Below are 72,089 nucleotides of genomic sequence, written 5' to 3'. Positions count from 1 at the left end.
TCTGGCTAAGGGTTTATCTATCTTGTTGATTTTCTCAAAGAACCAACTTTTGGTTCTGTTGATTCTTTCTATGGTCCTTTTTGTTTCTACTTGGTTGATTTCAGCTCTGAGTTTGATTATTTCCTGCCTTCTACTCCTCCTGGGTGTATTTGCTTCTTTTTGTTCTAGAGCTTTTAGGTGTGCTGTCAAGCTGCTGACATATGCTCTTTCCTGTTTCTTTCTGCAGGCACTCAGCGCTATGAGTTTTCCTCTTAGCACAGCTTTCATTGTGTCCCATAAGTTTGGGTATGTTGTATCTTCATTTTCATTAAATTCTAAAAAGTTTTTAATTTCTTTCTTTATTTCTTCCTTGACCAGGTTATCATTGAGTAGAGCATTGTTCAATTTCCACGTATATGTGGGCATTCTTCCCTTATTGTTATTGAAGACCAGTTTTAGGCCGTGGTGGTCCGATAGCATGCATGGGATTATCTCTATCTTTCTGTACCTGTTGAGGCCCGTTTTTTGACCAATTATATGGTCAATTTTGGAGAAAGTACCATGAGGAGCTGAGAAGAAGGTATATCCTTTTGCTTTAGGATAGAATGTTCTATAAATATCCGTTAAGTCCATTTGGCTCATGACTTCTCTTAGTCTGTCGACATCACTGTTTAATTTCTGTTTCCATGATCTGTCCATTGATGAGAGTGGGGTGTTGAAGTCTCCCACTATTATTGTGTGAGGTGCAATGTGTGTTTTGAGCTTTAGTAAGGTTTCTTTTACGTATGTAGGTGCCCTTGTATTTGGGGCATAGATATTTAGGATTGAGACTTCATCTTGGTGGATTTTTCCTTTGATGAATATGAAGTGTCCTTCCTTATCTTTTTTGATGACTTTTAGTTGGAAATTGATTTTATTTGATATTAGAATGGCTACTCCAGCTTGCTTCTTCTGACCATTTGCTTGGAAAGTTGTTTTCCAGCCTTTCACTCTGAGGTAGTGTCTGTCTTTGTCTCTGAGGTGTGTTTCCTGTAGGCAGCAGAATGCAGGGTCCTCGTTGCGTATCCAGTTTGTTAATCTATGTCTTTTTATTGGGGAGTTGAGGCCATTGATATTGAGAGATATTAAGGAATAGTGATTATTGCTTCCCGTTATATTCATATTTGATGTGAGGTTATGTTTGTATGCTTTCATTCTCTTTGTTTTGTTGCCAAGACGATTAGTTTCTTGCTTCTTCTAGGGTATAGCTTGCCTCCTTATGTTGGGCTTTACCATTTATTATCCTTTGTAGTGCTGGATTTGTAGAAAGATATTGTGTAAATTTGGTTTTGTCATTGAATATCTTGGTTTCTCCATCAATGTTAATTGAGAGTTTTGCTGGATACAGTAATCTGGGCTGGCATTTGTGTTCTCTTAGGGTCTGTATAACATCAGTCCAGGATCTTCTGGCCTTCATAGTTTCTGGCGAGAAGTCTGGTGTGATTCTGATAGGTCTGCCTTTATATGTTACTTGACCTTTTTCCCTTACTGCTTTTAATATTCTTTCTTTATTTTGTGCGTTTGGTGTTTTGACAATTATGTGACGGGAGGTGTTTCTTTTCTGGTCCAATCTATTTGGAGTTCTGTAGGCTTCTTGTATGTCTATGGGTATCTCTTTTTTTAGGTTAGGGAAGTTTTCTTCTATGATTTTGTTGAAGATATTTACTGGTCCTTTGAGCTGGGAGTCTTCACTCTCTTCTATACCTATTATCCTTAGGTTTGATCTTCTCATTGAGTCCTGGATTTCCTGTATGTTTTGGACCAGTAGCTTTTTCCGCTTTACATTATCCTTGACAGTTGAGTCAATGATTTCTATGGAATCTTCTGCTCCTGAGATTCTCTCTTCCATCTCTTGAATTCTGTTGGTGAGGCTTGTATCTACAGCTCCTTGTCTCTTCTTTTGGTTTTCTATATCCAGGGTTGTTTCCATGTGTTCTTTCTTGATTGCTTCTATTTCCATTTTTAATTCCTTCAACTGTTTGATTGTGTTTTCCTGGAATTCTTTCAGGGATTTTTGCGATTCCTCTCTGTAGGCTTTTACTTGTTTATTAATGTTTTCCTGTGCTTCCCTAAGTGTGTTCATGTCTTTCTTGAAGTCCTCCAGCATCATGATCAAATATGATTTTGTAACTAGATCTTGCTTTTCTGGTGTGTTTGGATATTCCATGTTTGTTTTGGTGGGAGAATTGGGCTCCGATGATGGCATGTAGTCTTGGTTTCTGTTGCTTGGGTTCCTGCGCTTGCCTCTCGCCATCAGATTATCTCTAGTGTTACTTTGTTCTGCTATTTCTGACAGTGGCTAGACTGTCCTATAAGCCTGTGTGACAGGAGTGCTGTAGACCTGTTTTCCTCTCTTTCAGTCAGTTATGGGGACAGAGTGTTCTGCTTTCTGGCGTGTAGTTTTTCCTCTCTACAGGTCTTCAGCTGTTCCTGTGGGCCTGTGTCTTGAGTTCACCAGGCAGCTTTCTTGCAGCAGAAAATTTGGCCTTACCTGTGGTCCCGAGGCTCAGGTTCGCTCGTGGGGTGCTGCCCACGGGCTCTCTGCAGCGGCAGCAACCAGGAAGACCTGTGCCGCCCCTTCCGGGAACTTCAGTGCACCAGGGTTCCAGATGGTCTTTGGCTTTTTCCTCTGGCGTCCGAGATGTGTGTGCAGGGAGCAGTCACTTCTGGTTTCCCAGGCTTGTCTGCCTCTCTGAAGGTTTAGCTCTCCCTCCCACGGGATTTGGGTGCAAAGAACTGTTTATCCGGTCTGTTTCTTTCAGGCTCCGGCGGTGTCTCAGGCACAGGGGTCCTGCCGCTCCTGGGCCCTTCCCCACGGGAGCCCAGAGGCCTTATACAGTTTCCTCTTGGGCCAGGGATGTGGGCAGGGGTGAGCAGAGTTGGTGGTCTCTTCCGCTCTGCAGCCTCAGGAGTGCCCACCTGACCAGGCGGTTGGGTCTCTCTCTCACCGGGTCTGGGAGCAGAGAGCTGCTGCGGGCCGGGATCCGCGTGTGTGGGACTTCTGGTAAACACAGAACGTGCTCGGTCCTAGAGAAATTCTGCTTTCCTGTGTCCCAAGCTCACCAGGCAGCTTTCTTGCAGCAGAAAATTTGGTCTTACCTGTGGTCCCGAGGCTCAGGTTCGCTCGTGGGGTGCTCCCCACGGGCTCTCTGCAGCGGCAGCAACCAGGAAGAACTGTGCCGCCCCTTCCGGGAGCTTCAGTGCACCAGGGTTCCAGATGGTCTTTGGCTTTTTCCTCTGGCGTCTGAGATGTGTGTGCAGGGAGCAGTCACTTCTGGTTTCCCAGGCTTGTCTGCCTCTCTGAAGGTTTAGCTCTCCCTCCCACGGGATTTGGGTGCAGAGAACTGTTTATCCGGTCTGTTTCTTTCAGGTTCCGGTGGTGTCTCAGGCTCTTTTTTTTTTTTTTAAGATTGATTCACTTATTATATATAAGATATACCAGAAGATATACCAGATATACCAGAAGAGGGCATCAGATCTCTTTACAGATGGTTGTGAGCCACCATGTGGTTGCTGGGAATTGAACTCAGGACCTCTGGAAGAGCAGTCGGGTGTTCTTAACTGCTGAGCCATCTCTCCAGCCCCCCCTTTGTGCTTTCTTTATTGCTTCTATTTCCATTGTTAATTCCTTCACCTGTTTGTGTTTTCTTGTAATTCTTTCAGGGATTTTTGCATTTCCTCTCTATATGCTTCTCTTTGTTTATTTCTGTCTTCCTGCATGTTTCTAAGGGAGTTCTTTATGTCTTTTTGAAGTCCTGCATCATCATGATGAAATGTGATTTTAAATCTAGATCTTGCTTTCTGGTGTGTTTGGATATTCAGTGTTTGCTTTTGTGGTAGAATTGAGCTCCGATGATGCCATGTAGTCTTGGTTTCTGTTGCTTGGGTTCCTGTGCGTGCCTCTTGCCATCATGTTGTTTCTGGTGTTACCTTGTTCTGCTATTTCTGATAGTGGTTAGACCTTCCTATAGGCCTGTGTGTCAGTAGTGCTGTAGACCTGTTTTCCTGTTTTCTTTCAGCCAGTTATGGGAACAGAGTGTTCTGATTTCAGGCACGTAGTCATTCCTGTCTACTGATCTTCAGGGGTTCCTGTGGGCATGTGTCCTGAGTCCACCAGGCAGGTAGGTCACTTTGAGCAGAAAAGGTGTTCTTACCTCTGGTCTCTGGCCTGGAGTCACTCCTCAGAGCTGGGTTTCAGCTCTCCATGAGGGTAGCAACAATAAGGGCCTGCCCCACCTTCCCTTGGGACCCTGTGCACAGGGGCCCCAGATGGCACGAGGCGTTTTCCTCTAGCATCTGAAATGTGGGCAGAGAGTAGTCTCCTCTGGCTTCGCAGGCATGTCTGCCCCTCTGAAGGTCTAGCTCTCCCTCCCAGGGGATTTTTGTGCATGGAGTTGTTTGTCCAGGTCCCTTCAGATCCTGGTGGTGTCTGGACCGCAGCGTTGAGTGCCCCTATCTTCCTGTTCCCAGAGGCCATATACAGTTTCTTTTTGGGCCAGGGATGTGGTCAAGGGTTGGCAGTATTGGTGGTCTCTCCTACCGTGCAGTCTCAGGAGTGCCCACCTGTCTGGGTGATGAGCTCTCTCTACCATGGTTTTTGGCAGCAGGGAGTTGAGGGCTGGGATCAGTGAGGTTCGGGCTCCAGCTCCACTTGAGTCTTTTCTTAGTGGGAAATGAAAATCTGGTAAAGCAGTCAGGCACAAATTAAGGAAGTCGTCTGACAGAATTGAGTTCACAGCAGAGATAAAGGGCAAGTGTGGAAACTGAGAATTGAAAGATTGGAGGGAATTACTCAGTTGGGTGATGAAAAAGTAATTAATTGATCAAAAGAGGATGCCCATTTCTATGATTCCCTCTATAATTGCCCCCAAACAAAAACAAAACCCTCAAACACTTGACAGAATTGATTAAAAAACAGTCTGATAGTAAGTCAATGAGGATGGGATTCAAACCCATTCATGCAGACCACAATCGATTAGCAGTCTATCACCTTAACCACTCAGCCACCTCATCCTATGGAAACTTGTCCTTTATAATTTCCCCTCCTACAAAGGATTTCAAGAACCCTTTAGTATTAATATTTTAATAGCCTTTCTCTAGCTGAATCTCCAAAACTATCTGAGTCAGATATCATATAAGATTTCACAACCACAACAAAAAGAGAAGTGAGCTTGTTTGACACATATCTGAAGGGATGACACAGTACTTGGCACACACGATAGGCAGGGCAGGGCAGGGCAGGTAAGGCAGCAGTCTTGCCAACTTGGCTTGACTCAGTCCTGAATATGTCTCAGGACCAGGGACAACATGGAACCTTCATGTACCTTGTTCCTCTACAGCTGCAGTTTGCATTCAAGGGAAGGGATGTCTCTGTTTTTTATAAAGAACATCTTCTAATTGCTGGTTTCTGGATTTCCATCAACTTGGGTCTTTGTTTCCTTTGCTTTTGCTCCTAACCATAACATCCCCACCCACTATATTCCCTAGATTTAGCACTGATTTGTGGTGGATCAGTGTGCAGTTGATTTGAAAAAAGAAGTGGGGAACTGCCAAACTGGCCTGGATTTGGTAAAGAGAAAGGTAATGTTGCATCTGAGGCAAGGCTTGTCTGACTAGGAACTTCTGCTGTTAACTAAAGAATTCCACTGACATTGACAGAGACCATTCTCTTTCCAGTTGCAGGGTGAAGAATATATTTGTCTTCATCATCTTGGTCATTGGTTAATTTGATGTCCGACTAAGCAAGAAAACAAGACACTAAAACAAAAGAAAAAGCCCACCCCCCAAACTGTTGAATTACTTAAGCAATCTAAAGTTAGTCCAAAATCTAAGCATGAAAATTAAGGTGAAAATATATTTTCAACTAGTTAAACCTTCTCAGTTAAGAAGGAATGTTTTCTAAAGTTAAAAAATTCAAGTTGGGTCTGGTGGCTCATACTATAATCTCAATATTTTGGGGATAGCTGATACAGGAGGATTGTAATGAGTGTGAGGCCAACCTGAACTATGTGTGAAATCTTGTCTAACAAAGTCATAATAGTGATAAATATTAAATGTGTTATTATCAGCAAAAGTGCTTAGAAAATTATATAAAACATAGTTAGCATTGTGTAGGTCATTTGGTATTGGGGCTGTTGCTTTTATCACCTAAACAAACAGAACAAATACAAAATGCTTATCAATCACTTGCAGTTACGTATACTAAGAAAAGAAAACCCAATAGAGAAGAAGACGTCCCCAAATACTTCCCATTAATTCATGAGAAAGAACAAGCAGTGAATTAATGTATTTGAAGCTATTAGTCTAACTTACATGAAAGGCTGTGTGGAGGGAGTAAGCCTAGGTAAGAGCTATTCTACTTAGCTATATCCCCAGACCTAAAATGGAACAGTATCATCTGCCTTTCTCAAATCTCACTTTTGATTTCTGAATCACTGCCATGGAAACTTACAAGATAGACCTTACAAGGTTAATAGAAACTGCATAACACCTATTAAAATTAAAAGCTTTAGGAACCAAAGATGTGGCTTAGTGATAGTGCACTAGTCTCATGTGAATGAGGATCTGGGTTCAAATCCCATTACTGAAAAAAGATTTGTGTCTTTCTTTAATTTAAGACCAATAATTCATCCCTGGGCACAGAATTATGACTTTTAATTGGACTGATCATTTAAAAACTACCCCAAAGCAGAATGTGGTCATACCAGTACTCTCAGCCTTCTAGAAACAGAGGTAGGCAACTTCAACTTCAAGTAACCAGAAGAAACTACAAAACTGCAACCTGATCCATGGGGTTGTAGAAGCAGGGAAAGCTCTCATAAGCCAAGCCCAGCTCTATTAGGAGAGCAGGGTCAACAGCCGCCCTATACTTTGGCTAGCCCTAGAGTGTAGGTTCTAAACCTAGAGTTATCAGCCTTGATGCTACCAAGGTGGATGCAGGAGCAGGGAGGGTCCTTCCATTAGGCTCTCATAATTCCCCAGCTGAAGTTTAAGGCCCTGTTTTCTATTTGTTCAGGGTCACAGAAGGTGCAGTTTAACATGCTCAGTCTTTGGCTGCTCATTTCACATTCTTCCTGAATTCTGAGTATTCAATGAACACTGAAATATCAGGTACTAGAATTTGAAATGCACCCCCTGCTTTCAAGGGGGATTCAATCAAGTTAGAATGGTTTAAGGTTTGGTGAAATCCATTATTATTATTATTATTATTATTATTATTATTATTACTATTGGATATTTTATGTATTTACATTTCAAATGTTATCCCTTTACCCCCTCTCCCATACTGCCTCCCTTCTCCACCCGATGCTCCCATTCCCACCCACCCACTTCCACCTCAATGCCCTGGCATTCCCCTACACTGGGGAAATGAGCCTTCACAGGACTAAGGGCCTCTCCTCCTATTGATGCCAGATAATGCCATTTTCTGCTATATATGTGGCTGGAGCCATGGGTCCCTCCATGTGTACTCTGGTTGGTGGTTTAGTCCCTGGGAGCTCTGAGGGGTCTGGTTGGCTGATTGATATTGTTGTTCTTCCTATGGGATTGCAAACCCTTTCAGATAATGCAGTCCTTTCTCTAACTCCTCCATTGGGGTCCCAGTGCTCAGTCCGATGGTTAGTTGCAGGCATCCTCATCTGTATCAGTAAGGTTCTGGCAGAGCCTCTCAGGAAACACCCGTATAAGGCTCCTGTCAGCAAGCACTTCCTGGGATAATAGTGACTGTGTTTGTTGGCTGCATATGGGATCAATTCCTAGGTAGGGAAATCTCTGGATGACCTTTTCTTTAGTCCCTGCTCCACTCTTTGTCCCTGTGTTATCTCCCATGAGTATGTTGTTCCCCCTTCTAAGAAGGACTGAAGCATCCACATTTTGGTCTTCCTTTTTCTTGAGCTTCATATAGTCTGTGAATTGTTTCTTGAGTATTTTGAGGGTCTGTGAAATTCATGATATTCCTAAATTAGGAGAAACTCCTTGAAATACCTCACACCTTTTCCCTAGCACTAGAGAGGTGGAGGCAGGAGGACTGCCTCCAAATTGGAATAGAACCTGCTGACCCCAGTGCATGATAGGGTGGTTTTCACGCCTGGGGCGTGAGTTTTCAGACAGTGGAAAGTGTGTGGAAGCTGTGTTCCTGTGGGTCCCCAGGGTCTTATGTAGGTCCAAGTCCCTACAAGTCAGTTACCAGAGGCAGTCTTTCCAAGATGAATGCTTCAAGTGTGGAGGTAGATACAAGTCTGATCTAATCTCATCAGGAAGGTAATGAACCACAGAGAATCTAGGGATGGGTGGCTGTGTGGTGCCAACCTCAGGTTCCCTAATGCATGATGCATTCAGGCTTTTCTCCAGTTATTGGCTTCTATGGGGTCCCAGGAGAGCACCTTGATAATCTTGGATTCTTCTCTAAGGTGAGGTTAAAGGAACTAAGAATTGTGGTGAGAAGCAAGTGTTGGGCCTTCCTTCCGGAGGCCATAGATGTTTACTAGACTGCTCTTGTTTGTTTTCCATAGCTGCATAGAGGTGCACTGGATGGAGGTCCTAGTTATATTCTCTCACCCAGAAGTGTAAACTTGCTGGATACAGAATGGAGCTACCAGGATACTGGCTGTGTTTGATAACTTCCTTGGAGCTGGTCAGCCTTGCCATAGGTCTTCATGGTCGCCAAACGTTGAACTCCAAGTAGAAGGGATTGCTCTTCTACGTTAATGAGCCAAACACCCATGAGGTATTTTGACTATGCTTATTTCTAATGCTGCAGTTAACTTATTCTGTAAACAAAATTATGAACATTTTAAAAAGTCTCCCTTAACGTCACTATTGGGAGAATAAAAAACCTTCCTATTCCCAAAGAAAAGGGATATTTTCAGACTTGTTCACTCGTCCTTGATGAGAATCTATAGTATCAACTAGGAAGTTTACTGTTTATAGGTCAGGCTGTAGTCCACCCTCTCCTTCCCATCCCACTGTTGTAGTCCTAAACAATGTATCCTATGCTGGTCTAAAACTTGGGTTCCTCCTGCCTCAGCCTCTGGGGTATTCACCTCTAAATAAGTATTGAGGTTGTTGTTGGGATTGGGTCACAATGCTACTTATAAAAGTAAAGTATCAATTTTAACTTTGATTAAACTAACAATGGAACAACATAAACTGCCCAAGAATGAATCCAGCATCTGCCAGAGCCTTACTGATACCGATAAAAGTTAAAATCAATTTTAACTTTGACTAAACTAACAATGGAACAATATAAACTGCTCAAGAATGAATCTAGCAGCGATTGAAGACTATGCTGGATAGTTTTATGTCAACTTGACACAACTACAGTTATTTAAGAGGAGGTGTATTGGCTGGTTTTGTGTGTCAGTTTGACACATTAAAGTTATTAGAGGGAAAGGAGCCTCAGTTGAGGAAAGGTCTCCATGAGATCAAGATGTAAGACTATGTAATTAGTATGTATATATAATGTATATTATTTATAGAATGTATGAATACTATAAAGTATATATAGTATATGTAAATATAAATACATATATACTATATATGCACATTAATTATATGTATGCACTGAGAAAATATTGAGTACATATGTGTATACATTGAGAAAAATACATACTCTACATGTATATATAGACATTATATATACATTTATATGTGTGTATAAAATAATAATATTGGTGAGCTAGGTTATATTAAAATTAAGAATCGTTTATCAAAGACATTATTGAAAGAATAGAGGAATAATAGATTTGGAAATGTTACTTGAATTCCCATATTCGAGGGTTTATATCCAGAATTCATAAATAATTCATAAAGCAAGAATACAAATTTTCCAAGAGTGCCAGTGTATAATATATAAGCACTAAACTAGGTTATTCTTTGTCCAAAGTATGTTATCTCATTTGTGAAGTTACCAGCTACATGCCCATTGGTAGGAAGTAACCTGGCTAAGCGTTGTCCTACCTTTAGAAGGATGTAGATTGTAGCAAGACACATATGAAGGCAAGTGTTCTAAGATGCACTGATTGTCCCATTAGTGGTACAATGAGATATAATATAAAATGAATTCTTTTTTCTTTTAAAATTTGTATATGTGCCTCTGTATGGATAATATGTGCATGTGAGGGCAGGTATTGTACAGGCTACAAAATGTTGGGTTCCCTAGAGCTGGAGTAACAGGTAGTCATGTGCACCTGATGTGGGTGTCAGAAACCAAACTCAGATCCTGTAAAGAGCAGTAGGCACTCTTACCCAGCAAGCCACTGTTCTAATTCATATAAAATGCATTTCTTATATTTCTTGCACACAGCTGTAAAAACAGTGGCTTAGAGAATACATTTCACATTTAGTATAGCAAAATGATATGTCTCATGATCTGGCCATAATTATATTACTTCTTAATATGTAGTTATTGAAAACTTCCTTTCCCTAGGAGGTACCATGCCTTTCCATATGCTGTTGCTGTTGTAATGTCCTTTGATTTCTCTATTTCATGTGATTAAGAGCTGATTTTTTTGATCCTTTTTCTTAAGTCTTTCCAACTGTCTAAAAATAGTTATGATGCTATAGTGCAAAGTATTCTAGATTATATCATGATAGATATTTGTGCACACAAACATAATTTTTAGTTAAGCATGGTGGCATATACCTTCAGGGGCAGCCTGGTCTACACAGTGAGTTTCAGGCCAGACAGTGCTACATAGTGAGACCCTGTCTTTCAAACAAAACAAGATCATTCTGTAAAGCCACTGTTTTTATACTTTTGTTTTTTACATGCTGCTTTCCCTATTTCCAGATAGGCTGTAAGCTCCAGAAAATAAGTCTTTTCTCTGACTTATTTTTATATCCCTAATACTGATACGAGGCCCAGCACACCCAAATTAGCATGAGCATCTTTGAGTTTATAATATATACACTGAACTAAATTTTCCAGTAAAAGAAATTTCTCTTTCCAGAATGTCTGTTCCTTCCAAGACTTCCGAACACTTACCACCCAGTGCTTAGTTTTTACAGTTGAGCTGGTTTGGATATAGTGTAACATCACTTCACCGTTGACACCAAAAGGGTATTCTGTGTCCAAATGATTATCTGAAAATTCCCTATGGATGGAACTGGAAAATATCATCCTGAGTGAGTTAACCCAATCACAGAAAAACACACATGGTATGCACTCATTGATAAGTGGATATTAGCCCAAATGCTTGAATTACCCTAGATGCACAGAACACATGAAACTCAAGGATGACCAAAATGCAAATGCTTCACTCCTTCTTTAAAAGGGGAACAAGAATACACTTGGCAGGGAAGAGAGAGGCAAAGATTAAAACAGAGGTAGAAGGAACATCCATTCAGAGCCTCCCCCACATGTGGCCCATACATATACAGCCACGCAATTTGACAAGATGGATGAAGCAAAGAAGTGCAGGCCGACAGGAACCAGGTGTAGATCTCTCCTGAGAGACACAGCGAGAATACAGCAAATACATAGGTGAATGCCAACAGCAAACCACTGAACTGAGAATGGGACCCCTGTTGAAGGGATCAGAGAAAGGACTGGAAGAGCTTGAAGGGGCTTGAGACCCCATATGAACAACAATGCCAACCAACCAGAGCTTCCAGGGACTAAGCCACTATCCAAAGACTATACATGGACTGACCCTGGGCTCCAACCTCATAGGTAGCAATGAATATCCTAGTAAGAGCACCAGTGGAAGGGGAAGCCCTTGGTCCTGCCAAGACTGAACCCCCAGTGACATGACTGTTGGGGGGAGGGCGGTAATGGGGGGAGGATGGGGAGGGAACACCCATAGAGAAGGGGAGGGGGAGGAGTTACGGGGATGTTGGCCTGGAAACCGGGAAGGGGAATAACAATCGAAATGTAAATAAGAAATACTCAAGTTAATAAAGATGGAAAAAAAAAAACATACCAAGTTAGCAAGGTCAAAAAAGGGCAAATGCTAAATATTGATAATTCAGGGTGATGACTCATCCAGGAAATTCATTCTTTTTCAGTGCCAAAGGTAAGATCAAATAATTTACACTTTCAAACTTGCACAGAGATATTTCTGGCAAGGAAAGATATTTCTGGTGTTTTGCTGAGTCTTCACTTCTATAAATATGTGCTTTATTTTCTGACATTTTCCCCATGATGTGAAGTTCTCTTTTAAATTTCAGCTCCAGCTGGGTTTGTAGTGGTAAACATTTACCTACTATACATGAGACTTGATCCCTAGCCCTACAAAGAAAACCAAACCAAACCAAACCAAACTCCTTCACTTTCACCACCAAAACTTGAGTTTCAGAATCCTGATCCTCTTGCCTCCAACTTTCTTAGCTTTAAGTTACTCGGGAAGAGTGGCAAGTGCTATCATACACCAAAAACTTTACAATATGCTTTCTTCCTACCTGGCTCAGAACTTCCGAGTCCAGCATGGCTTCTGGAAGTGCTGAGAGAATTCAGGTAAGTTGTGCACACTTTTCTTTTCTTTTTTTTTTTTAACTTAAGTATTTCTTATATACATTTCGAGTGTTATTCCCTTTCCCGGTTTCCGGGCAAACATCCCCCTCCCCCCTCCCCTTCCTTATGCCTGTTCCCCTCCCAACCCTCCCCCCATTGCCGCCCTCCCCCCAACAGTCTAGTTCACTGGGGGTTCAGTCTTAGCAGGACCCAGGGCTTCCCCTTCCACTGGTGCTCTTACTAGGATATTCATTGCTACCTATGAGGTCAGAGTCCAGGGTCAGTCCATGTATAGTCTTTAGGTAGTGGCTTAGTCCCTGGAAGCTCTGGTTGCTTGGCATTGTTGTACATATGGGGTCTCGAGCCCCTTCCAGCTCTGCCAGTTCTTTCTCTGATTCCTTCAACCGGGGTCCTATTCTCAGTTCAGTGGTTTGCTGCTGGCATTCGCCTCTGTATTTGCTGTATTCTGGCTGTGTCTCTCAGGAGCGATCTACATCCGGCTCCTGTCGGTCTGCACTTCTTTGCTTCATCCATCTTGTCTAATTGGGTGGCTGTATATGTATGGGCCACATGTGGGGCAGGCTCTGAATGGGTGTTCCTTCAGTCTCTGTTTTAATCTTTGCCTCTCTCTTCCCTGCCAAGGGTATTCTTGTTCCCCTTTTAAAGAAGGAGTGAAGCATTCACATTTTGATCATCTGTCTTGAGTTTCATTTGTTCTAGGCATCTAGGGTAATTCAAGCATTTGGGCTAATAGCCACTTATCAATGAGTGCATACCATGTATGTCTTTCTGTGATTGGGTTAGCTCACTCAGGATGATATTTTCCAGGTCCAACCATTTGCCTACGAATTTCATAAAGTCGTTGTTTTTGATAGCTGAGTAATATTCCATTGTGTAGATGTACCACATTTTCTGTATCCATTCCTCTGTTGAAGGGCATCTGTGTTCTTTCCAGCTTCTGGCTATTATAAATAAGGCTGCGATGAACATAGTGGAGCACGTGTCTTTTTTATATGTTGGGGCATCTTTTGGGTATATGCCCAAGAGAGGTATAGCTGGATCCTCAGGCAGTTCAATGTCCAATTTTCTGAGGAACCTCCAGACTGATTTCCAGAATGGCTGTACCAGTCTGCAATCCCACCAACAATGGAGGAGTGTTCCTCTTTCTCCACATCCTCGCCAGCATCTGCTGTCACCTGAGTTTTTGATCTTAGCCATTCTCACTGGTGTGAGGTGAAATCTCAGGGTTGTTTTGATTTGCATTTCCCTTATGACTAAAGATGTTGAACATTTCTTTAGGTGTTTCTCAGCCATTTGGCATTCTTCAGCTGTGAATTCTTTGTTTAGCTCTGAACCCCATTTTTTAATAGGGTTATTTGTCTCCCTGCCGTCTAACTTCTTGAGTTCTTTGTATATTTTGGATATAAGGCCTCTATCTGTTGTAGGATTGATAAAGATCTTTTCCCAATCTGTTGGTTGCCGTTTTGTCCTAACCACAGTGTCCTTTGCCTTACAGAAGCTTTGCAGTTTTATGAGATCCCATTTGTCGATTCTTGATCTTAGAGCATAAGCCATTGGTGTTTTGTTCAGGAAATTTTTTCCAGTGCCCATGTGTTCCAGATGCTTCCCTATTTTTCTTCTATTAGTTTGAGTGTGTGCACACTTTTCTAGAGTCCTCTTCTGAAAATGAACATTATTTTACTATGCCAAAGCATCCTCTCTTACCTGTTTAGAACGTGGACCAAAGAAGCCTGCCATTAAAAATGATTACTTTTATTGAAGTGTATGTGTGCAATGCACGTATGGATGCCTGTGGAGACCAGAAATGAGTGTCTGATCCCTGGGAGTATAGGCAGTTTTGAGATGCCTAATGTGGTTGCTGAGAACCAAACTTGGATCTTCTGCAACAGCAGTACATGATCTTAATTGCCAAGCTGTCTCTATAATCTACACCCCACAATTTATAGTAATTGGAATTTATTTTCAATCTCATATACATCACTTCAGGGGTAAGAATTTCATTCTTGTTAAGCAGGCATGGAAAATGAAGTACAAAACTAAACAAAATAATTTAAGGTGCAAACTCCTCATGTGCACAAATAGGACTTATGGACTAAGGTGAGGAAACTCAGCTATGACTTGATACACAGAGCTCTACTGGGATTCCTATGCATAATAAATATTTTCCACATTTGGCTCATTAACTTCTACCTTTCAAATCCAACCACTCCTAGTGGATGCAATAGTATAAGAGTTACATAAATAAATCTGTGAAGGTTATCCTAAAACCAATGCTAATCCTAATCTAGCAAGCATTCTCCAAATCTGCTCCACTCTGACATCTACCTTTGCATACACCCTGAGAAACACAATTTACAAGGGTTAGAACGCAGAGGCTCCTCCTAAGAAACTGTTTAGGTTATGGTTTTCATTTTGCTTTGGCTCAGAAATCTCAGGCAATTTAGGAGCTTATTTGGGTCAGCAGGCCACAGGAAGGAAGTACAGCTAATTACTCTGGTAAGCAATGGTCATCAAAAGAAACACAATCAACAGATAGGACTTCTTAGACTTACTGTGGATAGTCTTTCTTGAATGAACCACATTACAATTCAAACTTTAATGCATTATCAGAAAGAATGGTAACAGCAAAACAAGAAGCTTGCACGTAGTAACCTTTAAACTATTTTTATTTTGTGTACAAATGTATACATGTGCTATTGTGTCCATGGAGGTCAAGACAACTTGTAGGAGTCAGTTCTTTCCTTCTATCATGTGGGTTTCAGAATTAGACTCAGGTCATTAGGTTTGGTAGCAAGCTCCTTTACTTGCTATTTATCTCCCTAGCCCAAAGTAATGCTTAACCTGTTTCCTCTTATTAAACGGACAAGTATGGAGTAAGAGGGTGCACATGGCAAGCCAATGTGCATGTGGATATCTGATGATAACTTTGGGAGGTGACCTTGTTTGAGGGTTTCTGCAGCTGTGCTCAGACTACAGGTACTAGGCCAGAAGCTTATGAATGTGAACATTTTCCCGATTTTTGACTCCAGTTTCAGGAAAACTGATTACAGATGCTTGCTATACCCACATCTGAGTTTCTCATGTGGGCTCTGAAGACCTGAACTTAGATGCTTTTACTGAGTCATCTCTCTGGGTCCTGGAAAATGATTCATATTAAAAAAAACAAAAAACAAAAACCACCTTGAGTTGTAAAGCTGAATTTTAAAGAGAGAGAACAGGTGACTTCAGAGGTTTGCATACAATGATAGAGCTGTTTCCAGTGACTTTTCTTCAGTATTTCAAGGGAAGGCATGTTGATATATTTTGTCATATTCTTTTGATGCAACCAAAGACATCTAGAATACCTTCCTCAGGTACATCACTGTCGACACTTTCTCTTGGCATGTCCTTTCTGGTGTTTGGTAAGATTAGGGCATCTTCAGCTTTCCCACAGTCATCACACTCATAGGGTTTTTCTCCAGTACCGATTCTCTGGTGATGACTCCATTCGACTCCAACTGAATGCTTTTCCACATTCCCCACACTCATACAGCTTTTCTCCAGAATGAACCCTCTGGTGATTAATAATCGCTGAGTTCACATAGAAGGCTTTCCCACATGTATCACACTCACATGGCTTTTCACCTGTATGTATGCTCTGATGTTTTATGAAGGCTGAGCTCACCCAGAAAGCTTTCCCATACTTACTGCGGTCATACGGCTTCTCTCCATTATGGACTCTTTGGCATATAATCAGGTGTCCTCTGACACTAAAGGCTTTCTTACACTTGTTACAGTTATCGGGTTTCTCACCAGTGTGAGCTCTTTCATGCACAGTGAGGGCTGAGCCCACACAGAAGGCTTTTCCACAGCGATGACAGTCATAGGGTTTCTCTCCAATGTGATTCTCTGATGTCGAATGAGGCCTGAGTTCTGGGTAAACATTTTCTGACATTCATTACATTTATAACATCTGTCCTTTGTGGACCTGCCTTTATAGTCTTCTAACTGGTCCTCATACTGAGAGACTCCTTCTTTCTCAGGAATTGGTAAAGAATCCTTAGTATGTATGTTAGAGACCTTTTGGTCTGGGTCCATCCTTACAAAATCTTTTAATGTTAATGCTTTGCTCACAGCTCTGGCCTTGATTCCTATAATGACGAAGTTTTTTTTTGCAAATATACTTTATGCACTGTAAATATGGCAATAATATTTGATCCAGACTTAACTAGAACTCTCAAGCATCTGTTCCACAATCGGAGGGTACCAACCAAGCAGGAGCCAAATCACAGATCAAATGTTTTCATTTACCTGCATCAAGAGAGTAACATCACAGAACCACCAGAATAGAGCACCTGACACAAATAGCTAATTATGTCTGTCTTTCTTAAAGGCATCTAAAACAATGGGTACACACAAATATAAAACTAAAGAGTATGGGCTGGGGACACAGGTTAGCAGTATAGCACTTGCTTAACATGTACAAGCTCTTGGGTTTGAACCCTGGCATTAGAAAAGAATAACATATAGTCTGTACTTTACAAAACACTTTGGAATCACATTAAAATAAATTAAAAAATAGGTGTTGAAGAGATTTGCAAATAGGTTAGGTGAAGGAATTTATAGTAATAAAAGCCAATTTAAGTTTGGAAAAAGAAATTTCACTGACAGAAGTAGTTACCACCTAGAAGTCCCATCAACTCAACAGTAAGGGGGTTCAGGGAGATGCTTAGTTCGTTCTAACAAGATAGTCCATTGTAACATTATGCTTGTAATGGCTGCTGCTATGAAAAAAAACAAAAAACAAAAAACAGTATCTTAGCTAAAGTGCTGTCTTGTCCCCTGTGAAAACTGTGACAGAGAAAATGCTTTATTAGTTTACTATTCTATATTTACAAATCAGAGCATGTGGAGGACCTAGAGTGCTACCAGTCGTCGTATCCTTGGAAAGCAAACCTAACTTGGCCTCCAAACTCTTGTTATAATTGCCTTTCTGTCTTTTTCCAGTTACAGACTCTACAGTGGTAATATGCATCCCTCCCAGTAGGCACCCCTAATAAGATATCGTGAAAACGGCAGATCAGTAAAATAACAGTAAATTCTCTTTGAGTAACATTTTACAAAAAATGAACACAAATCAAACCCAGAGCAGAGGCAATTAGGCCTCCGTGCACCCACCCCTGCGGAAATTTAGTCTTCAGCAGAAGCAGCAGGTCCTTCCACAGACTGCAGTTATGAGGTCCAAGCAGCACAGAACTGCGGCCAGCCTCGGCCCGGTCCCGCCCTGGCCCCACCCGGGTTCCGCCAAGGTATAGAGCCAGCTCTGCAAAGGAGAGGAGAAGGTGAGGGGTGGAGAGAACAAATCGGACCCACACGAAAAGAGGAGGGCAGGAGGTAAGAGGCAAAAACGGGCTTGCCCTCCGCAAAAAACCGGTGCTAACCAGGAGCTAACAAACTCACCCAGAAGCTGACTGACTGAGAAGGCCAACTGCCAGGCTAGAGGAGCTCAGCTCGCCCTCTGGCACTCAATGCTTGGTGTTCTCTAGGATGCCGGAGGTTTTCTTCTCTGTGGTTAGTGAGCTCGGGCCAGCTGGGAGTGAAGGAGGTTGATTACTCAGAACGTCTCTAATAACATTTTATTCCCTTAGTCATGCAGAGAAGACAATAAAATACTCTTCTAATGTATAAGAAAACCAAGTTTCTGAAGTCAGACATAATTTTGAACCCAGGTGTCACCTCCTGGATTTAGCTCTCAGTGGTCAATTTCAGAATTAATTTGTAGTACCTACAGATGTAGACCAGTAGTTTTTGCCTAACAAATCGAGGCGGTGGATTTCATCTTTAGCATAAAACAACAACAATTTGTAAATTTAGACAGTATTTCCCTAAATCAGGACATATGTTCTCACCAGGGGAAGTGATTGGGGTTTATTTTTTAAGTCTCAGGCTGGGGATGCCATCTAGTTTCACAATAATTGCTACAGTCTAAAGTTTAATCCTCAGCATGGAGAGAAACACCTTCAAAATCAAACTCCTCTGAAAATTATTCCAGGACTTCCAGGAGACCACAGATTGTCAAAGACCAGCACTTACAACTCCCATGTAAGGGACTGTTGTAACTGACATTTCCAATGAACTGGAAAGATAGGGTATTTGTAACATTTCATTGCTGAAATAAAACACCATGATCAAGTGTCCTGTTGGTGAGATTTGTTATTGTTTTAGTTTTTTATTTTTCAACTTGGCACAAGCTAGAGTTATTTGAGAAGGAACCACAACTGAGAATATGCCTTTATAAGACTTGCATGTGGGCAAGCCTGTGGGGGCATTTTCTTAGTGATAGATGTGAGGGCCCCTGGGTGGTGTTCCTGGGGAAGTGGTCTTGGGTTATATAAGAAGGCAGGCTGAGCAAGCCATGGGAGAAAGGCAGTAAAGAGCACTGCTTTGTGGCTTCTGCATCAGCTCCTACCTCCTGCCATGTCTTCCTTAGTGATAGAGTATGACCTAGACTTGTAAGCTGAAACAAACCCTTTCATACCCAGGTTTGGTCATGGTGTTTTATTGCAGCAATATACATTGAGCACACCAAGGCAACTTAGAAGGTTTTATTTGGGGTTACAGTTTTTCAGGGCAGGGATGCACGGCAGCAAGCAGCAGGCTGAAGCAGAGCTAATATCTTGGACCACAAGCAGCAAACAGGGCAACTAGCAATGGCTGAGTCTTTACACTCTCAAAGCTTGTTTCTAGCGATATACTTCCTTCAGTAAGGTCATACCTCTTACACCAACCTAAACAGTGCTACCAACTATTTAAATGCCCAAGATTATGGACAATATCTCACTCAAATACCACAGATAGTTATTCTCTCTCAGCTTTAAGAGCTGACATCTCTTGCCAGGTTATCTTCTGAGAGTGTGCAGGATCGTAAACTTAGAAAAGGTAAGCATGGTTCATGAAGGGATACTTGTAGAAACAAGTCAGGAAGCAAAACAGGGCATGCCAGGGAATCAAGGAGAGCAGGAAAATCACAAGGAATGTCTGGATATACTTCCAAATCAGGTATGTTCCCACAATCCCCTAAAAGCCCCGGGAAGGTTCCTGGCTGGAACTCAGATTTCTTCCTGCCTCTCCCTAGTATTAGTAAATGTGTGTACCACAATGCCCAGCAGTGACACAAGTTTAATATAGTAAGTACCCATCCCTTCCTGTCTACTGTCTGGGTTCATCCAACTCCTCAAAGCTCATCCAGTTAACCGTTTCCCCAAAGGTAACCAGGCATGCCCCCCAATCCTACCCCAGCAGTTCCACTTCCTATCCTGTCATTGGTATTCTTCAGGCTGTTGGAGCCACCTCAGAGTGTTATTAATTCTATTAATTCTATTAATAAGATAACCTCAAGTTATCTTATCAAGACTTCTGAAAAGAAAAAGCATTAAATTATTGTAATAAAAGACACAATGTCAAATATTGGGCAGATTTGCCAAGGGCCATTAGTAACATTCTGGGGGAGCAGGTGGGAACTGGTACCTCCCTACCATGGCTTTGCCTACAATGCTGCTACAGAGGGTGGAGAACCACTAAGAGATGTTCATCAGTTGCTGGAAAGTGGATCTGGTGTGGATGGAGGTAACTGCTACAGTAAATGGTGACTTATTACCAGGAGGCCAAAATAAAGAGTCTGTTCTGCATTCACAAGAAAGCAGCAGGGGCACCATAAGTTGAAGAGGAAGGGAGCGTCTCCTGAATTTAGACCACTGGATACTACTTTACAGTTATTTGCACTCCCCTCACCTGTGCACGTATGCTTGCAAAAGCAAACTGATAACTGATGGATAGTGGCAGGAGCAGATGTGCAGTTAGGAACCACTAATGGTAAGAAGAATTAGGATTGTAGTCCCAAGAGGGAAGCAACTCCAACTCAATGAAGCAACGAATATTGAGAAAGTCCTTTTCCTAGGTGGAAGCATCTGGGTTCAATTTGGGGATCCTGCTTGCAACCTATTCATCTGAGGTGGCATATAGGTAACTTCCTCCCAATTTGCAGAGAAGCATCTGGTAGCTCCCAGGTCTTCTGGAGAGTCTGAAATTCCTCAATTCCTACCAGGTGCTTCAAAAGCCCTAGACAAGCCTTGACTTTGCTCTGGATTAGCTCAGACGGTGGGTTTTTCCCTCACCTTGCTCTGTGCTTAGTCTAAATTTGGTTTTGCTACAGAATCCTTTTGCTCCTGGCTACCAAGACTAATTTCCTGTTTTACCTTCCAAGAAAGTGAAAACCACCGAATCTTGGGATTTAAAGTCATTTAGAGTTGTGAAACATATCTAGTGGGACCTCATTACGGCCACAGGAACTCTGGTCTTAGTGTTATTTTAAAGACTAGAGACGAGACTCAAGGGTATTTCAAAACAGCTTGGCTTAACCGCAAAATTTTTCAGGTCACTTATTTAAGAAATTAGCTTAAGACATGATAGCCGTTATGCTGGTTTGGATATACAAACTGGTAAAAAGAATAATTCTTAAAATGATATACTTTGTTGGAGTCATAAATTCATCCCAGGGCAGAGTATGGATTAAAAACACACAGTATACTTCCTGGGTAATCCAGTGTCAGTCACTTAGCTTCCCAGCCCTTCAATGTCAGAATGGGTTGACAAGCTAAACAATACAGCACCCCATTCTTTACATGTTGACTACTTCAACACATCAGAGAAATAAATGTCTTTGGTGAGTTACCTACCCATCAGTTGATTTGCTAACTCTCGAGTTGATTTTTTCTAAACTTTTTGAACAATGCACTACTAAACTGCAAATGGAGAATATAGAATTTTCAAATGCTGGCTTAGTAACTGAATTTAGGAAATCACATTTTCTTAGAGTCCCATGTCTTCTAAGAACTAGAAAAGTATGAGTGGTATGTATGGTAATGAGTCAACATGTGAAAGCCACACTTGTATTCTTACCCTGCCATTCAGCAGAGGATGGTGGCAGATCTGATGTTGAAAACAACTGTAAAACATTATCATAACAGGCATTCTGCTTAGATTACTCTTTTGCATTTTACATAGGCTAATTTTTGAAGTGCTGGCCACCAAATGTACAAGAGGATAATTGTGTACATATTCAAATGCCATTACCCCACAAGTTACTAAGTGCCAATTAAAGAGAAAGCACTAACAAAAACTTTAACATTATTACTAGGAATCTCAAATGTTAAGGCTTTTTAAAATCACACCACAGAATATATACACCCATCTATGATTCTGTTAAAGCAGTGTTTCTCAATCCTTCCTAATGTGGCAACCCTTCCACATAGTTCCTCATGTGATCCCCAACCATATTTTGTTGAACTATAATTTTGTTATGGTTATGAATCATAAATATCTAATATGCAACCCCTGTGGAGGGGTTTTGACTCCTAGGTTAAGAAACAATGTGTTAAAGCTTGGCCTTGTTGTGAAGGGTGGTGAAGGATACCCTCAAGGATCCTTAGTAGCATCCTTAAACTCTATTCACTAGATGCTAAAAGCACCCCAGCGGTTCACCAATGAAATAACCCCAAATGTCTCTAGACATAACTAAATGTCTAAACTACTAAGCAAGCATCAGATGCAAAATTCACTTTTCAGCTCATTTTAAAGTTGTACTTTTATCAGAATAGGTATTTGTGTGTATTTCCTATTTTCTTTCTCTTCAGTTTTAGAAACAAGGTATCACAAGTCTAGGTTGATGTGAAACTCCCTATGTGTGGGACAGTGGAGCATGCCAGGAAACCTAGTAAGGATGAGCTGGTACAGAGTCCCAGCACCCAGGTCTACTGTCTCAGGTGGCTCCCGGCTCCCTACCAGATTCCTGGCCTGGAACCTGTGCCACATTCCCCACATAGAAAATGTGACTTGTAGTAATGTAGCCCAGAACAGAGTTCTCCATGCTAATAAGGTGTCCAGAGGCCCTGAGGGTTTAGCCAATAAGCTTCCCTCCCACAGAATCCTTCCTGCAAAAGGTATTTAATCTCTGGTCTACCCTGAGAAGTTGGAATGCCCCCATTTTGGAACCAAGGACTGTGTCTTTCATCAATAACAGCCATGGGGAGCATGGAGAAGGCCTTCACCTATACAGCCCTGCTGTCTAAACATCCCGCGGAAGCACCACACCCCCCAGAACCACCACTAAACTAAGGACTTTAGTTTATGCGCTAAGCCAGACACTCCCGCCCCCTGCCCCCAGTCTCTGAGCCACTTCCATTCTCAGTCATTCTGCAACTTCCAGCAGTGTCTAAATGTCCAGGAGTCAGAACTCCTGGTGCCCATGGATCCTCCATTCCGTTTCCAACGCCCCATGACCTAGTGCCTTCTGGATGTTCAAGACTTTGGGAGCCCCCGACACTGGGCTCCTCACTGCAGGTCTGTGGGCCACCAAACCTTTGTTCCCAACTCTAAGCAGTTTCCAGAGGCGACTGGACATCTAGGAGTTTGGAATCCAAGCTTTGGCCTCCCACATCTTAGGCTGCATTTTCCCACTCCCTGAGCAGAGAGTATCAGGGCATATCAGCTCTTTGCTCGAGCCCAGCACCAAACAGCGGTGGCACAGGGTAAATGCAGCGGTGGTGGTAAATGCAATCTAATGCTCCAGGATTCATCTGCCCAGCACCCCAGTGATGTGGCGAAACGCAGACCCCCTACTCATGTAGCAAGGGTAGACCCTGAACTCTTGATCTTCCTACCTTTACATCCCAAGTGGGATTCTAGCTTGTGGCACTACACATGACTTGTTTCCTGTTTCTCTTCTTTCTCTTTTTCTTTCTCTTTCTCTTTTTAAGTCATCAATAAGTCTGGCCAAGAAAATAGCTTATAATTTTACAGACTTTCCAAGGTTTTTTTTTTTTGGGGGGGGCTGTACTTCTTGATACAGGCAAATCTTGATGTACTATAGTATTTTATAAAGAAAGTTATGTAGTTTTTAAGTGCACCAAATAGGTCACGTTACTGAAAGTCCTTAAAAAACCTCAACATTACAAAAAAAATCCACACAATAATTTAACAAGCATTTATTAAACACCTACTGTGTGCTCAGCACTGTACTAGGCACTAAGAAGAGTGCAGTGATAGAAATGTTACAGTTATCATCCCTGCCCTCAAGGAGCTTACAGTTTAATCTTGGATTAATACAGATGTGATACTACTATACAGACGGCTAGAAAACTGCAGAGCAAGGTAGTAATGAGTACATGGATCACAGTACAAACTTGAAAGTTATGTGCTCAGGCAGAACAGAATAAGGGAAGATGCTGGTGTGAGGCAAACTCAATCAGGAGACGCTGTCTCAAAAGACGTGAAGGAGCAAATTTTGAAGAGTGATAACAGAAGGTATAGCCAAAGAGTTATCTAAGAAAAACAAAAACAACAACAACAACAACAACAACAGCAACAACAACAACAACATAGCATGAGAGGAAGGCACAGAGGCAAAAGGCTTGTAAGATAACACTAGAGAGCTGTAGGAGGTTTGAATGTGATATACCAAGGTAAACATGTTAGAGAGTAATGAAAGTTGAGGCTTGAATGGAGAACAAGGTTATGGAACACTAGTGAGAAGTATCACTGGGGACTGAGAAAAATGAGATACCATAAATATGGAGATTGAAGGTCATTTTTGAAGTGTTATATAAGTTGGATATTCTGAAAAGAAAACTGAAGGAAATCATAATAACCTGAGCTCACATGATGGAGATCTATGTGGAAGGCTATAAGGGTATGGTAGAAATATAAAACAAAAACTATGTAACCACAAAAACAAACTTCAAGAAGAACATGAGCAAAATCAACAAGGTTCTAGATCAGGGAATGGAAGGCAGAAAAGAATGAAGGATAATGTCAAAGTAGGGATGAGAAACAATGATTCAATTTTAGGGTAGAGCAATTAGGCAAGGATGCTTATTTGAAAAGAAAATAAAAATTTAGGGAGAAGAATGGTGAGTTTTGGTTTCAAATGTCAGGGTGTGTAGGTACCTGAGGAAAATTCCCCAAGCAGTGAGATGACATACAAAGTGGAAAATATGAAGTTATTCAAATACATGAAGTAATAAAACAGATTAACAGGGACACAGAAAAGTAAGTAAAAACAAAATACAGAGATTATTTTTAGTAGAGAGGACAAAAAAAGGCTAATTTACAAGAGCCAGATATAGATGAGAAATGATCAAAAAATACCCTAAGACAAGGAAAGGAGAATTCTTAAAGTATGGTGCATTAGTTAAGGTTCTCTAGACAACAGATCTTGTAGAATGAATCTGCACATACGTAGAGAAAGGGAATTCATTAGAGTAGCTTCTAGGCTGTGGTCCAGAGAGAACAATGGCAGTCTATGAAAGGAAAGCCCTAGAGTCAGGATGGACATCTCATTTGCTCTTCATAACATCCCAGATCCTGAAGTAGGCTCTAACTCTACTGAAGGCATGGACTTACTAGCAAGAGCAAGGAAACAATAGCAAAAGTTTCCTTCTTCCATGTCCTTATATTGGCTGCCATCAGAAGGTGTGGCCCTGACTAAAGGTGGATCTTCCAACTTCAAAAGATCCAGGCTAAAAGAAAGTATTTTTTTTCACTTGAAATGATTTAATTAAGAAAAAAAAATCCTCATAGGTGTACCCAGCAGTTTGGCTTCAGTTAATTCTGAATGTAGTCAAGCTGACAACCAAGAAGAATCATCTGAAATCTAGCCTTTGTCAACTTAACACACAATCGTATCTTCTGATGCCATGCTTAATTTCCAAATGAAAATAATAACCAGGTCATAATTCACGACCTTACATTGCATAACTATCCCATGTACAATTGCAAATGCATTATATATTTAATCAGATCATAACTGCACCTAACGTGATAAAACTATATCTTGTACTACCTCAAATGCATTAAGTCTAGAATAAATGGCAATATCCCTAGAGGAACATTCTTTTGGTATCTCAAAACTTAAATATGGTAACTACAGGTATTCTCTTAATTGATATTACATTACATGATAAAGAAATTGAGGAAAGAAAACACAAATATTTGTACAAATTCTTAACAAAATATGAAGAAACAGTAACCCTCATTTCTTTAACTGGCCACATGGCCATAGTTGGTATTTGTAACTACCTTCCTTAACTACCCATTCTGTATTTCCTCAAAAACAAAAAAGGAAATATTTGAGGGGTGAGAGTACATCTGCTGAGGGTAGAGAGACTATTCCATTAGGAGAAGTAAACCCATGGGAATTTGAGGGTTCAAAGTTCTGAGCCTCAACAGGATCCTACCACACATTTCCACACCAAGTTACAGATCCCATTCTTTACCAATTCATGCTCTCTTACTTTAACCACTGACAGTCTCTGAGGCCGGGACTTCAGTTTTTTTTGTCATTTGGCCAACCTTAAATGAGGGCTTTGGTTTGATTGTCCACAATTTGAGCTGTGATTGCTGGAGGGAAGATTCTCTTCCAGGGTACACTTAGAAACCTTTTGACTGTTATGTGTATCTGGAGCTGGCCAACTATTTCACTGTACACTGAGATGCTAGAAGTTGGCTAATTTTATCAAGCAGTGCATTCTTTTCCTTTTGTCAATTTATTCAGAGATGCAAGCAGGAACCAACCACTATCATCATTTCCTTTATTTTTCTACAAATTTTCAAAAGTTTTATATACAGACTCACCAAGTCTCTTGCCTCTCACAGCTGGATAATGAGGATAATCAAATGCATTTGTCCCTGTTAGTTTGTAAAACAGTTCACAGCATGGGCTTTCAATATTCTGAGTTTCTGAGAGACTTCAGTAACTGTAGGTATTTGCAAATTGGAAAACCTATTCCAAATACTTAAAAAAAAATCACCTTAATACTTCTATTGCTTGAAAACCACTTCTGGTATGAAAATCTGTATTACTTGGGATTTTCTAGAAGAACAGAACTTACAGAATAAAAAAAAATACATATAAAGGGGATGTATGAGATGGCTTACAAATTACGGTCCAGGTAGTTCAACAATGGCTGCCTACCAATAACCTAATAGTACTCAAGATTACAACCAAGAATAGTCATCACATATTGGGAAACTCAACATTGTGAAGTATAAATGAGATTAAGAATGATGACAATACAACGTCTTAATTTATACACTGGCAATTCCATGTACATTTTAGTGGAACACTATGAAAAAACAGTAAGAGTTAAGGCAGAAATGGGCTAAAATGAATAACACACTTGAAAAAAAATCAAGAAAAACAAAAGACACACAGAATGGTGACTGGAAACAGGCAAGAAGTTTAAATGGTTTCTTACTGTAGGCTGTGGATGAACTTACTATTGGCACCTGTCCATCTGCCCAACCTGGAATCTACTCCTCTTTCCTTAAGGCAGTCCACAGAGAAATGTATTTGTATCACTAAGTTGTTACTGCTTTACCTTCCTAGTTACACATTTAAGCATGTTTTATTGACATAATAACTTTTTTGTACTAAGAATCAAGAATATCCAAGTCTAAAGATGATCTCACCCCAAATAGTATTTTAAACCAATATTCCAGTAATTGCAATGGATCCACACTATACTATTACACTTTATTTTACCTAGTATCTCTTATGACCAAGGATACATGGTTTCATCTGACTGGTTGGAATTTAGTCAGTTGGTAGTAAAGTACAGTGGTCACCACAGGCTCTAGGATCAGGCTTATGGGTTAGAATCTTGTCTTTTGCTGGCTATGTTATGTTAGTTAGTTCCCTAGGCTTTTGTTTTATCTTGTACAGATGGGGCATGTAGTGGTGATATTAGTCTTAAGTAGGATAAATATTTAACTTAGGGTTTGGTTCATGGCAACTGCTGAAAAACAAAACAACAATGTCAGCTATCATTCTGGGGGTGTAGAAACAAGAGTGAAGCTATATTGGTCCATGTTAGAGTCAATCACCACATTCCTGAGTACTAACCTGGCTTCATGGAGAAATTCTTTGAAACCTGAGAGGTTTCTTTCAGTGGTATGCTGACAGCAAGTAAGTTAGGAAAAACCACTTTACAGCCACATCTTAAATGAGCAGCTGAAGACGGGAGAAGATAGTGCTGGTGAACAATTCATTTCAGAAGGACAGAAAAATTGGGACACTACAGGATAAAGGGTTAATGAATGACACTGAATTAAATTAAACTTAATGCTTGGTGAATTGAAAACTAACAATGACGTCTATGTATTTCTTCAAAGACTCCACAGCCTTTTCTATTGTCACATGCTGTAACACTTGGCCTGTTCTATACATGTATTAAATCACCTTTGATAACGCATTTAAATTTTATTATTGGTAATTATGTTTATGTGTATATATTTATGTGTATCTGTGTGCAGGCTGGAGATGTTGGATGCCCCTGGAGCTGGAGTTACAGGAAGTTTCGAGCCACCCAACATGTGTGTTGGGAACTAAACTCAATGGTCCTATGCAAGAACAGTCCACACTCTTAACCTCTAAGCCATGTTTGCAGCCTCACTTACCTTTTTTTTTGAGACTGGTCTCACTACATTCAAGGCTGGGTTGCTCTGCAGTCCAGGGTGGCTCATCTGCCTCTGCTTCCTCAGTGCTATGATTAAAAATGTGCCTCACCATAATGGCTCCATTAACTGGTTTTTAAATGATCATTCTTTTCCACATTCAACCCAGTAATTAATCTTCCTGATTATATTTTCTTTTCTCTGGACTTCTGCCAGATGCCTAGTAATCCTGAGGCTGAAGTATCTGCTAATGTTACTCTGGGTACAAATGCATAAAGGGCAATTTTATTAGAAATCAAAGCAGGTGCTGCACAAAAGTATACGAAAGAAGTGGGCATGCATCTATGCACACATGCAGACATCTAACTGCTCTGAAAATGTACTCACCCTATGTAACTTCCGCATAACATAGAACTTACCTATGCCGATACCCTGTCTTATAGAGGGTAAGGCACAACTCAAGCAGGAAGCAAGGGTCTCAATATAGGCAGATTTATCTGCTTCTGGTTTCTTAAACATGTGCAACCCCGTCTTTAAAAAAAGTTATTGGGGCTGGAGAGATGGCTCAGTGAGGAGTGCTAGAGAGGAGTTGGGAACCTAATCTGTATTAAATAGGAAGGAAGCAAACAGGACAGGACGGAGGATAAAAAATTAACGAATAATGGAGAGGTCTGTTCTGAGAAAGTTAATCAAAGAAACGAAGATGATCCTTTTCAGGACAGTCACGGTGTGGAATTATTTTTTTCAGAGATTTCATCAGAACCTACTGATGTGTCTTCTGAGTAAGAACAATGGAATAATTTTAAGTGTGAGGATTAATGTTGCAAAGCAAAAGTTATTCAACTCCAAGCCCATGTCTAGTCAAATGGTCAAACATGAAATAAAAGTAATAGTAACAGATGGTTTTCTTGCTCATTACATGAGAATTCTAAGATTGTTCCCAATATTTGCCTCTAAGTAGTGATTAGTAGCACTACTAGAATCATAGTACTTTAGAATATGCATTTTAACAAGTGTTTATTAAGTAGTAAATATAATTATTCAATTGAAAAGACACTACATTTTAGATGTACAAGATCTGATGTGTTCCTTTAAAACCAGTCTCATTACTTTACATATACAGTATTCTATGTTATGCTAAAAGCCTTTGAGGTAAAATACAGTGCCTGGTGACAATGAGTGTAATAGTGTATTTTTGTTGTTAGATGACTAATGGAGTATACCAGAATGTAGAAGAATGAGGAGTCAGAGTTGGGTATTTGACAGATTACCACGGTGGATACTGGAGATATGTGAATGGAAGGAAACAGATGGAAGATAATGACGGCTCTGTAGTGGCCATCTAAGCAAGTCGGTCCAAGCTCATCATGAAGTCAGTGACTTTATATAGACTGATAGAAACCTGAGAGCAGTACTGTAATGGGCCAAGAGGGATGATGAACATTCTTTGTAAGGATTTTTAATGTCTCTTTCAAGCACCTCTGTCTTTTATGTGTGCCAAAGTTTTGATAGTGCAAATATTTTTGAAACCACAGTGTATAATGGGTAGGTGGAAGGAAAGTCAGAAGTCACCTTGAGAAACAACTGTCCATGCTCAAGAATAGCCAGGCTGAGTCTCCACTCACCTCTGTCTTTCCATCACGCCCACCATCATCACTAATGCGTCCACTTCCTTTGTTGACACAGGTACTGAGACTGGGGGTGGTGAAGGATATGTACAGATGCTCAGGGACTCAATGGAGTCAGTAAAGATTCTAAATGAAGAAAACTGCTACAGGGCTGTTAAAAATATAGCATTAAGTTTGTAGAGGAATATGGATATTTATCATCTAGGAGTATTAGAACAATTTAAATGTCTTACAATTTCTAAATCGGATATTAAAAAAGTCAAACACAAATCTTAGTCTTGTTGAGGTTGCCTTGGACTCAAGCAGCTGTTAGATTAGGATTTACCAGGGCACCTTATGGATGATAAAAAAGGACCACAGGAAATGGGAAGAAACAGAGAAGCTTGAAGGAGTGGCCTCTCTCCTTATAGCTACTCTTAGGAAAGATAAAATATAGTGTTTCAAGTCACAATAAGCAATTTGCTGTAATTCTAAAGACTATACTAAGCTGCTAAGGCTCTGTGTCATCAGGTGACCCCAACGACAGTCAAACTAATCAACTCCTATCAGGGATTGGGCCCAAACTAGCCAAATGCTATTCTTAGCTTTGTTACAGCTACAGATTCTGCCCTTTTCTACTAGACTTTTCCACTATTACATGGTTTCTCTAATGCTGAATAAAGCTCAAACTACAGCCAAAGCTTCTCCTAAACGCCTGTGGTTTCAGGCTTTTCTGCACTGTGGATTCTCTGATGTCGAATGAGACTTGATCTCTGAATAAAGGCTTTCCCACACTCATTGCACTTGTAGGGTTTTTCCCCAGTATGTATTCTTAGATGCTGAATGAGACCAGTGTTCCCATTGAAAGCTTTCCCACATTCTTTACACTTATAGGGTCTTTCTCCAGTATGGATTCTCTGGTGTTCAATAAGGCCTGACTTCTGACTGAAGGCCCTCCCACACTCATTGCACTTGTAGGGTTTCTCCCCAGTGTGGCTTCTTTGATGGCCAATAAGATGTGAGCTCCGTCTGAAGGTTTTCCCACACTCATCACACTCATAGGGCTTCTCCCCAGTGTGAATTCTCTGATGTCCAATGAGGTGTGAACTATGACTGAATGCTTTTCCACATTCATTACATTCATATGGTCTCTCCCCACTGTGGATTCTTTGGTGCAAAATAAGGCCTGCACTCTGACTAAAGGCCTTCCCACACTGATTACACTGATAGGGCTTCTCCCCAGTGTGGATTCTCTGGTGCAGGATCAAGCCTGTGTTCTGACTGAAGGCCTTACCACATTCTTTGCAGTGATAGCGCTTCACTTTGTTGTGGATATCCTGATGGGAAAGAAGGGCTGACCTGTAACTGAAGGCTTTACTGCACACATTACACTGATAGGGTTTCTCTCCAGTGTGTATTCTCCAGTGGCGAACAAGGCCTGAGTTCTGAGCAAAGCTTTTCCCACATTCATCACATTTATGTCGTTTCTCTTGTGTGTGATTTCCCTGATGCCTCTCTAACTTGCCCAGAAGGTCTTGGGTTTCTCCATGCTCAAGACCCACGATAATATCCCCGTTGCACTTGGCAGTTGCCTCTCCATGTGGCTGGATTCTGGGAGATATTACCTGTTTTGAAAATAGTTCCTTGTTCTCATTCCTGGTCTCACCATCTGAAATAAACATGTATAAACAATCATTCTCAAAGTCACTTTCTATTTTTTATATTAGAAGAAAGGGGGAAATGAAGTTCTCATTGAAGCTACAAGGAAATACAAACTTCTTTATCAAAATAGGGAGAGATATATGTGGGTTGATCAGACAAAAGTATTAAAGAAACGCCAACTAGGAAAGAGGAGCCAGGAAAAAGGGGTTTCCTAATAGGTGAGTAAAGCAGGAAAGGGATCAACTGAGAAGTGTAAGTTGGAGTAGAAAGAGATAAAAACTCCTACAAGATCTACTGAGTGGTCAAGAATGTACCAAACAGTCCTGAAAGGGTTGGAAGTACAACTGGCTCATGTGACAGAAATGTTCCAATATGATGGTCCAATGGGAACTGGAAGAAAGGTGGGAACTCTGGGAGTACTACAGAGGTGTCAATTTCTTAACTGGCAAAATGAACAATACTCACAATACAGTAATGAATTTGGTGTTGGAGAACAAAATGTTACATTTTAGACCTCAAGAAGTCTCAATTTAATATCCATCCCTTGAATTATAAATTTTTTTCTTTAAGATTTATTAGAAACATTTTAAAGCAAATTTATGATCACATGTGTTGGGTGTCTACAGAGACCAGAAGGCACTGTATGCCCTAGAGATGGAGTTACTGGCAGTTATGAGGTACTTGATGTAGATGCTGGGAACAGAACCTCAGTCCTCTGGAAGAGCAAAAAGCACTCTTAACCACTGAGCCATCTCTACATACCCAATCCTGAGTTTAAGTTCAACTAAGTCCTCCAGAAATCTTATAAAGCTACTAGAAACACAACAAACAAAGATAAGATTCTTAAATTATAATTAACTATAGCTCTCCTTACCCAGGGAGAACATATTTCTGTATTTCTCGGGTCTGTTATCTCTATTCAGATCCTTCTGTGATGGATCAAGAAGCCATTCCTCTCGAATAAGAGACACAGCCATGTCTTCGATCTTTTCCAAAGTCTGAAACAAAACAAGACCCTCATTTGGGGCCTAGAAAAAGTTCCATATCTCAAAACCAGTGTTGGAGATAACTATAGTGTTAGGAGAGGTGAAAACCCGGGAATGTGCTATGCAAAAGGGTGTGACTAGCTGAGAGGAAAAGGAAAGTGCACTAGGTTTATTGGGGGGCGGGGAGAGGAGATCCCCAAAACCAACAAGATTGGTTTGTTACTAAGCAAAAAGGATTCAGGGAAAGTTCTTAAACAGGCACCACTACAGAGATGGGCATTTGCCACAATATTGTCAAACAGAGATATGGCTTTTAGTGAAAAGGAGGACAACTCACCTGGAACCCTGCAGTGAGAAGTCTAGCTGTCACCTCCTGATCTCCAGAACTTCCTTTTTGGGAAGGAGTAGGTTTCTGAGAAGAAGACATGGCTGAGAGGAGAAAGGAGCTATGAATTGCCTAGTTTTATTGCATGATTGTGGGAGCTGGCATTCACTTATCCAAAATTATTTTATTTCAGCATATATATGCCAAGGGTTTTGCATATAAAGTGCTGAGGTTTTGGACTCTGGTCCATAGCCATGAATGCTCAAGAACATCTGTACTTTAATGTACCTGACTTATACAGTCAAATAAATTAAGTATACTGATTTCCTAGTGGGAGTTGCTTTCTAATTTCTTCCCTACCAAAAGTAGTATCTTTGTGTTTATGTATAATGCTCTTTAGATCCCAGTGTCCTAGAAACTGAACCTGAAAACCAACCAATCTCTAGTAAGTCTGTTACCTTGCTGATCTCTGCCATGGCTGCTCATGGCTGTTTCTCATGGACACTGAGCATTTTATTGGCAAAATCAACCTTATAGTTAAGCAACATACATCTTGGGCAATAAGATTTCTGATTTTAGACAAGAATTACATAATTAACTAAAGTGTTTCTATGCTGATTCCTTCGAAATATTAAAAATTCTTGGGCCTTTTGACTAAGATCCAGTGTAGAAATATTAAAAGTTCTCTTATATGCTGATGGGATGGCAAATGCCTTAGCTCCAGCCCTGATGGTAGAGGCAGGAGGACCACCACACATTTGAGGCCAGGCTGATCTACAAAATGAGTTCTAAGCCAAAGAAGACTACACAAAGACCTACTTCAAAATACAAAAAACAATTTCACTTACACAAAACAAAGTATTATAAATCCCATAAATGGAAAAACAAAAAATTAAAAAAAAAAAAAAAACAAAAAACCCCAACAAAACAAAAAAAACTTCAAACCACAGAAAAATAACCTAGAATATACTATTCTGCCAAAAATAAGGTATTTCTAAAAAATAAGAGGAAAATGCCAACAAAGACAGAGACTTTTCTAAAAAAATAAGAGGAAAATGCCAACAAAGACCAGACTTAAGGCTTTATCTGACCAAAAATGATGTACGCACAGCGAACACAATGTTCCTGAAACAAAGAATTTATATGCCCATGAGTAAACAACAGCAGTAAAAAGGAAGGATTGAGGACATGGCTCGGTTAGAAGAGTGTTTGTCTTGGGTGAGTAACACCCTGAGTTAGGATACTTAGCATTGCCCAAAACAACACAGACATATCCACCCATATCTCTACACACACTTGGGGCTGGCATGATGGCTCAGTGGTTAAGTGCTTGCTGTGCACATATGAGGATGTAAGTTCAAAATCCCATCACCCACCCAAAAGTCGTACGTTTGAAGGCCCAACATTGGGAATTGAAAGAGAATAGAAACAGATAGACCCTGGGGGGGCCTGGAGGTCAGATAATCTAGCAGAAATTGACATACATTTCAGGGAAAGACCCCATCTCAAAAAATAAGGTAGAGGGGTCAGAGAGAACATGGGGTTGGGGGGAGGTGCTTTCAATATAAGCCGAACAGCTCAAGTTCAATTTCTGGAACCCATAGTGGATGCAAAGACCTGACTCTTGAAAAAAGTTATTCTCTGCCCTATAGGTGTATGTCTGTGTTCACCCACTAATAGTAATAAAAGTAAGGTGTGTGTGTGGCGGGGACAGAATATGCCCAATATGACTTCTAGTCTCCACATATGTACCCACAGGTAAACTAGAAAAGAAAGAAGTAAATGCTTTCTCTTAAGACAGACAATACAACAATGTAGAAGGAATGACTGAGAGAGTACCACTTGTAACTGGTTTAGTAATAATCCCTGACTCAATTAAGAAGCTTTAATAAAATAAAGTGGAAATATCAATATTAAAATAACTGTTTTAGCAACAAGGTTGATAAAGGTTAAGACTTTACAAAGCTTAATGAGAACTTCTTCCTAAATTACTTAATTATAAAAGGAAGAACAATGACTTTAGTGATTAACCTAGCAAGATTAATCTTAAGTCATCAAAAATAATAGGCCAATTTTCTGTAGTGTTCTTGCTAAATATATCCAACTTGAACCTAAATATGAAAAAAGTTCAAACAAACCTAATTTGTAGCCTATGTTCTTTAAAACTGTTAAGGTCATAAAAAGAAAGACCAAGAAATAATGCAAAAAATGCCAAATTAAAGGATCCTGAATAATTTATCATTACCTGCATTATGGTCATAGAGTGGGCTCTAGACCAGAAAAACCACTGGGACAACTGGCAAAAGATGAGTATGAACCGTAGATTAGGTCAGCATCAGCAATTCTAACTGTCTTCTTATCAAAAATACAAAAAGTACTGAAGTATTCGTAAATATAATGTTATGATACTAGCAAAATCTAAATATATATATATATGTACATATATATATGTGTGCTATAAATGGAATTAATAAGTGTATGAATCCATTAAAAAAAAAACCCTCAAGTTCTTTGTTCATGAGCTTATCACTAGAACTGATAAGTCTATCTTCAGAACTCCCAGCTGCTAGAGTGGGGAAGGATCACAAGTTCCTTCCCCATTTTCATGTAGGTACTTAACTGGTGCTAAGAGATTTCTTTAGTGGTGTAGCTGATGCTAAGCTACCCATGTCCCCAATTAAATTCAATGGTTCCTAAGTTAGTTTTCAATATTGTTTCTTTGGTGTGTTTCTTTGTGCCCCAGTAGGGATCAACAGCTATTTATCTGCATAGGAAAAGTTCACGTATAACATTCGAACCCAGAAGATTGGGACTACTCAAACACTAATGCTAATTCCTGAAGGAGACAGGTAACCCAAATACAAGTCTTTTTCCTCACCTTTATAAGTGAAATCTGGCCTCTCTCCTCTGTCGTGTGGCTTCTGGGGCACAGGAGATTTAGGCATGGTTGCCATGGGTTGGACATGAATACTTGGAGGTTCTGATGCAGATTTTGAAGGTATGACTTCATCCCAGAGTACTCTGTGCCCATGTGTATGAGCTGAGACCTAGAAATAATGGGACAGCAGAGTCACACAGAATTCCTCTGAAAAATGAAGTGAAGGTGGTAGTGCAGTCAATGCCTTTCATAAGTGTTCATATTTGGGAAAGCAAGCAGTATAATGTCATTTACTTCCTAGGGCAGCAAGAAATTAGCACAGAAAGAAGGGATTTGTTTCTGTTCAGTACTAAAGAAAAAATTTCTGTTGATGTTTTTCTACTATATCAAACACCAATATTAGGATATAGAACTCCAACTTAGGATGAATAACTCAGAAAACTACAATAGGGTCGCAAAATTGCAAAACGGTTTTCTGATAGGAGGAAGCTTATCCAGAAGCTTATCTGATAGAAGGAAGCTTATATTCTAGGAAGTAGTCATCTTTAATTATCCAGGCAAGGCAAACAAACACACCAATAGTTTAGCAAGATGGACTTTACTTGTTTTGTATAAAGAACTGTCTTGCATCCCTTGCTCTCTGAACAATGCACGTAGCACCTGTTAGGATCCCAGCTGCATTGAGCCATACCTACACCCTACTCTGAACAATGGAATAAATTTCTCCTCCCCCTAACAACCATGACACTTAGCTTGTAACCAATCATATTCCAGTTATTTCTGGATAAGGAAGTCAATCAGACCTAGATTGATTTTGGATGCATGAGCCAACAAGGCAAATTGTGTCCTCCAAGAAAACAAAGGACCATCCTCACCATGCTTGTTAGCAAACAAACTCCCTCTTCTCTCAGACCCAGAAGAAACAGCCTCAAATAATTGGGGTCCTTGAGTACTTGAGTAGTCTTACTTGAGTGGCCTAAGACTCTTGACTATGTTTCTTGTTTTGTATTATTGTTCTACCATTGAATAAAGTTTCCTTGCTATCTGTATAATTTGTATGGGTCTTTATTTCAATTCCTTGCACAAGAGGCCAAAGATGTAGAAACATCTGGCCCAAACCCTGACCATTGGTATTAGTACCTCAGAAAAAAAGTAATATGAGCTCTTTGTGTATTATGGTCCCATTTAGCAAGCAGGGACAACTGTGGGAATCTTATAAGGTTGAAAATGGATTCTATCCTTAACAAAAAAGGATTCTATCCTTTAAAAAATTAAAATTATTTTCATTTGCGTTTCTGAGAATCTAGTGAACAGAATTTACTCCTCAAAGTGAAGCCAATGTCTTTCTACCAAACTTCCAGGAATTCAGTCACAGCATGCACAGTTACTTACTGGTTGCCCTAGGACATTAATCTGCCTTTCCAGGTCCTCCAACAGGGTCACCACCTCTTCTCCATTGTCTAACTGGTGCTCCTTAACCAGAGTCTGCAGCTCCTTAGGCAGGATGGTCAGGAACTGTTCCAGCACCAGCAGTTCAAGGATCTGCTCTTTGCTGTTCAAGTCTGGCCGTAACCACTGATGGCAAAGTGCACGGAGCTGGATCAGAACTTCCCGAGGTCCTAATGTCTCCTGGTAGCAGAGCTGTCTGAAGCGTAGGCGAAATAGTTCTTGGCCAGGTATGTTATTCTCATGCACACTAGATTCCTCATCCCAACCATGATCCTCCTCTATCTTGACAATGACAAGGTCCTCTTCAGGAGCCTGGTCTGGTGGAGATGGGGCTGAAGAAGGCTTTCTTGATTCTGTAGCCATTTAGGAGCAGAAAAGCTCAGAAGACCCCTTCCCTCTATCTTCTGTATCTTAAAAGTCTTCCAAGGACTTCCAGGGTATTTCTTTCAGAACAGAAAATGATAAATATGTTAAGGTAAGGCAAAAAATCATAGTTATTTACCAAGATACCTTAATGAGTATCTTTAAATAACTGCCAGCCCAAACCCATCCAGGGTACAAACCCTTCCTTTTGCTTTCTGTTTAGGGTTATGGATGATGGAGACCATGGAAACTCAACCTAACTGAAATTCTATGTTTAATTATCAGGTAACCCTCAGCAGCATGCACTGAACTCCTCGTGGCACCGTGTACATCAGCCACTCTCAACTGTTTTCTGTACTTTAGCTATTATCCTTGTTCTAGTTTACAAACCCTTTAACCCTTTCCTCTTCACTACCTAAGATTCATGACTCTACTTATGCTTCCTATTTCCCCTCCTGTCTCAGGGTTATCTCTTGGACTTCATCTCTTACTCCTAAAAATCTATTTGGAGCACTGGATCTGCAAAGAACAGAATGTCTTATCAACATCTACAAATCTAAACCCATATACCTATGACCTTCCAGAATGTAACAGAAATAAAATATAGTAGTGCTTGAGTTCGACAACTTTTACTTAGCAGAAGACACTTGATATTAATCAACACCGTATCTGTTTATTCTCATGCAAATGACTATTCATCTATCCTTCTACCAAATGAGTTTTTTCCTGGTTGTAATTATGAATAAAAACACTGAAATCATGTACATACATGATCTTGTGTGAGCTATTTTTAATTCAGTGGGGTAAATCCTGGAAGTAAGAAGTAAATTGCTGAGTCTTAAGTGTAGTATCTAAGAAACTGCTGAATTGTTTCCAAAGTGGCCATAATATCTTGCATTCCACTAGCACTTGACATTGTATTTAAAAATAAATAATAGGATATAGTAATGTGTCATAATTTTGACTTGTTTCTTTACTAACGATATTGAACATATATTGGTGAAGTATCTATTTAAAGATTTTGGCCCACTTGGCTTTTGCTTTTTGGCAGAGTCTCATTCTATAACCAAAGACAGTGCCAAACTTGTGATCCTCACACCTCTGCTTCCAAAATACTGGGACTACAATTGTGTACCAGGTGTATTTATATACTTGTTTAGGCTGCTGAGATGGGGTCTTATCATGTAGCCCGGCTGATCTACATGCATACACACGTAATTCCATATTTTGCCCAGGATTATTTGATAATTGAGGCTTTATGTTGTTTGTATGTTTAAGATTTGAGAACTCCTTATATATTCTGGATACAGGTCCTTTATGAAATACATGATTTACAAATATTGACTTGACTCTCTTCTATTCTTCTAACAGTAGCCTTTGAAGATATTTGTAATTTTTTGAAGCTTAATTTATCAAATTTTTTAAGGATTGTACTTTTAATCTAAGAAATGTCTGTTTAACTCCAATCACAAAGATTTTTCTTCTAAAAGTCTGTAGTTTTAGGTTTTACTTTTAAGTCTAGGATCTATTTTTAATTAATCTTTGCAGAGGTGAGGGTATGGTTGGAGGTCCCTTCCTTATACACATGACAATCTGCTCTAGCACCATTCACAGAAATGATTATACACTGGATCACTTGCCTTTTTACCTGTCAGAGACGGTGTGTGTGTGTGTGTGTGTGTGTGTGTGTGTGTGTGTGTGTGTGTGTGTGTATGTGTAGAAACGCAAACACACACTAGTCTGACTGACTACAAACTAGAGTCTCTACTCTGATACAAACTTTCAAAATCAAGTAGTTCTAATCCTGCAACTTTTCTGTTTTTGAAGCTGTTTTGGCTTTGCTGGCTGTTGAATTTTGATACACATATTAGTATAACCTTACTGATTCCCAATAATGCTGGAATTGAACTTGTGTTGAATCTATTGCTCAGTTTAGAAATACTATCTTAATAGTATTGATATCACATTAGGAATGATACCTTAACAAGGGTTCTCCAGTTCACGAATATTAATATCTCTTTTCATTTAAGTCTTCTTGGACTACTTTTATTATTGACTAAACTATTTATTTTCCTTACTCTCTATATCTACACATACTACTTTTCTTACACTAGTAAATTATTGGTTGCAAAAAAGTTTTGCTTTCTTAATTTCATATGCCTCATCAAAATCATATCTTATTGATAGAATTAAAGAACATCAGAGAGCTATATTTACAATACAAAAGAGAATGAATGTGTCTAGATTTGTTTTAAGAGCGGAGGCTACAGCTAGAACTCCAGGTCCAAAGAGCTCATTTTGATACTTTGATGACTCCCTTTCTTTGTGGGGAGTATGTACACTAATGGTTTCTGTTCTTGTGAATATATATACATATACATGTATACACACACACACACACACACACACACACACACACACATACATCCCTTGCTAGGGCTGCAGTGATGACTTCTCCTTGATTTTGGTTTTGCTTTTCTTAATTCATGTGTCATAATACTACTAATTGTCTTCAAAAAGGATGCCTTAGGTAGTATCTATAAATGTAACTTTATTTGCAGACAGTAGGTATACATAGATATAATCAAATTAGCAAGAAGTTATAACTGGATAAGATGGGTCCTCAATCCAGTATGGCTGGTCTACTGTTAAAAAGGCACAGGGGTCTGCACAACAGTTCAGGAGGTAAAGGAACCTGCTGCCAAGTTTACTTCCCCAGGACCCACATAGTAGAGTAGACTGACTCCTCCGATTGTCCTCTGACCTCTACTAGGGTAATGTGGTATGAGTGGACCTTACCCATCCTCCCCAAACAAAACAAAATTCTCTCTATAATTCAGGCTGTTTTCAAACTGATTTCCCAACCTTAGTCCCCCAAGTACTGCATGCAATTAATTACAGGCGTGTATCAAAATACACTGCCACTTCCATTCTCCCCTCTAATAATCTGGTGTGTACACACTGCAGTGTTGGAAAGTACCCATAGATAAACACTGGTCCTTGCATATCATCCTTAAAGAACATCCAGTCAGGATGATTGACTTATGAACATAAAGGCAACAGTCTTAGGCTTCATTGAAAATGTTAAAGCCTTGACAACTAAGAAAGGCACAACTCAACTTAATAATGGCTTTTCAATAGATGTTGGAGACGTTTTCTTTCAGATTAATTAAACTTGAGAAATGTCTGAGAACTGAATACAAACCAGGAATGAGAATCTCCAGGTTTTAGAGATCAAGGAAAAGTAAATGAAACAAACATGCTTTGTAGTTATCTGAAATGGCATTCATTCAATTTTTTTTCGTTTTGGAGATTTTAAGTTATTTTAATAAGGCTTAAGCATGAGGGTTAGGAGAAAAGGCACTCAGGAGAGGGCCGGACACACAGTGTGGGTATGGACTTCCCAAGGAATGCTTTTAAGACTTACATTTTTATATTTAACTACAAGGAACTCAAAACGTGCATTCACTAAAAGAAATGACTGCTGCATAACAATACTTCAGTGGATTTGTCAAATAAAAAGAAGTATGTTGTCAGGTAGTGGTCAACACCTTAGCAATCTAAGTCATGAATGACTTAAGTTTTGGAAATGGGAACTCACCGAGTTTTCAAGCATCTATTATCAGTAGCTTTAATAAATTAGGCAAGCAAAGTATTCTGAATAAGGTTTAATTTTGTTACCCCGGGATTACTTAAAGTACTTCTTTTGCAAATAACTGTTCAGCCATCACATCAATCATTTTCTGAATACAGTTCTTTTATGGGTAGAAAAAAAAAAGGAGTAATAAAAATCAAAGGTTTCCACGAGGGGCAGAGATTTCAAAAGAAAAAAAATATTATCTTTAAAAAAATGAATTTTGAGACCGGTCTACAAAATTGCCGAGTAGAAACAGTTGGTACACCGGCCGGCTTTACAAGTAAGAGCGAGTGCAAAATTATACAAGATGACTGGCGATGAAAAGAGCCATCCGTGGGAAGTTGGGGCCGGGAGTCAGCTTGCTCAGCTGCCGCAGGCCCTGGGCCGACCCGCTCCCCGCGCTCGGGCCTCCGCTGCCCGCGCGCCCCTGCTCGGCCCAGCGCACTCACCGAGAGCTCCCCACGCTGCCCGAGGGCGGGAGGCCGCACAGCGCGGACCAGGAAGCGCGCGAGGAATCGCGACCGACACCGAACCCGAGCGGGACCCCCTCCAGCCGCTAACTTCCAAACCCTCGGAGCCTCAGAGTGGGCCAGCACGCAACTTGCCCCACAGCCACTTCCGGAAGCTCTCTAGGAAGCTCGGAGGTCTGACAGCTCTATGGTAGGCCCGCAAAGGGCCGGAGCGCTGCCAGCAGCACCAGGTGGAGGGCTATGCTGGACATCCTGAGGTGTGACATAGCTTTAAGTCACCTAAGCTTTTGCCTAGCTAGCTTATGGTTTCAGGTGACAAGGATAAAAGTTGGGTGGCTGATCGCAGACCCAGAAGCCTGGGCTGAGCTCAGGAGTATACCCACCAGATTTCTCTATTCTTCGTATTTTTTTCTCCATCTTTATTAAATTGGGTATTTCTTATTTACATTTCAATTGTTATTACCTTTCCCGGTTTCCAGTCCAACATCCCCCTAACCCCTCCCACTCCCCTTCTATATGGGTGTTCCCCTCCCCATCCTCCCCCCATTACCACCCTCCCCCCAACAATTCCGTCACTGCGGGGGTGGGGAGGTGTTCAGTCTTGGCAGGACCAAGGGCTTCCCCTTTCACTGGTGCCCTTACTAGGCTATTCATTGCTACCTATGAGGTCGGAGCCCAGGGTCAGTCCATGTATAGTCTTTGGGTAGTGGCTTAGTCCCTGGAACCTCTGGTTGATTGGCATTGTTGTTCATATCTTTATTCTTCTTAGATACATTGTGCTTTCCCGTTAATGTTTCACTCCAAATTCTGAACCTACACTGGGTAGGAAAATTTAAACCTTTATAGTTCTTAGGAACAGTTTTATATTTATAAAGTTTCTACTGACCAATGCTTTTTCTTTGACTGTGAGGTGTTCTCAGTCTCCAGATACTTATGATTGGAAACAACTTATACAAAATAACCAGAGCCCTAACTTAAAATTTAAAGAGGATAATGATGGAAAACAATGAACACTGGTTTACTTTTTAGTGTCAAAGACACTTTTTATCTGTTTCAACTTGTCAAGACAGAGATGGTGAATATCATTCTCATCTAGAGGAAATGAGGCAAAGGACATTTGAATGTCTTACCTAGTGCCATATAAACAAATGGCCAAGCAATGAACTAAAACGGAAGGTAGATATTCAACTAGGAATTGTAAAGCTTGGGTCACAAGTGAACCATGGAAAGGGTTACTTTTTTTGTTTTGTTAGTTTAGATCAAGTCTCTCTGTAGCCCTAGCTGGCCTCAGGGCAAATCTCTTACCTTCCCAAGTGTTGGGATTTAAGCATAAACTAAGTGATTATAAATTTGGGATTATAAACAGAAGTCAACACAACAGGTTAAAGCCTTCTGAAGTTTATTCTTCTTTCAAAACAACTAAATTAAAATAAAAGAATGTTTGACTCATATTCTCTGCTTTTTAAATGATGACTGAAGTTTTGTCCAAATTAAGGACACTTGTGGTTTCTAAGGTAGATTCTGCTAATCCTGGACATTAAAGAGTTTTGGTATTTTTCTCTTTTTAGTAGAGCTTATTTATTATATAAATTCTCTGATATATAGTTAAAGCCTAACTTACACAGAGGTCTTCCACACTTGCTGTAGCCATAGGGTTTTAGCTAGATGGATTCTCTGATGTTGAATAACATCTCTGTGCCCACTGAGATTTTTCTCATACTCTGTACATTTATTGGACTTCACTCCAGTGTGTAGTCTATAATGTCCAACAAGATGTGATTGTTGAATGAAGCTTTTTCCACATTAATTTACATGAACTGGCTGGTTTTGTGTGTCAACTTGACATAAGTAGAGTCGTCAGAGAGGAAGGAGCTTCAGTTGAGAAGATGGCTCTATAAGATCCAGCTGTAGGACATTTTCTCAATTGATGATCAATAGGGGAGGCCCCATCCCACTGTGGGTGATGCCATCCATGGGTGGTAGTCCAAGGTTCTATAACATCAAAGGCTGAGCCAGGCAGGAGAAGCAAGACAGTAAACAGCCTTTTCCATGGCCGCTGCATCAGCTCCTGCTTCCAGGTTCCAGGCCTGCTTGAGCTACTGCCCTGACTTCCTTCAGTGATGGACTATGATCTGGAAGTGTAAATAAAAGGAAATAAACTATTTCTTCTCCAACCTACTTTTTGGTCATGGTGTTCATCATAGCAATAAAACCTTATGACAAATTGGTACTGAGAATGAGGTATTGCTGTGACAGACCTGACCATGTCTTGGGGAGAAATGTGGAAGGACTGGAAATTTAGGCTAGAAGAACCATTTAGTATTGAAACCTCAGCTTTCTGTAAGAGCTTGGAAGAGAATGTTGGGAGCAGTGCAGAAGACAGAGGCCTGGCTTGTGAAATTTCAGAGGGAAGAATAAAGATTCTATCTGGACCCTTTGCTATTTTGATTTAAGATTCTGTTCTTGTTAGGTACGGATGAAGACTCAGCTGGGATTAACAAGATACCAGAAGCACTAAAGTGAAACCTTTTGTGTTACTGAGACAATTGATGTTGGTTAACTGGAACTAAGGACTTAGCAGTGATTAAGATAATACCAGCATCACTGAGGCAAAATCTTCTGGGAAGTGTTTCCAGAGAGTACAGAGAAACTGTTCCAGAGGCAGTCACAGTCGTACCTTGTGCTGGCAGCCAGACTTGATAATGTGTAAGAGTCATCCAAGTGGTACTGGTTTTGAAATCGTGAAAGGGTTATGTAGAGCAGCTGAATCTTGGCACTGTGAAAGGTCAAGAAGCCATTGGTGAAGGTGCAGCCTCAGTGGCAGTTGAAGACTCAGGACTAAAGGGGTCATGTAAAGAAATTGGATGCATTTGAAGAGCTACACCACAATGTGAGTTCTCCTCTGAGCTATTACTGAAAATTTTGACACATTCATCACACGTTTATTGTCTTCTTTACCTCTGTCACCATTTTAATCACCAGTCATTTTCAACAGCGTTTTTGGACTTAGGACACTGAGAGAATCTTTTGCTGAGTCTGTTTATAATAACAAGAAACTACCTGTAGGCATATCTTGTGGAATGGCTCTTCATTCTCATTCCTGCTTTGATCATAAACAGAGCATACACAAATCTAATTTTAGGTTTGGGAAAGAAAAGGCCTATGGCAGAAAGAATGTACAAATATAAAATCCCCAAGGAGAAGCTTTCCCCAAAGCCACAGCAGGTCACTTTCTAAAGATAGGAGAAGAGAAAGGTCTCTGTCTCATGAGAAAAATTACAAGCCGGCTCAATCCTTCTCTAGGTTTATTGCTGATTTAGGTTAAATGAAAGGAAATAGAAGACCAGTTTGTAAAAGTGGTGTACAGGAATAACTTCATTTGACAGGAATATGTACAGGAAATTAAAGTTTTGTTTGAGACTTCATAAACGATACATTTTAAAGACGTTTTTAGCTGTTCAAATTTGTTTTGTCTCTTGGAACAGTGACACACAAAATGATTAATTCTCTATGGTTTTAAATGGATCGTATAAGGCATGTGACATCAATAATTATTACTTTACAATGTTCCTGTAAGCAAGATTGAATTTTCTTTGAATTTTAGTTTTTCATAGCTTGAAATAAACCTAGATCCTGCTGAATTTTAGGTGTGATGTACTGATGACATAAAGCAACTGGCAGAAATTGAATAAAGCTGTAGTTCCTTTAGTAGCAGAGAAACAGTGTGGCACTGTGGGAGAAATGGTAAGCAGTCTTTAAAAGTTGCTGTGAACAGATAAGATAAAGGATAGGAACCCCACTCAGAAGGTTTTCAAAGTGGTTCATTCCTGGTTGCTCAATGCAGATGCAGAGCTGTTGTAACAACTTTATTTGGAAATGTAAAACTAATATACTACTGCCTACCAGTTTAAGGATACATTGTAGAGCTGAACTTTTCGGTTACTGTGCAAGATTTTTTTTTCATGCTGCCATTTGTAATATGTTTGTGAGAATCGTTGGGGTTAAAGTTTTGGTTACAAAAAAGGGGGGGCAAGTTGGCTTCAAACTTTGTATTTGAGGATGACTTGAACTCTTCATATCCTCCTACTCAAGTGTTGGGATTACAGGTGCAATTCACTATATCTGACCCACTTAGCATTTTTTTTAATGATGAAACTCAAGTCAGCAACTCAAACACAAAGTAAAAATATCAAATGTTCTAACATGATACAATCAGAGATATGTTAGTATCTGTGATTTGATACATACTGAGGAACAATGGTAGGAACATCTAAAAAGATTTTGTTTTCCATAATTAAAATTTTCTGCTTTGTATAAAAGCAGAAAAGTTTGTATGTATAGTAGAAACTCTGAGATTTATAAGATTCAATTTTTGAACTGAGGTGTTTTGGGTCATGTTTGCTGCTATTACTTAGCTTGATGGCATGTACAATGTGAAGTGCTCATGTTATGTGTTGGGTTGTAATATTGGATCTTTTAGAATACAGACTTTTTGTTGGGGAGGGCTCTTGCTTTTTGAGACAGTGTCATACTCTTTGTTGCCCATACTAGTCCACAACTCATGGTCTCTCTGCCTTGTCTTCTGGCATGCTACAATTGCAGGTTTGGTTCACCATGCTCACCTGCTTGTATTTTACTTGTGCCAAGTCATGAAATCCACTGGCAGCCTTCTTGCTTGCCTGTTCTTGTCAACTCAATGATACTATATATTTTTTCTTTAACAATCCAATAGTGGAAAAACTGCCCTGATTTTGTCTTCCCCTTTCTACTTTTTGCCACACAAATTATTCAATGCCTTCTATGCCCAACACTATTCTGAAAAGTACAACTAGTTTTGAGCAGAGTAATATCTGCTTACTTTCATGAAATTTATAATTGTGGGGTGGTGTGTGTGTGTGTATGTGTGTATGTGTGTGTGTTTGTGTGTTTGTGTGTGTGTACTGGATTTTATTTATTACTCTGCTCCTTCTATAAGGAGATATTATTGGGCCCAATGTTTTGATATTCTCAGTGTGGATAATCATAGCTTCTCTAATTTCAAGGTGGCAACAGCCACATCCAAAGGACAGTGCTCCATAACTTTTTTGATCTGAAATGATTTCCCCTCTTACTAATTTCATGACTACTCCATTTTTAGGGTGGAGCATGCATGTTGCTTCCTCTAAAGGATTTCTCTCGACTATCTCCTCCCCATTATATAACTTACCAATATATTTATTTACTGCCTCTGGCGCAACTATCTCCATGAAATCAAAAATTATATTTGCTTTGCTCACTATTCTTAGTGCCTTACACAAAATGATGTATTATTTACCAAATGATGAATGATTTAAGGTTTTCAAGAAATCCAGTGTTAATACTAACATTTTGCTGTCCCAAGAGTCACCCATAACTTGGTTCTCCCTGTGTTAGGGCTGAAGCTGTCATACATGCTCAGGTAGATATGAAAATAGTGTTGCCTTAGAAAACACTTTGAGAACATAAACCTACGCTGAACCCCAAAATATGTGGGCCCATCTGTACATTTGAAAAACCAATAGTGCACAATGATCTCCAGAGCATCTATCTCAGGATATAAAAATGCCTGCAGTGTAAATAAGAAGGTCAAAGCTTATCCACTGAGAGAAAGCTAAATTGAGCACTCCAGTAGGCTGCTCCAATGTCCTCATTCTATTTCTGCTTTCATGGAAGTTGTTTGTAAGCTTTTGATTTAATGATTTTACAATTGTTATGTAAATCATGATACTTCCATCAACTCTGCTGGATGTTGTGAACTCCTGATTTGAAGATCATTTATTATTTGCTACTTGCTATTTTTGCTTTTGCTTGCTATATCCTCAATTAACTTAACTCATTTCAAATAGAAATACTGAATATCTTAGATTATTGACCATATTGCAGAGCATCTGCCTCTGTGAATCTCCTTCTTATGCATTAGCACTTTTCCAAGGAGTACAACTACTGGGCAGAGCATGTAGGTGTCAGACCTTGTCAAGTATAGTCAAACTCTTACAGAATGTTGGCCCAATGTGATCCCATCACTGATAGTTAAGCAATTCTGTTTAATTAATTACTCTGTTCAATGATTGATTTGAAAGATTTGTTAATCTTTCCAATTAGATAGATATTAAATATATTATGATTTCTAATGAAACTATATTAAAAGTATTTCTTAGTAGTGGGATGTGCTTGCCTGTCTTTAATCCCAGCACTTAGGGGGCAGAAGTAGGTAGAACTCTGTGAATTTGAGGCCAGCTTGGTCTACATAGTGAGACCCTCTCTCAAAATATTTTTTCTTCCTATGTACTTCCCTTATTATAATATAACTGTTCATATTATTTGTCCATTTTTCTATTGATTTCTTTAAACTTTCCACAATGAGTTGTATCAATATCTATTTCACTAATTCATTTAACATAGGGTTTCATGTAGCCCAGGAAGTCCATAGACTCACTCTGTAGCCCAGGGTTGGCTTAAACTCCTGATGCTCCCACCTCAGCCTCTCTCGTACTGAGATTACAGACATGAGTCACCATATATGTAGACTAGGTTGGTTTTGAGCTCACAGAGATCCTCCTGCCTCCGCCTCCTGAGTGCTAGGTACATGAGACTAGCCCAAGTGTTGCATTTTTACACAAGAGAATAAAAGTTATAGAAAATGTATGCAACATCACCCAAAAAATGTAAGTATAGAGTCCCCCAACTCCCCAAGACTATCCATCCAGTCCTCCCTTTCACCAGTCTCTTAGGTGACTTTTCACTTCATACAGGTTAATTTGTTTATCATCTTTACTTTTAAATGCCATGCTCCTCCCTACACATCTTTCTCACAGCCTTTGAATATTCTAGTCATTTCTTATGTAGCTTTGGATACCATGAGTTTACATTATAGACACTACTTTTGTTGGTTGCAAATACTTTCTGCCAACATACACTACTTTCTTTTTGCCCTCTTGTTGAGTTATTTTGATAGACAGAAGACCCAGATTAAGTACTATCTGTCTCTTGCAACTTCACTTGAGATTGCCTCACCATCTTCACTCTTTGGCCTCATGTTGTCTTTCTTATATGAGCTTTTCACAACAGTGACTTTATTCTTTAGTTTTTTATGCATGGCAATATTATTACATATTTCTGTCAATTATTAGAAGCATGCAGTCCTGGGGAAGTGAGCCATTCTATACTCCCTGTGGGATATACCCCTATTAATTTGTACTGTTAGTTAGTTAGTTTGCTTTTTGTTTTTTGAGACAAGTTCTCATTATATAACTCTGACTGGCTTTGAACTCTCTTCATAGACCAGGCTGGCTTCAAACTCTTAACAATCCTTCTACCTCAGTCTCCTGAGTTCTGGGATTATAGGTATGCACCACCACACCTGGCAATTTGGGCTGTCTTAGCATAATTCAAATGTTGATTTCATATTTAATTGTTGATTTTTCATAGATTTAAGTTCTAAATATTTGTCTACATCAATAAAATTTTATGGGGCTCAAATGGATATAACCTGTGGTTATGTCAGATTTAGAATTTAGAATTGAGGTTGGACACATTTCATTAAATATTTATGATAGCTTTTAAAATGACAATAAAAACAATGACATCAGCAGGCTTTCCTGCCTGTTGAGCTCCTTTCAGAGACATGTAAATCATTTGGAACATACTTTGCTCTGGCCAATAGTCTTTTTTAAAGTCCTTTTCAACTCATTGTTTCTTAAGCTATAAATGAAGGGATTCAAAACAGGGGCTACAACCATAAAAATTACTGATGAAGCTGAATCTTTTTCAGTGGAATGGTTGAAGGACTCACATAGATTCCTGCAATCACACCATAGAAAAGAATAACCAAAGCGAGGTGGGATCCACAGGTTGAGAATGCTTTGAGCTTCCCTTCCATAGAAGTGATTTTCATCACAGCAGAGACAATGTGACCATGAGATGCTAAGATACACACTGATGGTACCACAAAGATTAGTCCTATCACAGACAGAACCATCAACTGATTGGGACTGGTATCAGAACAGGAGAGAGGGAGGAGAGAGTTGATGTCACAGAAGAAATGGTGGATGATATTTTCAGAGCAGAAATGAAGTCTGGTCATCATGAGGGTATGCAAGAGAGGATTAAAGGTGGCAATGACCCAAGACAAAGCCACCAGAGATGTGCAGAGGCATGGGGTCATAATGGTAGTATAGTGCAAAGGACGGCAGGTGGCCAGATATCGGTCATATGCCATCACAGTCAGAAGGAAATTGTCCATGTTAGCAAACATCATACAGAAATATATCTGAGCCAGACATTCAGGGTAGGAGATGGATTGAGACTTGGTTTGGATGTTCAATAGCATCTTGGGGACTGTAGCAGAAGGAAGGCAGAGGTCTACCAAGGACAAATTGGCAAGGAAAAAATACATAGGTGTGTGAAGGTGATTGTTTGAGCCAATGGCTAACAAGATGAGGAGGTTTCCAAATAGCCCTGTTAAATACAGACACAGGAAGAGTGCAAAGAGAAGCCCTTGATGCCCTGGCCAACTTGAGAAGCCCAGGAGGAGAAACTCAGAGATGCTGGTTTGATTTTCTTTCTCCATTGGATGTGTGAAGAGCTATAGAGAGAAATAAAGTTCCATTTGGTAAAACACAACTTCCATTGATATTTTCTTTAAATATCTACCCAGTCTCAGCCCCATGTTCTTTTATGGCATCCTGTCTCTTCTCTGATGCTCTCTGCCAAAGTTTACGTAGCCCTGAGTATGCCTCTCTGCCTCATCTGTTGTCTTTAGGACCATCTTCTTTGCTCAGCATCATCAGAGAGCTCATGGGGTCTCTGTCTCTCTCTGCTCGGAAGGCAGAGACTTTGTTACAGCTCATTTTTAATTAGTTTGTATTAGTTTGTGCAAAGTAAGATGTTTCCTTATATTTCTATTCCTACAAAGTTTATTCATACTCTATTACCCTATTTTATCTTCCCCTTGTCCCCTGCTCTTGTAAATACCAAATTGTGCTCCCTTTACTTTTACAGCCATTTCTTCCTCTAGATTCCTTTAACATACACAGCACTGTATGTGACTGCCTGATACCCATAGGTCTGACATAATTAATGGCTCCTTGCCCAACACTAGGGTTTGAGTGATGCTCTCTTTTCTGGTTACTTGTCCATCGCTATGAAAACCATCCTATGTGAAAACCAGCCAGATACTTATTATTTAGGCTATGTAAGATGAGGTTTAAAGTAGCTCATATCCTAAGTTTCAAAATAAAAAATCAGTTCCCAACAAATGTACAAAGTTAAGCTTCAAAAGATAGTTTACTTGAGCTACAGATATAAAAGAATTCAAATACGTTTAAAAGTTATATACTGCATGTGGCTGTACAATGAGTATAGATAAAGCTGATGAGAACATGGGCGTAAAGACTTACTTGAAATGTTTTTGTGATATTTTAACTATAACTTCAAACAAAGTCTCATGGACAGCAAGTATCTGACATCAAAGTATTACTTCAGTTAACTGTATTTTTAGGAGATGTAGAAAAGGCAGCATAGTGATACAAGTGATCTTCGCCAGAGACAATATTTCTTCACCAGTGAAATGAGCCAATTCAAGCCAGATTAGAACATATTAAAGACAGCTTTATTGGGAAGTGCTCTTTAGTGAGTTTACTGGCCCCAAGGACTGAGGCCAGGGGAAGTCATCATAGGGTGGGGAGAGGGAGAAGAGAGAAAGAAGGAGAAGGGGGAGGAGGGAAAGAAGGAGAAAAGAAGGGAGGGAGGGAGAGAAGGGAGGAGAGAGGGAGGGAGGGAGGAAAGGAGGGGAGTAGGGAGGGAGAGAGTGCAAAATGTCTGGATTATATATGGAAGAGCCTCTGGGGTAAGGGCAGTCCAGCCCCTGGGCTAGAAAGTACAGGGTTGGGGGCAGGGTATGCCAGATAGGGACTGAGGGATGCTGGGAGAACCTGGAGGCCAGGTCTGCTTTGACAGGTAAGATATGCATCCCAGTTCCTGGGTTCAGAAACTGAACAGTATTAAGGAGACATTCAGACAGAGAACTGAGATATTATCAGAACCAATGACTTTTCCATAGTAGAAACAGTAGAACATAGACTTGTTTAGTCAATGTTGAAACCATACTCCATCACCAGTAGGCCCTGTAACCTGTGGCCCCTGCAACCTGTGGACCCTGTAACCTGTGGACCTCACCACCTCTGGGCCACATAGTTCACTTAGACTCACTCTTTCTGCCCTGGGTAGCTGCAACCAACTTCTGAGCAGCCTTCCTTCTATAGCCTTCCCCCTTGGAGTACCACTTCTATCTCTCCTGCAGGATTATCCTTCAATATAAAACAAAGATTTGTCCCCTTTCTTTCTTGAACTGTCTGATTTTTCCAGTTAACCTTTGATTAGAATGTAAGCAATGGGTCCCACTGTGACCTTTCAGACCTGTATCATCATTATACCTTGTCATTATTCACGTCCTCACTGCTGTGCTCCTTCCCTCTTCTTCCTTTCTTGATGGCTTCCCAGGTAATTTCATCTCTGCTTTCATGACATTACCTGTTCTTGTTCCCCATACCTCCTTTAAACACCTTTCTATCCACCATAGTTTAATTTGTACATGGGAGAAAACACACAGTATTTGTCTTTCTGAGTCTGGCTTATTTCGTTTAGCATGATAACCACTTACTCCATTCATTTGCCTGTGAACATAATTTCATTTTTCTTCACTCAACAAAGCTCCACTGCTTTGTATAGAAGCAAAACAAAACAAAGCAAAATAAGAACTGACAAAAGGGTCTCATGAAAACAAAAAGGTTGTGATGTTTTAAATTCAATTCAACCCAAATTCTAAATTCCAAATTCCAAATTCTGTTTCACAGCCCAGTGTCTTCCGAGCCCCTCCTACCTCTCCACTCTTTTATCTTCCTATGGCCATTTTTTACTCTTAGAATTTTCTAACACACACTGAAATCATATCTCTGTATAGCTTCTTGCATTTGAAAGTCTCTGGCTAGCTTATCTAAAACGTTCCTAAATTACTATGCTGTCTTCATGTAACTATTTTCTGGAATATTCTTTTCTCTTTGTTTTTTTTTTATTTGAACATGCTCATGTAAAATTCCAAGTTCAGATACACAGAAAAACTACTACATATACAGAATAGTATCTGGTACAGGTCTTCAGTATTTGTTGAGTAAATGAGGGAATGTAATAGAAGACTCAGGAGCCATTTATGCTATTATTAGACAAATGTATATTCCCTCTGTGGTGATTTTTCTCTCTGGCAATGTAGTGTAGAGTCATTTGTTTTCATTATGGTAGCTGTTAGAATGAATTAGAGACACTCTGCTTTATAAATACTTCATACTTGCTTATCAGGTCAGACTACTTTTTTTGTTTTGTTTTAAAGTGGAATAAACTGCATACCAGAGAAGGTGAGGTAAAACACACATAAAACTCCTTTGCTGAATTATGGATTGCTCTCAGTTCACTGTCTTGTGTCTGAGGCAGAGGGTTGAAGTCTATTGGTGAAAACTAAGGAAAATGAAGTGGATCTCCCAGATCACTTGTCATTAACTGAATATAAGGTGGGAATTTGAATTTGAGATAGCACTGATGCTTTGGACAGATCAAGTGAGAATTTCCTGGTAACTTCCAGAAATGATTAGAAACTCTTTTCATAGGCTGCAGACTTACCCTAGTAGGTAAAATACCAATCTACTGCTTATAACTGTTCTCATGCTAAAAGACAGATGTGGTTCCAGGAAACACAGGTTTGATAGTATTACATCACTTGGCAGTTTCTTCCACGAAGCACTTAAAATTTTGATTGAATAGATGTTCTCTAGCATATGTCAAGAGCATAAGGGATAGATTTTCATAAGAGATTATCAGGGGCTACAGATGAAGAGAAAAGCAAGCTATGAGTTTTACAGGAAGCAGAATGAATAAACCATTAATCTCTGGAACATTTCTTGTGCCTTTTTCCATTTCCACCTCACATTGTCCCAACAGAAATGGCCACTTTTACCTCTTGCCATAATTCCATATATGGTTCTAGGAAGTTCTCATATGAGCTCCCTCTTCTCAGTGATAGAATCTGTAATTGTTCATGTTCTAATCCAGGTTGCTCTTTGCTACTGTTCATCCAGGGCCTGCTTTTCTTTTATACAAGTCTCTACTCTGTTGCCTGGGTATGGGAGGCAGGGACTGGCCAGGTGAAGTGGGATTAGTTCTTTGATAGAAGAAGTATGAATATTTAGGATTTGAGCTATGATCACTGTATTCTGTGTACAAGAGAGGACATCTGCTTGCTGAGAGGGAGGAAAAGTACATTTACAGAAAAAGATAAGACAGTTACAGTATGTTCATCATCTATGCCTCATGTCTTAATATCTCTGTGTGCCTCTGACTGTCAAGCCACATTGTACTAGATTCTAATTCCAGTTAGTTCTGAAGACACAGGCTCCTTCTTTTTGATTATGGTTTAGGCCAAATATATATTTACTATTTTTTACTTAGAAATTTCAACTACAGGTAATCTTTTTGTAGTACTTTCTCTCCTTATTTTCATTCATGCCTATCATTAGAGGTTATTTTAAACTCTTAGTGTGATTCTCTTAAAGAAAACATCTAAATAACAAAGCAGTTGTTTACAGAGAATGCATAAAGAGGTCATTCTATAACAATATCCTGCAAGATGCAAAAGTGGCTTCTCAATAATTTATGGTAGAACTATGCTGTAGATAGTTCTGTTGCAGTGGCCACATCAAGACATGAATGGTGTTACAGAGACCAAAGTCCATGAAAGGCACCACATCCTTCCTTCACTTTTTCTTAAGAAAGAGTATTTTTCCTACAAGAAGTATAAAGCAATTAAGAGCATGTAAAGCCAACTGACTAAATACCACAGCAATGTAAGAAACCATACATTCTTCACTAAGATGAGAACACAGTAGCTACCATTACCCAACACTTTGTGCCACACCACAAATTTTCATTTTCTAATAATAATCTCAGAAACCTTACATATCTTCACTTTGTATATCATTATATAGGTATTGTATTATTATGCAGACAATGTGTTTTAGTAGAAGCAGGACCTGAAACAAGATTTTTTTCCTTCTTTTCTTCCTTCCTTTCTTCTTTCCTTCCTTTTGTTCCCTCCCACCCACCCTCCTCTCTCCTCTTCTTTTTGTGGTTCTGGAGACTGAACTCAGGGCCTCACATATGCTAAACAAGCTCATTAACATTAAGCTACAATTCTCATCTCTGACAGAATTTCTTGATTTGAAACCTAGTCCATTTTCTACCATGACTCTACTGAATATTGGATTCTATATTTTCAGAAGTAGGCATTGACTATTTGATTAATGAATTCTACATGTGGTTATTAGGTACCTACTGTAGGTTAGGCAAGGTCTTACCTAAAGTCTGAACGTGTGTTCCTTGTCTAAGAAGTGACATGTTTTTCCCTCATTTCCCAAATCTGTTCACTTCCCCTGTTCAGTTCCACGCTCACTTACCAGGTGATTTCTCTGAGGGAATTAACTTCTATGTTTCACTTGGAGGTAATGAAAAATGCAAAATGTGAGACTGTTTCCCTTTCCTCAGAATGCACACAGTTGAGGGAAGGAATAGTTTTTAAGCAGGTCACAAAAGGTGCAGGGTGAATGTGAGTGACCAAAGGACTTCTCCATATTAAGGCTCACAGTTTCTTTGAGTCCTGCAGGGACCCAATCTTGACAAAGTCCCTAAACTCCAGCAATCATGACTTCATCTCCTTTGTGATCTCCCAAATTATAACTGTAGAGACAATACTATGGAAGATGATTCCCCAGGGATACCCGGAGAAAACATCTAGAGGTTGTTTGTATGCTTCCAACAATGTTGCAGCTTGTCTCTCTTCCCCCACACAGGACACACTCAAACAACAAACATCACAACAACTTGAGGAATTTCTTTTTTAGTACGGTTGACCAGTTCCCTAAATGTAACTTCTATATTCCATGATTGAAAGATTCCATTAGCATTATCTTCCTCCAGCTTACAAATGCCTGATATTTGAGGACCCATTTTGTGACAAAGGAGTTGAGATAATGAATATGCAGCCAGGAATCATTTATCTCATCTTATATTTTATTCCCCAGTACTAGCACTAATGTAATAGTAGAATGAGCAAGACCTTGTAGGCTCACTGCATAGGTTTTTCTGGGGCTGATACCAAAGGATTTGGAAATGGTTCTGTTTTAGCATTCTGTATATACACGAGAAAGATGACCAGTTTGTGTGGTGCATTCTTGCTGCTACTATTCTTTTTTTTTTTTTTACTATATATTTTTTTATTAACTTGAGTATTTCTTATATACATTTCGAGTGTTATTCCCTTTCCCGGTTTCCGGGCAAACATCCCCCTTCCCCCTCCCCTTCTTTATTGGTGTTCCCCTCCCCATCCTCCCCCTTTGTCGCCCTTCCCCCAACAGTCTAGTTCACTGGGGGTTAAGTCTTAGCAGGACCCAGGGCTTCCCCTTCCACTGGTGTTCTTACTAGGATATTCATTGCTACCTATGAGGTCAGAGTCCAGGGTCAGTCCATGTATAGTCTTTAGGTAGTGGCTTAGTCCCTGGAAGCTCTGGTTGCTTGGCATTGTTGTACATATGGGGTCTCGAGCCCCTTCAAGCTCTTCCAGTTCTTTCTCTGATCCTTCAACGGGGGTCCTATTCTCAGTTCAGTGGTTTGCTGCTGGCATTCGCCTCTGTATTTGCTGTATTCTGGCTGTGTCTCTCAGGAGCGATCTACATCCGGCTCCTGTCGGTCTGCACTTCTTTGCTTCATCCATCTTGTCTATATGGGTGGCTGTATATGTATGGGCCACATGTGGGGCAGGCTCTGAATGGGTGTTCCTTCAGTCTCTGTTTTAATCTTTGCCTCTCCCTTCCCTGCCAAGGGTATTCTTTTTCCTCATTTAAAGAAGGAGTGAAGCATTCACATTTTGATCATCTGTCTTGAGTTTCATTTGTTCTAGGCATCTAGGGTAATTCAAGCATTTGGGCTAATAGCCACTTATCAATGAGTGCATACCATGTATGTCTTTCTGTGATTGGGTTAGCTCACTCAGGATGATATTTTCCAGGTCCAACCATTTGCCTACGAATTTCATAAAGTCATTGTTTTTGATAGCTGAGTAATATTCCATTGTGTAGATCTACCACATTTTCTGTATCCATTCCTCTGTTGAAGGGCATCTGTGTTCTTTCCAGCTTCTGGCTATTATAAATAAGGCTGCTATGAACATAGTGGAGCACGTGTCTTTTTTATATGTTGGGGCATCTTTTGGGTATATGCCCAAGAGAGGTATAGCTGGATCCTCAGGCAGTTCAATGTCCAATTTTCTGAGGAACCTCCAGACTGATTTCCAGAATGGTTGTACCAGTCTGCAACCCCACCAACAATGGAGGAGTGTTCCTCTTTCTCCGCATCCTCGCCAGAATTTGCTGTCACCTGAGTTTTTGATCTTAGACATTCTCACTGGCGTGAGGTGAAATCTCAGGGTTGTTTTGATTTGCATTTCCCTTATGACTAAAGATGTTGAACATTTCTTTAAGTGTTTCTCAGCCATTCGGTATTCCTCAGTTGTGAATTCTTTGTTTAGCTCTGGACCCCATTTTTTAATAGGGTTATTTGTCTCCCTGCGGTCTAACTTCTTGAGTTCTTTGTATATTTTGGATATAAGGCCTCTATCTGTTGTAGGATTGGTAAAGATCTTTTCCCAATCTGTTGGTTGCCGTTTTGTCTTAAGAACAGTGTCCATTGCCTTACAGAAGCTTTGCAGTTTTATGAGATCCCATTTGTCGATTCTTGATCTTAGAGCATAAGCCATTGGTGTTTTGTTCAGGAAATTTTTTCCAGTGCCCATGTGTTCCAGATGCTTCCCTAGTTTTTCTTCTATTAGTTTGAGTGTGTCTGGTTTGATGTGGAGGTCCTTGATCCACTTGGACTTAAGCTTTGTACGGGGTGATAAGCATGGATCGATCTGCATTCTTCTACATGTTGACCTCCAGTTGAACCAGCAGCATTTGCTGAAAATGCTATCTTTTTTTCCATTGGATGGTTTTGGCTCCTTTGTCAAAAATCAAGTGCCCATAGGTGTGTGGGTTCATTTCTGGGTCTTCAATTTTATTCCATTGGTCTATCTGTCTGTCTCTGTACCAATACCATGCAGTTTTTATCACTATTGCTCTGTAATACTGCTTGAGTTCAGGAATAGTGATTCCCCCTGAAGTCCTTTTGAGGATTGTTGAGGATAGTTTTAGCTATCCTGGGTTTTTTGTTATTCCAGATGAATTTGCAAATTGTTCTGTCTAACTCTTTGAAGAATTGGATTGGTATTTTGATGGGGATTGCATTGAATCTGTAGATCGCTTTTGGTAAAATGGCCATTTTTACTATATTAATCCTGCCAATCCATGAGCATGGGAGATCTTTCCATCTTCTGAGGTCTTCTTCAATTTCTTTCCTCAGTGTCTTGAAGTTCTTATTGTACAAATCTTTTACTTGCTTGGTTAAAGTCACACCGAGGTACTTTATATTATTTGGGTCTATTATGAAGGGTATCGTTTCCCTAATTTCTTTCTCGGCTAGTTTCTCTTTTGTGTAGAGGAAGGCTACTGATTTATTTGAGTTAATTTTATACCCAGCCACTTTGCTGAAGTTGTTTATCAGCTTTACTAGTTCTCTGGTGGAACTTTTGGGATCACTTAAATATACTATCATATCATCTGCAAATAGTGATATTTTGATTTCTTCTTTTCCGATCTGTATCCCCTTGACCTCCTTTTGTTGTCTGATTGCTCTGGCTAGAACTTCAAGAACTATATTGAATAAGTAGGGAGAGAGTGGGCAGCCTTGTCTAGTCCCTGATGTTAGTGGGATTGCTTCAAGTTTCTCTCAATTTAGTTTAATGTGAGCAAGTGGTTTGCTGTATATGGCTTTTACTATGTTTAGGTATGGGCCTTGAATTCCTATTCTTTCCAGGACTTTTATCATGAAGGGGTGTTGAATTTTGTCAAATGCTTTCTCAGCATCTAATGAAATGATCATGTTGTTTTGTTCTTTCAGTTTGTTTATATAATGGATCACATTGATGGTTTTCCGTATATTAAACCATCCCTGCATGCCTGGGATGAAGCTGCTACTATTCTTATAATGCATAGCTCTAAGTGTCAAAAGGTCTGTACCAGCAAGTGGTCTTCTGTATAACAAATTTCTGCAAAACTAAATGGCTTAACACCACTCATTTATATAGTAAACAATTAGGTACATCAGAAATTTGAGCAGTACAAAGTTGAGTAGTTCTGTTTTTGTATTTGATTCACATATTTGTCTGACTTAGGTACAAGGTAAGCTTAAGATCACTGGTCTTGAATGGCTCATGTCTCCTTGATAATCCCCCATCTTCTAGTAGAATAGCCTGGGTTTCTTCTTGTGATAAGAGAGGAGAGGGAGAGATAGATAGATAGATAGATAGATAGATAGATAGATAGAGAGATAGAGAGATAGACAGACAGACAGATAGCCAGCCAGCCAATATCTTCTGCAAATGCATTCTCTACTTACCTAAATTTCTCCCTCTAGGCCTTATTTTTTGAAAATTCTAATGCCTCCCAGTAGCATCATAGCTTATGGCTAACCTTTTAATACACAGGTCATCAGAGAATATTTACCTAAATCTTGTGAATCAACAGTGTATTTTTAAGACAAGATTTCATGTAGCCCAAGCTACCTCTGATCTCACTATGTAGCTGGAGATAACTTTGAACTCCTGATCCTCTTGCTTCAACCTTCTAAGTAATGGAATATGGTTCCGTATTTCCTCCCTAGCTTACGTGGTAATTCATGCATTCTAGGAACATACTTTATCATCTGAGCAGCATTCCCTGCAATAGTGCATTATCTTATATATGCATAGCATATATGTATATATACATATAGTATACATATCATAAATGCTGATGTATATGTATGTGGATGAAAAACAGCAATGAAACAAGGGCCAACAAGGAGGAATTAGAAATATTTTGTTATTATAAGATACTTGTATATCTGTGAAGCAGTTATTTGAAAACATTTCAATCACATAAGTAATGCAAACTTTAGGGCAACTACCTAAGATTATAAAATATTTCAATCATAAAATGTATTGTTGCAATCCAGGAAAAGTTACTGTCTTGATATATAAAATGTGCAGTTAAAAAATACAAGGCAAGAGTGGGCCTCAGTGGGAGAAGATGCTCTTAGTCCTGCTTTAATTTGATGTCTCAGTGTGGTGGTACCCAAGAGAATTTTCCCCTTATATGAGGAGAAGGTAGGGTGTAGGGGGGGGGGAGGAATTTGTGAGGGTAGGACTGGGAGGAGAGGAGGGAGGAGGCTTTGACTGGGATGTAAAGTGAATAAATAAATATATTAATGAAAAAATACAAGGCAAAATGAGAGTAGAAAACAAATAGGACCAGGACAATGAGGACAGAACATTTGCAAATATGGTAAGTATTTATCGAACTGTGTGAATAATAACTTTAAACCCCAATAATACAAATATGCTAATGAAAATACCGAGTTTGACTGGATGGATCAAAAGACAAGGTGCAATTACCTCTTATCTGTAAATATCCCTCACTGATTATGAACACAAACATAGAAGCATATAGTTCTAATGACTATATTTGTTTCGGATGGAAAAGATTCCAAAGCACAAAAAATTATCAGCAATAATGAGCAATGTGGTAAAAAGATACAATGGTTAAATACTCAAGAAGACTTAACAATCCTTGGTACGCCTAACAACAAAGTTATACAAGGGGAACTGCTCAACCTGTAAGATAAAATGGGCGAATCCATTATTATACTGTGGTAATTCAGTATCTCATTATCACTGATGGTTAGACATTTGTATTAAGGTCCTTCAGATAAATAGAAGCAAATATATATATATATATATATATATATATATATATATATATATAATTTAGGAGAGGTGATTTATTAGATTAACTCATAGGATTAAAGGCTGGAAAGTTCCACAATGACTACCTGAAGGGAGGAGTGAGAACCAGTAGAGACTGAGGAACCAATGATGTAATCCCATCTTGAAGACATTTTGGAAGCTCCATGGAGATTTTGTTCAGAGACTGAAGATGCTGGACTCAGACTTCCATGGAAGCTGTGGTAGCACTTTAAAAAAATGTAGCATCTGAAAAGTCCAGTGTGATTGAGTGTGAAATCTTCCTCCTTGTTTCATTGACTCAGCCAGGCCCGTAGCCTATTAGCTACTGCTACCTGCATCAGAGTGCATCTTTACTGATCAATGTATCAATCTTGTTTGAAAGTACCTTATAGACACAGACTGAAGTTTCTTCACCCATTTTCTAAGACTCTCTCCATACAGTCAAGTCAGCAACCAAGATCCAATGAGGAACCAAGGATGTAATCCCATCTTTTTTTTTTTTATCTTTATGAACTTGAGTATTTCTTACTTACATTTCGGTTGTTATTCCCCTTCATGGTACGGGCCAACATCCCCCTAACCCCTGCCACTCCCCTTCTATATGGGCTTCCCCTCCCCACCCTCCACCCAACAATCACGTTCATTGGGGGTTCTGTCTTGGCAGGACCAAGGGCTTCCCCTTCAACTGGTGCTCTTACTAGGCTATTCATTGCTACCTATGAGGTTGGAGCCCAGGGTCAGTCCATGTATAGTCTTTAGGTAGTGGCTTAGTCCCTGGAAGCTCTGGTTGGTTGGCATTGTTGTTCATATGGGGTCTAAAGGCCCTTCAAGCTCTTCCAGTCCTTTCTCTGATTCCTTCAACGAGGGTCCCATTCTCAGTTCAGTGGTTTGCTGCTAGAATTCACCTATGTATTTGCTGTATTCTGGTTGTGTCTCTCAGGAGAGATCTACATCGGGTTCCTGTCGGCCTGCACTTCTTTGCTTCATCCATCTTATCTAGTTTGGTGGCTGTATATGTATGGGCCACATGTGGGGCAGGCTCTGAATGGGTGTTCCTTCTGCCTCTGTTCTAAACTTTGCCTCCCTATTCCCTGCCAAGGGTATTCTTGTTCCACTTTTAAAGAAGGAGTAAAGCATTCACATTTTGATCATCCGTCTTGAGTTTCATGTGTTCTGTGCTTCTAGGGTAATTCAAGCATTTGGGCTAATATCCACTTATCAATGAGTGCACACCATGTGTGTTTTCCTGTGATTGGGTCGCCTCACTCAGGATGATATTTTCCAGTTCCATCCATTTGCCTATGAATTTCAAAAAGTCGTTGTTTTTGATAGCTGAGTAATATTCCATTGTGTAGATCTACCACATTTTCTGTATCCATTCCTCTGTTGAAGGGCATCTGTGTTCTTCCCAGCTGCTGGCTATTATAAATAAGGCTGCTATGAACATAGTGGAGCACGTGGCTTTGTTATATGCTGTGGCATCTTTTGGGTATATGCCCAAGAGAGGTATAGCTGGGTCCTCAGGTAGTTCAATGTCCAACTTTCTGATGAACCTCGCGACTGATTTCCAAAATGGTTGTACCAGTCTGCAATCCCACCAACAATGGATGAGTGTTCCTCTTTCTCCACATCCTTGCCAGCATCTGCTGTCACCTGAGTTTTTGATCTTAGTCATTCTCACTGGTGTGAGGTGAAATCTCAGGGTTGTTTTGATTTGCATTTCCCCTATGACTAAAGATGTTGAACATTTCTTTAGGTGTTTCTCAGCCATATGGCATTCCTCAGTTGTGAATTCTTTGTTTAGCTCTGAACTCCATCTTTTAAGAGGGTTATTGTCTCCCTGCAGTCCAACTTCTTGAGTTCTTTGTATATTTTGGATATAAGCCCTCTATCTGTTGGAGGACTGGTAAAGATCGTTTCCCAACCTGTTGCTTGTCGTTTTGTCCTAAGAACAGTGTCCTTTGCCTTACAGAAGCTTTGCAGTTTTATGAGATCCCATATGTCTATTCTTGATCTTAGAGCATAAGTCATTGGTGTTTTGTTCAGGATATTTTTTCCAGTGCCCATGTGTTCGAGATGCTTTCCCACTTTTTCTTCTATTAGTTTGAGTGTATCTGGTTTGATGTGGAGGTCCTTGATCCACTCGGACTTAAGCTTTGTACAGGGTGATAAGCATGGATCGATCTGCATTCTTCAACATGTTGACCTCTAGTTGAACCAGCACCATTTGCTGAAAATGCTATCTTTTTTCCATTTGATGGTTTAGGCTCCTTTGTCAAAAATCAAGTGACCATAGGTGTGTGGGTTCATTTCTGGGTCTTCATTCTATTCCACTCGTCTATCTGTCTGTCTCTGTACCAATACCATGCAGTTTTTATCACTATTGCTCTGTAATACTGCTTGAGTTCAGGGATAGTGATTCCCCGAGAAGTCCTTTTATTGTAGAGGATAGTTTTAGCTGTCCTGGGTTTTTTTTTTTATTCCAGATGAATTTGCAAATTGTTCTGTCTAACTCTTTGAAGAACTAGATTCGTATTTTGATGAGGATTGCATTGAATCTGTAGATCTCTTTTGGTAAAATGGCCATTTTTACTATGTATCCTGCCAATCCATGAACATGGGAGATCTTTCCATCTTCTGAGGTCTTCTTCAATTTTTTCCTTCAGAGGCTTGAAGTTCTTACCATACAGATCTTTTACTTGCTTGCTTAAAGTCACACTGAGGTATTTTATATTATTTGGGACTATTATGATGGGTGTCATTTCCCTAATTTCATTCTCGGCTTGTTTCCCTTTTGTGTAGAGGAAGGCTACTGATTTATTTGAGTTAATTTTATACCCAGCCACTTTGCTGAAGTTGTTTATCAGGTTTAGTTGTTCTCTGGTGGAACTTTTGGGATCGCTTAAATATACTATCATATCATCTGAAATTAGTGTTATTTTGACTTTTTCTTTCCCAATCTGTATCCACTTGATCTCCTTTTGTTGTCTGATTGCTCTTGCTAGAACTTCAAGAACTATATTGAGTAAGTAGGTAGAGAGTGGACAGCCTTGTCTAGTCCCTGATTTTAGTGGGATTGCTTCAAGTTTCTCTCCATTTAGTTTAATATTAGCTACTAGTTTGCTATATGACTTTTAATATGTTTAGATATGGGCCTTGAATTCCTATTCTTTCCAGGACTTTTATCATGAAGGGGTGTTGAATTTTGTCAAATGCTTTCTCAGCATCTAATGAAATGATCATGTGGTTTTGTTCTTTCAGTTTGTTTATATAATGGATTACATTGATGGTTTTCCATATGTTAAACCATCCCTGCATGCCTGGGATGAAGCCTACTTGATCATGGTGAATGATTGTTTTGATGTGCTCTTGGATTCAGTTTGCCAGAATTTTATTGAGTATTTTTGCATCGATATTCATAAGGGAAGTTGGTCTGAAGTTCTCTTTCCTTGTTGGGTCTTTGTGTGGTTTAGGTATAAGAGTAATTGTGGTTTCATAGAAGGAATTCGGTAGTGCTCCATCTGTTTCAATTTTGTGGAATAGTTTGGATATTATTGGTATGAGGTCTTCTATGAAATCTGCACTGAACCCATCTGGACCTGGGCTCTTTTTGGGTGGGAGACCTTTAATGACTGCTTCTATTTCCTTAGGAGTTATGGGGTTGTTTAAATGTTTCATCTGTTCCTGATTTAACTTCGGTACCTGGTATCTGTTTAGAAAATTGTCCGTTTCCTGCAGATTTTCATGTTTTGTTGAATATAGGCTTTCGTAGTAAGATCTGTTGATTTTTTTAATTTCCTCTGATTCTGTAGATATGTCTCCCTTTTCATTTCTGATTTTGTTAGTTTGGACACACTCTCTGTGTCCTCTTGTTAGTCTGGCTAAGGGTTTAGCTATCGTGTTGATTGTCTTAAAGAACCAACTTTTGGTTCTGTTGATTCTTTCTATGGTCCTTTTTGTTTCTACTTGGTTGATTTCAGCTCTGAGTTTGATTATTTCCTGCCTTCTACTCCTCCTGGGTGTATTTGCTTCTTTTTGTTCTAGAGCTTATAGGTGTGCTGTCAAGGTGCTGATATATGCTCTCTCCTGTTTCCTTCTGCAGTCACTCAGAGCTATAAGTTTTCCTCTTACCACCGCTGGGACATTGTGTCCCAGATGTTTGGGTATGTTGTACCTTCATTTTCATTAAATTCTAAGAAGTCTTTAATTTCTTTCTTTATTTCTTCCTTGACCAGGTTATCATTGAGTAGAGCATTGTTCAATTTCCACGTATATGTGGGCATTCTTCCCTTATTGTTGTTGAAGACCAGCTTTAGCCCGTGGTGGTCTGATAGGATGCATGGGATTATTTCTATCTTTCTGTATCTGTTGAGGCCTGTTTTATGATCAATTATATGGTCAATTTTGGAGAAAGTACCATGAGGTGGTGAGAGGAAGGTATATCCTTTTGTTTTAGGATAGAATGTTCTATAAATATCTGTTAAGTCCATTTGGTTCATGATTTCTCTTAGTCTTTCTATGTCTCTCTCTAATTTCTGTTTCCATGATCTGTTTATTGATGAGAGTGGGGTGTTGAAATCTCCTACTATTATTGTGTGAGGTGCAATGTGTGCTTTGAGCTTTAGTAAGGTTTCTTTTATGTATATAGGTGCCCTTGTATTTTGAGAATAGATATTTAAGATTGAGAGTTCATCTTGGTGGATTTTTCCTTTGATGAATATGAAGTGTACTTCTTTATCTTTTTTGATGACTTTTAGTTGAAAATTGATTTTATTCGATATTAGAATGGTACTCCAGCTTGCTTCTTCTGACCATTTGCTTGGAAAGTTGTTTTCCAGCCTTTCACTCTGAGGTAGTGTCTGTCTTTGATTCTGAGGTGTGTTTCTTGTAGGCAGCAGAAAGGAAGGTCCTCATTGCATATCCAGTTTGTTAATCTATGTCTTTTTATTGGGGAATTGAGTCCACTGATGTTGAGACATATTAAGGAATAGTGATCGTTGCTTCTTGTTATATTCGTATTTGGATGTGAGATTATTTTTATGTGCTTTTCTTCTCTTTGTTTTGTTGCCACGACGAGTAGTTTCTTGCTTTTTCTAGGGTGTAGCTTGCCTCCTTATGTTGGACTTTACCATTTATTATCCTTTGTAGTGCTGGATTTGTAGAAAGATATTGTGTAAACTTGGTTTTTTCATGGAATATCTTGGTTTCTCCATCTATGTTAATTGAGAGTTTTGGTGGATACAGTAACCTGGGCTGGCATTTGTGTTCTCTTAGGGTCTGTATGACATCTGTCCAGGATCTTCTGGCTCTCATAGTTTCTGGTGAGAAGTCTGGTGTGATTCTGATAGGTCTGCCTTTATATGTTACTTGACCTTTTTCCCTTACTGCTTTTAATATTCTTTCTTTGTTTTGTGCATTTGGTATTTTTACTATTATATGACGGGAGGAGTTTCTTTTCTGTTCCAATCTACTTGGAGTTCTGTAGGCTTCTTGTACATTTATGGGCATCTGGGAAGTTTTCTTCTATGATTTTGTTGAAGATATTTACTGGTCCTTTGAGCTGGGAGTCTTCACTCTATTCTATACCTATTATCCTTAGGTTTGATCTTCTCATTGTGTCCTGCATTTCCTGTATGTTTTGGGCCAGTAGCTTTTTCCATTTTACATTATCTTTGACAATTGTGTCGATGATTTCTATGGAATCTTCTGCTCCTGAGATTCTCTCTTCTATCTCTTGTATTTTGTTGGTGATGCTTGTATCTGTGGCTCCTTGTCTCTTCCTTTGGTTTTCTATATCCAGGGTTGTTTCCCTTCGTGCTTTCTTTATTGGTTCTATTTCCATTTTTAATTCCTTCACCTGTTTGATTGTGTTTTCCTGGAATTCTTTCAGGGATTTTTGTGATTCTTCTCTTTAGGCTTCTACTTGTTTATTTATGTTTTCCTGCGTTTGTCTAAGGGAGTTCTTCATATCTTTCTTGAAGTTCTCCAGCATCATGATCAAATGTGATTTTAAATCTAGATCTTCCTTTTCTGTTGTGTTTGGATATTCTGTGCTTGCTTTGGTGGGAGAATTGGGCTTGATGATGCCATGTAGTCTTGGTTTCTTTTGCTTGGGTTCCTGTGCTTGCTTCTAGCCATCAGCTTGTCTGTGGTCTTACCTTGTTCTGCTATTTCTGTCAGTGGCTAGACCTTCCTATAGGCCTGTGTGTCAGGAATGCTGTAGACCTGTTTTTCTGTTTTCTTTCAGCTAGTTATGGGAACAGAGTGTTATGCTTTCGGGCATGTAGTCTTTCCGGTCTACTGGTCTTCAGCTGTTCTTGTCGGCTTGTGTCCTGAGTCTACCAGGCAGGTCCCTTGGAGCAGAAAAGTTGGTCTTACCTGTTGTCTCGCAGCTCAAGTTGCTCGTGCGGGGCTGCTTTTCAGCTCTCGTTGAGGGCGGCAACCAGGAGGGCCTGCGCTGCCTTTTCCTGGGGCCCCCATGCACCGGAGTCTCAGATGGCGTTATGTGTTTTCCTCTGGAGTAAGAAATGTGGGCAGAGTGTAGTCTCTTCTGGCTTCCCAGGCTTTTCTGCCCCTCTGAAGATTTAGGTCTCCCTCCCACAGGATTTGGGTGCAGAGAACTTTTGAGCAGTTCCCTTCAGGTCCAGGCAGTGTCTGGACTGTTGGGGATCTGCCCTTCAAGTGCCCCTATCTTCTGGTTTCCAGAAGTCATATACAGTTTCTTCCTGGGCCAGGGATGTGGGCAGGAGTGGGCAGTATTGGTGGTCTCTCCCGCTCTGCAGTTTCAGGAGTGTCCACCTGTCTAGGCCGTGAGCTCTCTCCCAAGGGGTTTGGGAACAGTGAGCTGTGGGCTGGGATCATCGAGGTTGGAGCCCCAGCTAAAAGTTGAAAGTGTCTGGTCCCAGAGGAATTTTGCCCCTGTGTGGCCTGAGTCCACCAGGCAGGTCGCTTGCAGCAGAAAAGTTGGTCTTACCTGTAGTCCCAAGGCTCAAGTACCTTTTGGGGGGCTGCTTTTGAGCTCTCGGTGAGGGAGGCAACCAGGAGGGCCTGCGCTATCTTTTCCCGGAGCCCCTGTGCACCGGGGTCCCAGATGACGTTAGGTGGTTTCCTCTGGAGTCAGAAATATTGGCAGAGTGCAGTCTCTTCTGGCTTCCCAGTCATGTCTCGATGTAATCCCATCTTGAAGAAGACCTGACTCTCACAATTGACTATCACACTGAGGGCCATAGACTACTTTATCCAAGTGTGTGAGATTATACATTCTATTAAAGTTCACATGGGACATATATGAAGATAGTTTATATTCTCAACTATAAACATACTTTCATAAATTAAAGAAATGGAAGTAGTACTGTAAGATATCATACAGGTTTAAGCAGGTACAAGATAGAATGAGGCCTGTCATTGGATGAGGAAGGATGGTTGGGAGAAAAGTTTGAGGGAAGAAGAGGAGACTGGAATCGAAGGAGACAGGAGACTGGAGGAGACTGCAAGAGAAGCTGTGAAGAGAACATGGAGGCTGACATTAAGATTCCACTCTGTGTATTTGCAGGTTGTTATGAATATTCTTAAGAGATGGATGTGTATAGGGCTTTGGATGATTAGGTGAGCAATTACATCTTATAAATTAGATCAGAGGTTATTGTGTTGTGTGCTCTTTCTTGTGGAGAATTGAATTTGGGAGAATGTGTGGCGGCAGAGACACTGGGCTGCCACAGAGTTGGGATGTGTGTTTCTGTCAAGATATCTACCAGACTACCAGATATCTACCAGGGGCACTGTGGTACCAGACCTAGTGGGGGGTAAAAGACACTATATATTTTTTATAATTTTACAGCAATATAGTACATTGTAAATTCTGAGGTTATATATAACAAGTGTAAACTAGAACCTAATAAGAGAAAGATAAAGGGCCCCACATGGTTTTATCTTAAACTGGAGCTATAGTTACAGTTGTGAGCGTTACCTGACACGGGTGCTGGGAATTGAGTCTGGGTCCTCTGGAAGAGCAGATAACTGCTGATTGATCTCTCTAGTTCTAAAGTATATTTCCTAATAACATCTATGCTCTATAAGAAATAAGAAGAGAAAGTTGAAATGTAATTGAGCTAAGTGAAGAGATAACTTATTGAATTTTCTGGGGTACTGAGAAAGTATTTCTTACAGGGAAAATTATAAATGTTCGCACTCGTTGATAAGCGGCCCAAATGCTTGAATTACTCTAGATGCACAGAACACATGAAACTCAAGAAGGATGACCAAAATGCGAATGCTTCACTCACTCCTTCTTTAAAAGGGGAACAAAAATACCCATGGCAGGGGATGGGAGGCAAAGTTTAGAACAGAGGCAGAAGGATCACCCATTCAGACCCTGCCCCACATGTACAGCCACCAAACTAGGTAAGATGGATGAAGCGAAGAAGTGCAGGCTGACAGGAACCAGATGTAGATTTCTCCTGAGAGACACACCCAGAATACAGCAAATACATTGGCCAATTTCCAACAGCAATCCACTGAACTGAGAATGGAACCCCCGTTGAAGGAATCTTAGAAAGGACTGAAAGAGCTTGAAGGGTCTTGAGACCCCATATGAACAACAATGCCAACCAACCAGAGCTTCTAGGGACTAAGCCACTACGCAAAGACTATACATGGACTGACCCTAGGCTCCAACCTCATAGGTAGCAATGAATAGCCTAGTAAGAGCACCAGTCGAAGGGGAAGCCCTTGGTCCTGCCAAGACTGAACCCTCAGTGAACGTGATTGTTGGGGGGAGGGCGGTAATGGGGGGAGGATGGAGAGGGGAAGCCCATATAGAAGGGCAGTGGGAGGGGTTAGGGGTTTGTTGGCCCGGAAACCGGGAAGGGTAATAACAACTGAAATGTAAATAAGAAATACTCAAGTTAATAAACATGGGAAAAATGTATCACTAAATAAGAAAAAAAGACCTAAAATGAATAGTGTAATGTTTTAACTTTGGAAGCTAGAAGAAGAGCAACTGAAATCCAAAGTCAGTAAAAAACAAACAAACAAGTCTATTTAGAGCAGAAATAAATTAAATTGAAAATATTAATGGAGACCATCAATAAAACCTTTCTCAGTGCTTCCAAATGATGAAGATAAGATGCCTTTTATTGTGAAAAAGAGATGGAGAGACCAAGAGTGAAGCTTCTTGTTAGGGTTTGAATGATGTTACTGTACTGTAAAGAGGTACTGTACCAATAAACATAGTCTTATTTGGAGAATAGACCTTTCCATATGTAATCAAGTTGAGTGGATATTTGATTTAAAAGGACCCATATCCAATGTGATTGGTTCTTCAAAAGTACAGAGACACAAAGCTAGTTAGGTGGACAGAATGTCACATGAGAAAAGAAAAACTAGACTATTGGGTCTATATGTTGAGGAATGTCAAAGATTATGGACAACACAAATGAAGCCAAAAAACAGACATGAAACAAGACAGCTGCAACATTCTTCCTTCCCTTTTTTTCCTCTGCTGCCCTCACTAGGACATGTTCTCCCAAGAGACCAACAGCTAAATCTAAATATGTTGGATATTAGCCCTCTGTCTGGTATGAGGTTAGTGAAGATTTTATTTTCAATCGGTAGGCTGCCAATTTGTCTTATTGACTATGTCCTTTGCTTTACAGAAGCTTTTCAGTTTCATGAGGTCCCTTTATCAATTCTCAATCTTTGAACCTGATCCTTTGGAGTTCTGTTTAGGAAATTTCCTCCTGTGGAGATGAGTTAAAGAACTCAAGAAGCTAACCTCCAAAAAAACCAAACAACCCAACCAAAAAATGGAATATAGAACTAAACAGAGAATTCACAACAGGGAAATCTTGAATGGCTGAGAAGTACTTAAATGTTCAAAGTTCTTAGTGATCAGGGAAATGCAAACCAAAACGACCCTGAGATTCCCCCTTACACCAATCAGAATAGCTAAGATTAAAAATTCAGGTGACAGCACATGTTGTCAAGAATATGGAGGAAGAGGCACACTTTTTCATTGCTGGTGGGATTGCAAACTGGTACAAGACTCTGGAAATCAATCTGGAGATTCCTCAGAAAAGTGGAAATAGATCTAACTGAAGACCCAGCTATACCACTCTTGTACACATACCCAAAAGATGCCCCACCATGCCACAGGACCATAGTGTTCCACTATGTTCATAGTGGCCTTATTTGTGATAGCCAGAAGCTGGAAAAAACCCAGATGTCCCACAACAGAAGAATGGATACAGAAAATGTGGTTCATTTATATAATGGTATACTATTCAGCTATTAAGAATGAAGACATCATGAGTTTTGCAAGCAAATGGATGGAACTAAAAAAATATCAGCCTGAATGAAGTAACTCAGACCCAAAGGACATGCATGGTAGGTACTCGCTAATAAGGGGATATTATCAAAAAAAGTACACAATACCTAGAATACAATCCACAGCACTCAAGAAGATTAACAAGCAAAAGGCCCAAGTGAGTATGCCTCAATCCCACTTGGAAGGGAGAATTCAAGGGAGTAGGGGGTGGCGCAGAAGGACAGAGGGACCTGGGTGGGAAAAGTGACAGGGAGGGAAGAAGGAAACATGATCAGATATGGGGCGGGGGTGGGGAGCAGAAGTGAAGACCTGAGGGCCACAGAAAAAATGGAAGCAGGCAACCTTGGGAAGTAGGAGGTGGAGGGACCCTTTAGAATGAACCAGAGACCTGGGAGGTAAGAGAGTCTCAGGACTTAGAGGTAGGGGCCTTAGATGAAATGCTCAATAGTGGGGGAGAGGGAACTTGAAGAGTACCCTCCAGTAAAAAGACTGTGGGATTGCCTTCCCACAGTCAAGAACTCTGACCCAGAATTGTTTCTGTCTTAAAAAACTGCAGGGATGGAAATGGAGAATAGCCTGAGGAAAAAGAGGTCCAGGGACAGATTCAAAGGGGATCCAGCTCAAGGGGAGGCTCCAAGGCCTGACACTATTACTGGTACTATGGTGTGCTTACAAAAAGGAGCCTAGCATGACTGCCCTCTGAAAGGCCCAACAAGAAGCTGAGTCAGATGCAGATATTTACACCGAATCAATGGACAGAAGCTGGTGACCCCTGTGATTGAATTAGGAAAAAGCTGGAAGAAGCTGAAAAGTAGGGTGACCCCATAGGAAGACCAGCAGTCTGAACTAACCTGGATCCCTGAGATCTCTCAGACACTGAGCCACCAACTAGGCAGCATACATTAGTTGATATGAGGCCCCCTGACACATTTACAGTAGAGGATTGACTGGTCTCAGTGAGAGACGCACCTAACCCTTGAGAGACTTAAGACCCCAAGCAGGCATGGGGAGGTCTGGTAGGATGGGGTGTGTGTGGGGACAGCCTCTTAGAGATGGGGGTTGTTGTGGGATATAGAACAGTCAGAATGTGGACTGGGAGGGGGATATAGTCTGGACTATAAAAAAGATTAAAGAATAAAGAAAAGAAAAAAAATAATAAACAGAATGGCCATAGCCTGGCTAGTCATGGTAGGTTGAACATGTAATCTCAGGGTAGAAGGATTAATTTTTCAAAGCCATCTCCAGTTGTATGGAAAGTTCAAGGCTGGGTGGGATTAGATAAGATTGTGTCTTTAAAGTGGGTACAGATTACTGAAAGTTTTAGCTGTACTGGAGGAAAACTTTGAATAACAGCTATTGCCTAGTTACATTATCTCCTGTAGAAGGGAAAGGTGTTAGTGCCTGCAAAACTCAGT

General features: G+C 40.1%; 1 protein-coding gene and 1 pseudogene across 6 annotated transcripts; both read right to left on the bottom strand.

The window, feature by feature from the left end:
• Positions 1–15,138: 15,138 nt before the first annotated feature.
• On the bottom strand, positions 15,139–41,503 carry Zkscan8 (zinc finger with KRAB and SCAN domains 8). 6 transcript variants are annotated; one of them, XR_015640814.1, is made up of 10 exons: positions 41,336–41,472; positions 36,830–37,329; positions 35,438–35,606; positions 32,572–32,663; positions 32,123–32,246; positions 31,212–31,255; positions 29,605–29,758; positions 27,983–28,068; positions 17,930–18,059; positions 15,139–17,792 (listed from the first exon to the last, which is right to left on the bottom strand). XR_015640814.1 is itself a non-coding variant. In XM_087590665.1 (7 exons), the coding sequence occupies exons 2-7, from the start codon at positions 37,247–37,249 to the stop codon at positions 18,042–18,044; spliced, it is 867 nt and encodes a 288-aa protein (XP_087446791.1). In that variant the 5' UTR covers positions 37,250–37,329; positions 41,336–41,472; the 3' UTR covers positions 15,139–18,041.
• Positions 49,006–49,943, bottom strand: Or1f12-ps1 (olfactory receptor family 1 subfamily F member 12, pseudogene 1; annotated as a pseudogene).

The sequence above is a fragment of the Rattus norvegicus genome, chromosome 17, assembly GCF_021556685.1.
Source record: "Rattus norvegicus strain SHRSP/BbbUtx chromosome 17, alternate assembly SHRSP_T2T, whole genome shotgun sequence".
NCBI classification, from domain to species: domain Eukaryota; kingdom Metazoa; phylum Chordata; class Mammalia; order Rodentia; family Muridae; genus Rattus; species Rattus norvegicus.
This window is presented reverse-complemented; position numbering and strand designations above follow the sequence as displayed.

Coding starts and splice junctions, on each gene's coding strand:
- Zkscan8 (XM_087590664.1), bottom strand. CDS start 37,249: ATGGCTACAGAATCAAGAAAGCCTTCTTCAGCCCCATCTCCACCAGAC. Junction 35,607..36,829: donor TTAATGTCCTAGGGCAACCA/GTAAGTAACTGT, acceptor CATTATTTCTAG/GTCTCAGCTCATACACATGG. Junction 31,256..35,437: donor GCCAGATTTCACTTATAAAG/GTGAGGAAAAAG, acceptor TGTTTATTTCAG/ATGGTGAGACCAGGAATGAG.